This window comes from Astyanax mexicanus, chromosome 25 (assembly GCF_023375975.1).
Source record: "Astyanax mexicanus isolate ESR-SI-001 chromosome 25, AstMex3_surface, whole genome shotgun sequence".
Taxonomy (NCBI): Eukaryota; Metazoa; Chordata; class Actinopteri; order Characiformes; family Acestrorhamphidae; genus Astyanax; species Astyanax mexicanus.
In genome coordinates this window covers 22,917,425-22,989,513 of record NC_064432.1, presented here as the reverse complement: position 1 = coordinate 22,989,513, position 72,089 = coordinate 22,917,425, and the positions used below count along the sequence as shown (strand labels likewise).

Genomic DNA, 72,089 nt, shown 5'->3' with positions numbered 1-72,089 from the left:
TATTTCTACTATTATACTATATTATCACACAGCCACAGCATGCCGAGTTTAACGCAGCATCGGGATGTGATATAACCCTTCATTTTATTATAAGCATTGAGGCAAAATGACATAATTATATATTGTGAAAGAAGAACATTGTGAAGGCGGTGTTTAATAGGTGGATGATGGTCATTAAGAGAGTTCACAAAGTCATTACAGAGTATTAAACAAGTCAATACATGCTTTAAGCTCTCTAGAACTGCGGGAATAAAGGATTAACCTTGGAAAAGAGTTTTTGAGTCAGTATAGACAGATATAAACCCTTGTAAAATCTTTGGCGCTGGCACTTATTCCACTGACCGCATTACCCTTCATTGAACCAGTAAATAATGTTAGTAGCATTTATTAAATGTGTATCTTTTTATTATCTCACAAACACAATTCAGAAAAGTGAGGGCAATATAGAAAATAAATAAATAAATACTTGTTTTATAAATGCAGTCCTGCATTACAGGCCTGGAATCCATTCCAAAAATGGTTGTTACGGTAAAGCATTAGCCACTAATTTGTAAGGTTGCTATTCTTTCTTCTCAAAAGATGCTTTTGCACCAAAGACACAAAACAGTAAAGTTTTTTGAGTATTATTTTGTCCCATTCAACATGCAAACATGTATTAAGGTGTGAAACAGTACCAAGTTCACTGCTGTCTTATTATTCATTTCAAAATTTCCATACAACAGTTTCTACTGGGGACAGATCAGGACTCACACCCTCTTCTTTTGCAGTTATACCACCTTTTATAATGTGTACAGTGTGTTTATTGTCCTGGTGTAATTTTATGGTCCCTGAAAAAGATGTTGTCTTGAAGACAACATATGTTGCTCTGAGATCTCATCATACATGTCTGCATTAAAGCTGTATCACAGATACAGGGGTTGGACAATGAAACTGAAACACCTGGTTTTAGAGCACAATAATTTATTGTGGTGATGGACAGTTCTGGTGGAAACAGGAGAGTTGAGGTGCACATTGAATTCTGCCGTGATTTGATCAGCCGTGGTTTTATGTTTTTTTAATTCAATCCGGGTTAGCGCCCGAACATCCCTTTCAGACAGCTTCCTCTTACAGCGTCCACAGTTAATCCTGTTGGATGTGGTTGGTCCTTCTTGGTGGTATGCTGACATTACCCTGGATACCGTGGCTCTTGATACATCACAAAGACTTGCTGTCTTGGTCACAGATGCTCCAGCAAGACGTGCACCAACAATTTGTCCTCTTTTGAACTCTGGTATGTCTCCCATAATGTTGTGTGCATTGCAATATTTTGAGCAGAACTGTGCTCTTACCCTGATAATTGAACCTTCACACTCTGCTCTTACTGGTGCAATAATGTGCAATTAATGAAGATTGACCACCAGGCTGCTCCAATTTAGACATGAAACCTCCCACACTAAAATGATGGCAGGTGTTTCAGTTTCATTGTCCAACCCCTGTATTTACTATAGATCTGAACCCAGAGAATTAACACTTTTGCTTTTGTACATTTTTAACATAAGACTCTGTTTTTCACAGAAATTATATCACTTACTGTCCCTTACTAGCCCTAAATTGCCTGTGTTGTTTTCCATACTGTAACAGTCCCATGTCTCCTCATTCCAAACTCAACACAACTCTTTTCTTTCTGCAGAAAGATGAATAACAGCACCTTCACAAACTTCACACTGTTAGAACTGGATGTTATGGCCACATCTGTTTTATCACCCATTATAATAGCCCTCCAGATATTGAACTTTCTTGTGGCTCTTCCTCTAAACATCTGTGTCATGGTTCTCCTAATCAGAGGTGGAGGACAGGAAGGGTCTGTAATATTCAGCCTGAGTCAGACTGTCTCTGAAATCATCTTGGCCCTCCAGGCCCCGCTGTTTATTATGTGTCATATTAACTCGAAAAATCACTGCTACATTCAACCATTATCATTTTTCACATTTTTCTGCCTGAGTTGTCGTCTCTTTTTCCAGTGCTTTGTCTGTTTTGAGCGCTACCTGGCAGTGGTCCATCCTGTTATTTTCCGGAAGTACAAACCCCTGAAGTATCGTCTAGCGTGCATGGTCTCGCTGTGGATGCACTCGTTCACATGCGGCTTTACTTGCATGAGTTATTTTTCATTTTTGCCCTTCACTTTTTTTGGAATTATGTTAGTCCTCACTTTGAGTGTGCATCTGTTCTTCTACTTCTCCATTCTGAGATTTCTGAGGAAACCAGGACCAGGAGATGGAGGGGCAACCGTAAAAAAGAAGGCCTTTGAATTGGTTTTCTTTAATCTGCTGGCATTTTTAATACAAACCATCCCTTTAACAGTTGCCTGCAGTTTGAGAAACATACTGTCTAATAATTCCTTCACACTAGTGTTTAATACTTGCATTAATATTGATATTGTTGCTGGAATATTGCAACCTTTTATCTACCTTCACCAAATGGGTAAATTAACATTCATTAAACTACCCAAGTGCTAGATACTTAACAAACACTTAACAAACACCTAAGTGATGGATATGTTTAACTAATAGATGTCCAAGAGAAAGATTCCCTGTAGTATACAAGCATTTATTTATTTTTACTGATTATTTAACCCTTGTGTGGTGTTCATATTTTAGTTACTCGTTTACTTTGTTACTTGTATTTAATTCAGCAAAATTAAGCAATTTTACATTAAAATGCTTTACACATGCTCGCTTCACCTAAATTGCAAGCAATATAAACACAGCTTACATGGTTAATATTTGCCCTTTACCTTTCTTATGTTACATTTCTTTTAAAAAGTGCTACTCTTTTTTTATTAGTTTTTTAATAAAATGTAAAAGAAAATGAATTAAACTCAAGATATGAGTAGAAAATGTGTTTAGTTTTAAATTTACAAATGAAGCAATGTTTATTAGCCCTTGGCCAAACATACTGTATGTAATATAAATGTGTGTGTGGGGGAAGGGGGGGGGGGTGTACAGTGTGTGTTTATCGAAAATGTGTTTTGATATAGGTTTTTCACAAAGAATGAGCCAATGCCAATGAGTTTGAGTTAGAAAAAATATTTTTTTAGTATCATTTGATGAAAAATGAAAACGGGTCCCACAGACCCGAACACCACACAAGGGTTAAGTAGAGAGTTTCAAATTAACTTTACCTTCAGCTGTAGGGGTAACATACTGGATAAGTGTGTGTGTGTCTAGTGTGCATACTGAAATGTTTCTTTTCATAATTTGTTTTTGTATAAAGTTTTACAAAATTTAAATGGTTTAAAAAATGAAAAAAAAAAAGGTCTGTACTTAATAAACATTTAAAAATGTTGGAAAAGATACAATAAATGATATTTGTGACTGAAAAGTGTCTTCAGTATATCATTATTTTATCGTTTGTCATACTAAAAAGTTAGTAGTAATGCCTTTTACAGTACAGTATACAGTGTAAGTACAGTGCATACAGTATTATGATTAGTAAAGTAATTAAAATTATTGTATTTTACCACAGGTACTGTGATTAAATGTACAGGGTGCATACTGAAAGATTTACTAGAGCAAATCAAAGGTAATTGCTGGCAGCAAGTTACTGTATATGTCACAGTGTAAAATGTGCTTTTATGAAGTAACTGTAAAAAAAATTCTAATTTTATCTTATTTCTTTTTTTCTGTTGGGAAAATCAGCACTACCCTCAACTGCTCCAGTGCGTTCCCCTTGATTCTTTTGATGGAAGCCCGAAGTAGAGTTGATAGAGAGACAGGATACGTAGATCTTCAGCAAATTAGCAATTTATTACAACAGAGCTCTGGGAAACCCTTCCACTCACACAGAGTTTCAGTAGAAGAAGTTCAATGATCCTTACATTTGCAAGACCTTATATCCCCAAAATCCCACCCATACATACTGTGCAAAGGTCAGTTAAGCGGTTCCTCAGCAACTGTTTCTAACTGATTAAGTTAAATCATTTATTGATTACTACTGTTTTCTACCTGTTCTCTGGCCTCATCTCTGCTGCTTAGGCGCTGACTTCTGCATTACATGCTACATACTGGACATTCAGTTTTGAGGTGTCAGCCTAACTGTCCTTTGCACACTCACCCACATACACAGTTCAGGTCCAATATCCAGAAACAACTCACTAGTTTCAGACACTTGAGTCAGCCCAAACAAGATCACTCACATGACACTTCATTCTCTTAATCATAATCAGGTTTTCGGATTAAATGTCATTTTGTCTGATCAGCTGAAAAATACCTTTAATATTAATATTTACTGTTTCTTAACATTTCTTTCGATGATTTATTCTTTTCAACATTGAGAAGCAAGCAGCCCCATTTAAAAGCCATTGTAAAACTTGTGTTGGCTGTAGTTATAGTAACTATATAGAAAACAGGCTCCTCATTTGCTTCTGATGTTCCCATTATGATAAATCTAAATCTCAGACATGTGTTAATTTGCATGTGAAATATTTTCCTAGAAGACAATCATAACACTCAGGAATCATTTATCATCAGGTAGATATATGTGTGGTAACTTCCCAATATTTGAGACATTGTTACATTTCTAAATATCTAAATATTATAGGACGTCTTTTCATATCTGGAATCAAGAGACTGACTCAGAGGTATGTGATGTTTTTATTATTATATTTTATTGTTACACAGATACAGCATGACGAGTTCAGCGCGGTATGACTGATGTGATAGAGCTTAATGTAGAACCATTAATTTAATCTTGAATACAAAAGCAGGTCATAGTAATTCTTCAGCACAAGCTTCAGTGATATGAGGAAAGTGATAGTTAGGAGATTTTGTATCTGCACAGTTTTACACAAGTCAGTGCATGCTTTAACAGGAACTGCATTAGGGTGTAAATTATAAGCTCTGTAAAATCATTTCAACCAGCACTTATTCCAGTGTTTGGATTACTGTTCAGTAATTCAGAGTTTAAACGAACAAGGAAAGCTGCTAAAATATTTTATTGGTTTTATTAAATGTATGTTCTGAGCCTGGTGTAGTATGGACAGTACAACAAATTCCAAAGAAAAATCTTTCTTTGACATTTATTTTTAATGCAAACATAATGAACCTTTAGTACTGTTCATCCATTCTTGCATTTCCAGCCTGCAACATATTACAAAAACATCAGTGTTGCCTTTTTTTCTCGCCTTCAAGGTGTAATTTTGTCCTATTTATCCTACAAACAAGTCTTAAGGTGTGTAGAAGTATATTTTCGGTTTAGTATTCTCCATGCATTCTCTATGGAGAACAGGTCAGGACTGCATGCAGGCCAGTCCAGTACCCCTAACCTCTTCTTTCACAGCCTTGAGTTGTATTGTAATGTGTACAGCATGTGTTTTTGCTTTGTCTTGTTGAAAAATATCAATGTAAAAGTGTAGCTCTGAGATCTCAATGTACTTTCTGGTATTAATGCTGCTTCACAGAAATGTGAATTACTATGACAGATCTTAACTTTTTCACTTGTTGCTAAGAACAGTCTGGATGGTCTTTTTTTAAGAATACATAGCCTCCATTTCTTAAAAAAAAATCTGTAATATTGATCTATTTTATTTCCAAGTATTCGTCATTCTTCAGCGATGAAAAGTTGACACCAGTTTCGGACATAGGGAAGTTTAAAGTGGTTTCATTAAACTGTTACTTCCTGCTTATTGTTTTTTTCTCAATCACATGTCTCCTCATACTTCTGTTGTCTTTTTAGGAAGATGAATAACAGCATCCTTACAAACTCAACGCTTTTAGACGAGGGAAATATTTTATCACCCATTACCCTGGTTCTACAGATGTTTAACTTCTCCGTGGGTTTTCCTCTGAACATCTATGTGGTGGTTCTCCTAATCAGAGGTGGAGGAATGGAAGGGTCTATTATATTTAGCCTCAGTCAGACCGTCTCTGAAATCATCTTCACTCTCCAGACCCCACTGTTTATGCTGTGTCAGATAAATAAGTGCTACGTGAATCCACTATCATTTTTCACATTTTTCTGTCTGAGTGCTCGTATCCTGTTCCAGTGCAGTGTTTGTTTCGAGCGCTACCTGGCCGTGATCCGCCCCCATGATTTCCGGAAGTTCAAAGCCGCAAAGTATCGTCTCGCATGTGCACTGTTTGTGTGGACGTACTCCATCACTTGCGGCTTCGTTTGCATGATTTACTTTTCATATCTTCCCTACAATGTTTTTGGATTTGTGTTGCTCCTCATTCTCACTTTACACCTGTTCTTCTGTTTCTCCATTCTGAAAGTCCTGAGGGCACCAGGACCGGGAGATGGAGGGACAAACATAAAAAAGAAGGCCTTCCAATTGGTCTTCTTCAGTCTGCTGGCATTTTTAATCCAAACCATTCCTTTGACAGTCACCTGCAGTATGAAAAACATGTTGTCTAGTTCCAAATTTAAATTGGCTTTCAACATTACTGTAGACATCAATATTGCTTCAGGGATTTTGCAGCCTTTCATTTATCTCCACCAAATGGGTAAATGGATAGATGTTCATAAAATTTGTTGAACAACCAAAGTGTTTGAAATTCTTAACATGTAACGGCAAGATACTGAGTAATAAATACTAGATACTGACGTAGAAAATAAAAAAGAAAACATGAAAAAAGACCTAGGCATACCTTGAATGTGTGAATGTGCATTTGCATTGTTATACTGAGAAATGCATAGATTATACCCTGAAAAAGATGTCTTCTTAAAGCCATAATTTATATGTTTCTTATGTTGTACATTTCTGCATTAATGCTTCCATCACATAATTGTACTGAATTTTCAGCCTTTAATTTTTTTTTCCACCAAGTGGGTAAATGGATAGACGTTCATAAAATGTATTAACCAACCAAAGTGCTTAGCCATACCTTTTAAATCTGCATTTGCATTGTCTTGTTGAGAAAAGCATAAAAGAAGGCCTTAAAAATATGTCGCTTATGTTGTACATTTCTGCATTAATGCTTGCATCATAGAATTTTTTTTTTTTTTTTATCCAACAAATGGGTAAACTGATGTCCATAAAATGAGTTGGCTGTGAACACAAGTCTAACATAGTACATAGAAACACCTACAAACTTTTCACCAAATTGATAAACTGATGAAACTATCTATAAAATGTTCCATCAATGCAAAAAAAAAAAAAACTGTAACCAGGCAGATAATCATTCTTGTAGCTTGTAGAATCCAGAATATATTCTGTTGGGAAGAAAATTAAAAAAATGCTCTAAATACTAATTTTGTGTAATTATATTAATTTATATTTGTTTTAATGTTATGTAGTATACTGTGTTGTAAAATATAATGAATTTGCTGCATACATATATAGTTTTGAACCATTCTCACTCATTTTTCCTTCCCCCCCCCCCCCCCCCCCCCATTTCTGTAATGATGTCCTTTTATCACACTGCAACCAAGTGGATGTACCTGTTATTACACACTAGTCTGACTAGAAGATTACACTATTTTTAAATTAAGCAATTTACTCGTGAAAATAATATACCATGTGGTACATTATTTCTGGTATATTATTATTTGGTATATTATTTCTTCAATGTCTGTTGAAGGGGTAATAATATTTTTTTCATATTAATTGGGGATAAGTATAATAATAATAAAAACTCAAATATTTATTTTCTTTCAATGGAGATCGATATAATAATATTTTGTTCAGTTTTTACTCAGTTTTTTGTTTTCTCAAAATAAGAAATATTGTATTAAAGGAGGTTGAGTTATTCTGCATGAGAGCAACGACATGCAGTTAAAAGATTGAGGCGTGTTAATCTACAGATGTTAGGATTTGCATGTGTAAAAAACACTGTGAGGTGATGGTTTTGACAGGTTAAACACAACACAGGTTGATTAATGTTGAATGTATTAATAATACTAATACTTCAGAAATACTCAGCAGGTATGAACACAGGTATGAACTGTACATGTAGGAGAGAGAAGGTAACAGCTGGAACGCCTGAATCACAGCTCTGCAGGTTTGTGTCTGTGGTTCATTTTGGGGTGAATTCCATGCAAATCTAATCACTGATTTATTGATTATCTGCTTCTGCTCAGATTTTAATGTGTTACAGACGTTTCTCACACCTTTACTGCAGTTTGACGGTACTGTATGTTTTCAGGTTGCACCAGGTACAAAGTCTATTTCACCTGTAATATGTATGAATTTGTTTATTTGTTAAAAAAGTATAATATTTATATAATTTATTACTATAGGATACAGAATGAATAAGTTTTTAGTAATTAAAATGATTTGTTAACACTTAACTTTTTGAGTTTCAGATCACTTTTCAAAAAGTTTTTATCACTTGGATTAAAAAGCAGATTTATTTTAAGGTCCTGTATATTTCTATGCAAGCATTTGACAACTGATTTGATGCTTAAATTTTTTAAAGCATTTCTATCGGTCTATTCTTCATGATGAATTTTGTCTGGATTTTGAGGTTGTCAATCCAGCTTCAGCAGTTATCTCACTTGTTTATTTTTTTTTTTTGAATAACTGCAAAGTAATTAATGAATTAAATGTCTTTTAGTCTCATTAAAAATATATATAGATGGTGTACGGCATGATGGGCCGATACCATAAGCAAAAAAACAAGATTTAGTGTAAAGCATCCTTGGGTTTCTAGAAAGGCACTATATGAGTGTAACTTCGTTAATTCGTTCAGGTCCAGTAAACTTTCAATTCTCTTTACTCTTCTCTTTATGACATTTGGATTTTTTTATATTATCTGAAACATCTATACCTATTTTCTTAATGTAGACTGTGTTTATACTGTAAAAAAAGTCTAAAATCATGACAACTTTAAAACTTACTGAGGTAAACGAACACTAGCATATATCTACTACGCTAAATAACTGAAAATGGTACAAAATCCAGAGAACAAAATTTAGCAGGATGCTGTCAGAATCTTTAAAGAAAACAAATTGATTAAAAACAGAAAAAGTACTTTTATTATTTTGCAAACAATTCCTTTTTTTAACCTCTTGCAGTTGGTAAGTCAGAATAGAAATAAACTGAGCTTTGGAAATGGATTTTAAATTGAATTTCCAAAGCCTTAGTCTGTAGTAAAGCAGTGCTGGAACATTTTTACACGTGATTTGTTCATTATGTAGTAGGAATGCTGTGAAAACTTCAGAAATATGTTCTCTAAGTTGCTGTATATTTTGACCTTGAATAATATTATTATTCTCTCTTGGTCTTTCTTTAGGTTCAAAGACAGAGCATTTTCTTCACTGAAAGACCATGAATACCACCCACACAAACGCAACATCCTGCCCTTTACCCACCAACAATACATTACCAACTGTCATAACCATGTCCATCCACATCATAAACTGTTTTGTGGGTCTTCCTCTAAACTGCTACATTGTCAAGCTCCTCTTCTCCACAGGCAGAGGACTGGACGTGTCTGGGGTCTTTGATCTCAGCCAGGCTGTAGCTGAAATAATCTTCACCTCTGCGACGCCCTTTTCTATTCTGTGTTTCGCAGACATTAATCTCTGCATGCTCCAGACGTTTGGGTTTTTGTATGGAAGCTGCATGCTTTGCCGGCCTTTGTTCCAGTGCTGTGTGAGTGTGGAGCGCTACCTGGCAGTGGTCCACCCCGTCACCTTCCTCAAGTACAAGCCAATGAGGTACCGGCTCATGTGCGCAGCTGCCATCTGGATTTTTGCGCTATTTGACGGCATGGTTTGCCTGATTTACTTTCCAAACTTGCCTCACACGGTGTTTGGAATGGTGTATCTCACAGTTTTGACCACAGACGTCTTCTGTTGCCTCTCAATCCTGAAAACCCTTTGGGCACCAAAGCCAGGAGACAGGCAAACTGAAGATGCTGCAATGAACACTGCTAAAAAGAGGGCCTTTGAAATAGTGATCGTTAATCTGTTGACTTTCCTGGTGCAGATCATCCCATTCACAGCCGTTACCAGTCTTAGCCTTTTCATATGTGAGGTTTACTTTCATGTGGCAGTATCTATTTGTTTAATCTCCAATATAATTCCAGGATTTGTCCAACCCCTCTTTTTCCTGCGGCGTGTGGGTAAACTAACCTGTGCCAGGCATTCTTAAAGCTGTTTTCACACCAGGACCAATTACGGGCTTGATTAGAGGAGGGGCTCATTGTCGCTGGTTTGTTTTCACACACAAGAATTTTTCGTAATCATGGATCAATTCTGTCTGTCTCTGATCTTTTCTGTCCATAACTATTCTGCATGTAGCATCACAAAGGCTTCAGCTGTTTGCTGCTTTTTATTATGCATTTTATCACACTGCACTGGGTGCAGGTAGGTTCAACACCTGGTGCAGTCCACACCACTATTCCACTTGAAAGAACCCCTATATCACAAATTTAACATGGACCTGAAATCCGTACACTTAACTAAATGCAACGAAGCCTCTACAGTTTTTAGATCTTCTCAGAAAATTCTCCTAAAAAAAATGCCAAAAAAATGATCTGATGTTTTCTAATAAAAAGTTGCCTGTAATTGTATGCCTGTATGTTTTGTATATGTCAATTAAATATTATCTGTTAGTATTTTGTCTTGTATTTATTAAATGAAACTAGTGAATATACTAAAAGACCTTTTGCTCATAAACATATTTGTAAACGTATATGTAATCCTACACTGTAATAAATAATAAATAATAAATGATATTAACAGCATACATGTAAAAAAACAACAACCAAACAACAAAAACAAGCTTGGTTTTGACAATTGACAGGCCCATGCTGTTTACAGAAATGTGGTATGATTTTCTGGATAATTAGAACATGAATTATCAGCCTTTTAACATCTTTTAGCAACATTTTCTTTTATTGTACACAAAACTACTCAATGTGGACATTTGAGCTTCGTTTGAACAGTACTGAGAAATAGAGTTTATATAATATATCTTTCAAGACCATTTTACTCAATTAGATAAGATTATATTAATTTAATATATGGTATAAAATAACAGATTCTCACAACTCCATTTACACTGATTGTAGAGTGCTACCCTCTTGTGGACAAATAGAAATCCTCCATAAATATTGCCACAACCTGATCATAACATTGCAGAGCTTGTGTAACATTTGCTGTCCAACTTTATATTAACTGTGTCTAATAACTGTGTAGTTACACACTAACAACCATGTTATAACAGTGTAACTACATGTGATATGTGTAGTACAGCTTTTGTAAAAACATATGTGTTGATGTTATTTTTAATGTATACAGTTAGAGAAGTGCATCTGCGGGGGACTTTTCTAAATTCATACGTAATTTAATGGTTAAACCATAAATAAAGTCCAAGCTTAACATGGCGAAGCAGCATTTAGCTTTTCCTCTGCTTAAAAGCAGAACAAATACCCAGAATATTTACATATGTAACTTTAAATTTAATCTTATTTCATGGTTACTATATGTTTACTGCAGTAATCTGCTCTCTTTGGTCCACAATAACTTTTTTATAGATTAGATTAGTAACTTTCTTTCAATTGTGAATATTCTTGAAAAAGACTTTCTGATTAATTTTATTTTAGGAATGCATTCATTGTTTGATATTTTTCTTTGTTTATATAAAGTATTTCATAGTGCCACTGTAGATGAAAGTCTTGCTTTTCCAAAAATATTACTGTAGTCTTCTCCACAACACGTCATTAATGTCTAACTACTCACACTGCACTTAAATGATCAAATTTACATTTCAGTTTCTTTATCAGCAGAAGTGAAATATTAAATATATAAATTCAACAATTAAATTAACTAAATATTAACAACACTGTGCAACAGTTTAACATTAATTATGATTAATTGATTGACAAAATCTGGAATCATTGTGTGTCCTATTCATGTCCTCGAACACCCACATTTGTATATATAAAACTTTCCATGTCACTCAGCAGGTGTTCAATCAAAGGCACATTTTCATATTAATCAAAACACAGTCACTCTATTCACTGCAGGCAGAGACACAATCTTCAGCATTATAAAGAAAGCAGTTCACCTGAGCAGGTCAGTAAATTGTTTGTTTTATCATTTTCTAATAAATTTAAATATCTTATATTTAAATATCGCATATGGACATTAAGTACCCGAACGTATAAAAATACCAATTTGAAAAACAGAACAGCATTAATGTAGATAAATACATCTAAGATGTCTTAGAGCCACATATGCTGATGTCAAGATGACAATTTTCCCAGGAAGTTCAGACTTATTTTTACAAAATCACATGCTGCACACTGCACAATGAGATAATTGTGACATCCTGTACGGTTAAGCACCTTAAGATGTAAGAAAGAAGGGTAATATTATGAATTGGAGAATATTCTAAAGTAGTAAATCAAACACATTTTTTTTAAAGTGCTGAAATGCAGACAAAATATGAAATATCTTTGGTTTATACTGTCTGCAATAAAATAAAGTCAAGGTAAATGTAAGAAATATTTTTTTTAAACTGCCCCATCTTTTGCTGATTGTGGTTGTATATTTGTAATTATACCACAGTTATGTGCAATGTGATTGGCTATGAGCTGTTCTATGAGTGCTGTTATCAGCTGGTAATGCACTGTAACCGAAGCTCTCCATGTTTTTCTCCGCCACATACAGGTAATCTAGCAAAGATGCAGCACTTACAAACCAAATACAAACCAAATGCGATGTCATTAAACACCACTGGGGGCACTGAATCCCATAGACACAGTGCAGAACTTAAATTCTTAAAAAAAAAAAAACATTTTCTTTCAAAGTCAAATGAGCTCTAGACTTTAATCTACACAGATTTCTCTCTTGAAAACTCAAATTTATCCCTGTCCGGGAAGCTGCCACATATTATCTTAAAGTATTGTGTATTTTACTGTTTCAGCAGTGCTCATAAGAGAACTCAAGAAAAGATGGCTGACATTGAAAATGCTACATTCATCAATACTACCGCCACCACGTGTGAAGTATGTTCACTGAAAAACACGTTGTCCATATTTATCTTGATATTGGTGATAGTAAACTGGATCTTAACTGTTCCCACTGGGTCATGGTCTGTTTGGCTCCTGAGTAGAGGCTCACGTGTGACTCTGGAGGCCGAATTCTTCCTGCTTCATCTTTTCTGCATGGACCTGATCAGCGTCTTCCTGAACATCTTCTCTTTTTTAAACTATTACGTCTTTTGCCAAGTGAACTATGTGGATTTTGGGGTCATGCTGTACCAGCTGTGTCTGCACGCTCTGCCTGTGTTTCAGTGCTGTGTGTGTGTCGAGCGCTATTTTGCGGTGGTCCACCCTGTTACCTTCCTAAAGTACAAGCCTCTCCGGTACAAGGCAGCCGGCCTGTGTCTGGCCTGGGTTATAGTGCTGGTTATTGAAGGGACTCATGTAGCCAGTTATAATCCCTCCACGCTTCTCTTTATTTTATTTCCTGTTGTTAAGATTGAGCTGTACTGCAGTCTGTCCATCCTCTGGGTTCTGAAACGTTCCAAACCGGGAAACACAACAGGAACCAGGAAGCGCAGAGGTGAAGGAAACGTTCTAAAGAGGAAAGCCTTTATTATCATTAGTTTGCTTCTGATAAAACTCCTGATGAATGAACTGCCCCTTATCGTAGTAGGAGTTCTTAGGTCAACAGTGACTCCCAAGGTTTACAGGTGTAACATGTTTTCTGTAGTTGTAAACACTTGCTTCTTTGGAAGTTTCATGCAGCCTTTCTTGTACCTCCACAGGACTGGAAAACTGCCATTGGTTTAAGTCATGTAATTATTTAATGCAGCCATGGTCCTCCTAAATGTTTTTTTAAAAGTTTTTAAATTGCTTCCACTGTTTTAGTAATATGACACATCTTTCTCAAATCTGGGATTTTTTTTACTATAAATTTTGGATAAGTGCAATAGCATTCATTGCATAACCATGTCAAAACACTCCCATATACTATAACCCTTTGTGAGTTGGATTTCATTTTTTTTGTTTTATAGTAATGTTACTGAAAACTTGATAATCTGCAAGTTAATGTAAGTGATATGTATCTGTTATATCAATTGCTCTGCACAAAAGGTCAGGTGAATAAAATACATTTTTATTAAACATTACTTTTAATTCTAATAAGAAATAGATGGAAAAAGACAAATCTATAGAGTCTACAGTGTAGCCCACAGTCAACACAAAGTTAGTTAGTTAGTTATTATAATCTATGAGCTACAAGTTTACCTAAAATAGCCTGGGGGAAATCACTACACACTGAGAGAGTGGTAGGAGGCAGACATTAGGGAAACACATAGTCATAGTCAATGACAACATATAAGAAAAATAAAATATCTCAAGTATATATGGTCACAATCGTTCACCTAACTCAAAATAGGTTTGTAATGTTTGGAAATATCCAGTTTCAGGTAAAACAGATTTAATTTACTGTATTTTAGTTCAAACTAAATGTGGGTTTATAGTGTAGGAATGCACTGAAATGTGTCTACATTTAATCAATCATTTTCAGATAAACATCTTTACAGATTTCACATTTTTCAAGCTACAAACTGCACATTTTGCAGATTTGTAGAGTGAATAGTATAGCATAGTATAGTATAGTATAGTATAGTATAGTATAGTATAGTATAGTATAGTATAGTATAGTATAGTATAGTATAGCACTTTTAGGATGTGTTAGGATGTGTTAGGATTTCAAAAGAAACCGTATGTAATCAGATGTGTTAAATACTTTTGTCTATATAGTGAGGTACATTAACCTAAACAAAATCAGCCACAGGGTAAAAGACATGGGGTTTTCAATGAACATGCAAGATGTTGATGTACTGATATTGGTATATTATCATGTAACTTATAATTTGTGTATTACAGATTTTATAACAGCTGTAATCAGGTTGTTTTTGTGTTATATGCCTTCTCTCTCCTGGCTGTCAGGAATGACGGTTTGGGGTGGTATAGCTCGAGGATGAGAGCGCGGCTGAGGCGCTGTTGAATTTTAGATGTGTTTTTTTGCGAGGTTCTCTTTGGTTGCCCTTTTTGCTTCACTGGATGTCATGTTGTTTATTGTGTGGAGCAGCCTCAGCTGTGTCCTTTTTTAGCCTCCAGCTTGGGAATATAGCAGTCAGTCTCTGTAGAAGATCATTCTGCATTTGTTTTTTAAGTCTTTGGCAGCTTGGGATAATTCAATGCCAAATTAATGAAGAAAATTTAAAAATAAAAGAGATATGCTTAAAAATGGTGATGCATTAAATGGATTAAATATTAGTTATGCTACAATTCAATACATTATGCTACCTTAAATTTATCTCAGAAGTTGGATGCTGGAGCTGGGAATCATGCCATACCTGAGTTTATAGTGTTTCAGTTAAATATTCCCATAATATTTCACAATTTCAAAGCATTTCCAAGCCAAATAAATTCACATACTTACTATCTGTTCATCAACGAACAATTACAACCAGTAATGAGTGCATTCCTTAAAACATTTAAGGCTAATATGTAGAGATATTTGCTTTTCTTACATATAATCTAATAAAAAACACAAGTTCACTAATCCTACGCACACTGCTTCTTCTGCATTACAAATACTTTTAAAATTTGAAGCTGGAAATTACGTCATACTGGTATTAAAGATTTAGAGCTTACCACAACAGGTTTGAAAGCGGTTCACTAGTGTTTTATAGTGTTACCAGCTTATATGAACACATTATACAGTAATTTGTGCACCCTAACACATTTAAAATTGAGCACTACTGTGTTAATACTGATTTAATAAGACACTAATTGAAAGAAGTGCACTACACTATTTGATACTATTGCTTTTACTATTGTTGATGCGGGAGGGTAGCCATCTTGGATTTTGAACTGGGGGTGAAACTCAGAAATTACAAAATCTGATTTCAAATGGGACAAAGAATGAGTTACCATGTGGCCCTATAAATAAAAAGGGTTTAAATGATGACCGAAACAGAGCTGGAAAACAGGCCAATTCCAAAAACATAAAACTGTATTTATTTATATGTATATCATAAAAAATAACATAAAGCCTGCCCACTATCTGAGCTCTGTTCAGAACTGGGAAGATGGTAACTGTAGGAGAGTTTGGTGTTGTGTTGTTGTTATGTCAGCATTTAAAAAGCACAATGCACAAAACACAGTGAAGCACCACGTAATACAATAGTCTTTATTCTTGATTCATTTAAAAGGCCTGTTGTACTAGTTCCTCACTCACAGGCAGCAGGAAAACTGGGTTACAGACTTATTTAAACACCCTCTGGCATCTCAACTAAACTGATAAAAAGGACAAGGCTGACAGTCAATACTGGCTGACTCATGCTTGCCTGTTTTTGCCTGTTTGTAGTGCAGTTTTATGAAGGACATTTTTCTAAAAGAAAAAGACTCATTTTTTGCAGAGTCAGAAACCAATCAAAATGTTTCTATTGCAGCTGTTTTAGTTGTAATTATATCACTTACCTGCACCATCCCAACAAAATAAACTCATTGCCCAATCAAATTTTGTTCTAAATAAGCTAATGTTTTTCATGAAATGGTAAAATGTCTCAAATGTTCAAATCTGATATGTGCTGAATTATATGTTCTGTTGTGAATAAAACGTGGTTCTATGACACTTACAAATCATTGCATGAACTTTTTTGGAATTGAGGTTTTACTTAAAATATATATATATATATTTTTAAACCATTTAAGACTAACACGTGGAGTTGAGTTGGTTTTCTTTGACGTATTCTCTGTAAAAACATCAGTTCATGAATCTTACGCACATGGCTTTATTCTGAATATGCTGATTGGTAATGATGGATGGATGGATGGAGGAATGGGACGTGACAGAACTGAGAGAAAGTTCATGGATGATTGCACCGGTTGGACTGGTTGATCTGGTGGTCAGGTGTATGTGTGTGTGTGTGTGTGACTGTGTGTGTGTGTGTGTGTTAGTAAGTAGACTGCGTGCAGAGGTATGCGGACACACCTTCTTTCACAGAGTCTAACAAAAGGTTTCTTAAACACCAGCTAAGGACTAGTAGATAAGGACAGAGAGTGAGAGAGATATAAAGAAAGACTGAGAGACTGGAAAGCATGATGAAACAAATGGAAATAAGAGAGAGGCCATAATGTATTTTTTTTCTTTGTAAGGAAGAGAGTAAGCAAGAGAGAATAGAGAAGAGAGAGAGACAGAAGAGAGAGACAGAGAGAGAGAGAGGAAATAATCTCATCTTATAAAACTTGTTGCACTGGGGATTTACTGAAACAGGGCCTAGACACAGGTAAGCTTATTCTTTTGACTTTTCACCAGGTTTCAATGGTTCTGAATAGATTTATTCAACATTAAAACACTGTATTTGAATACACCTGAAACATTCACAGCACTACTTATTATCACAGTGTTTTTTTTACCAACCACTGATTTAAAATTAGTTTCATATGTTTTCTACGGCTCTATTTTTCCAAGTTCACACCCTACAAAAATATATATTAACCCTCCTGTTAATGTAAGCTCAACTGTAGAGTTCACAGGTCAAGTTGACCCATGTTTAACCCTGTTTAACAGTCCAAACGTAAGTGAAATATAATATTTTACTACATAACAATTAACTTTAGATCAGTAATGTAATATTCTAGCACTGCAGAAAAGCATTTAAACCTGTGCGATGTTGTCACAACACTATAGCAAAGTAACTGAAACGATTAAGAAATCACAATAATCCATATAAATAAAGTTATAAACAATAAATAAAAGTTGTCTTCTGTTTTGGTCTAAATTTTCACTCGTTTAAGTTTTATTGTCACTCTACTGGCAATACAACTGGATCAGTGTGTGTAATATAAACATATATTAACATAATGTACAAAAAATAAATATATATCCTTATTCATTCCTATTTACATGTTCACTAAAATAATTACGCTCAGCTACGTTTAAGGCCAAGGTTTCATGATCTAAAAAAAAAAATTATACATAAATTTTCTTTGTATTTTAAACGTTTTAATCAGGTCAGTTTGACCAATAACATAACAGGAGGATTAAGGCTGACCTGTGTTTTTATTGTCTGACCCCTCTGAGAATGTTCTGACATTGGGGCTTTTTTATTGGTCCATGTGAATGAAGCAAAATATGTCTTTCTAGTTAGCTAGTCTTTCTAAGCGTGTTTATTTGTCCATTCATTCTGTAACTTTAAGATGTATGCATGGATAGTTTGTTTTTTCCACACCAAAAACTCAAAAAGTTTATACTGACATATACAAAATCATGGGACAGCAGTGTGTAAATTGACCCCCTGTATAAGTTATGAGGTGTTATCTTGAGAACAAGGTTGAACACAAGATGATGTGAACTATGAGAGTTGGAGTGTGGTCTGATAGTAGGTGCAGATCTGACGTTTTGTGGATATTTAACATTCCTCTATGCGTAATACCACATATTTACAGGAAATAAATAATAGAAAACACTATTGCCTCCCACAGTGGACAGTGCAGTGTGTGGTAATGATCATGACCGGTGATCTCTGGCCAGAATTGTCCATGCGGGGGGTCCAATAGATCCCACACATATTCCACAAGTCAGTTCAGCACCTGGGAAAAGTCATTTTGCACAATACTAGCTCCTGTCTTATGCCATGTGGCCTGTCAGTGTAAACCAACACAGTCATTATTAACAGACAGTTTAACTGACACCCAGCGTGACTCTGCACTTGTAAAGTTTTACCCTGTGATGATCTGGAAAGACTGGACGTCTGTCAGTGCCCAGGCCTCGTGCATGTGCAGTTTGTGGCTGGTCTAGCTTCATTCCAGCGTTTTCACGAGATTTACGTAACAAAACAAGCTGAAAACAGTCCTTTATCTTTTCAGCCTTTGGCCTGAGAATGCATTTCATGCACGGTTGTAATTCTTGTGTTTTTTTTAGACAACTGTGGGTAGCAGCTCCCCTGTGGGCCTTAGTGGCACTTTTAGGAACCATATTTCTTGTTCTGCAATTTTATTTACGATGTGAGAAACTCTTTTAATTATTTGGAAAAATAAAATGTTATATTTAGGCTTAAGGTTATTGATCTAGCATCGTAGAGTCAACTTCAATTAAACCAATCATCTACATTGACTGGTGTGATATATTTTAAAGGTTTTAGATTTTTAAAGAGACAGGCCTCTGGAAAATAATTTTTTTATGCAGATTAATGAAAGTAAATTGCTGTGTTAAATTATGTATGTTTTTGAGTATACTCTTTTGTTCAGTTTTAAATGTATGGAATACAGTAGAGAGTAATTACACACAACAAACCTAACAGACCACTCTGTATTTATACTGCTTTTCACTTAAAAATGTTTGGGAGTGCTGCTGTTAACGGTCGGTATAAATCTGTGTGCGGGCTGCAGAACTTTTTGTGGAGGGTTAAAGAGATTTAAACTTCAAAAAGTTGTAAAACTCTCTGCTAATATACTATTGAATGGTCTTAGAGCACAGCTAAAATTAAATGAGGCTTCAAGATGAGCCTTAATACCCTTCTTCTTAAAGGGTCAATTTGTAACCTGATTTTGGAAATTAGAAATCTCTCTGGTGAGAATGAGCATTTTAGTGTTGTTTACTCTCAGATCAGATTAATGTGTCTCTCTTCAGTTCTACTTTTGTGTTTCTTTGGTTTACAGATGTATTTTAAACCCTTCTTCTTAAAACTTTAATCTATAAATGTGGGAGATTTGGACATTTAGAGACCTCTCTGGGGGATGCAGAAGAGTACTTTAAAAATATGCATTGCAGATCAGATGAATGTGACTCTCTTAAGTTCTAATTCTAATTTGTGTTTCATTGGTTTAATGATGCATCAATGTGTACACAAAATGGATATTAATATTACATTGTCATTCTAATATCTCTGTTTGGTTTCATGACATTTATTTAAATATTTTGTCCCTTCCTACTTAGGTATACTAATCCTTTCTATTTAAACAAAAAACTATCAAGGACTGCTACTTTAACTTACTGCTTTAACCCTATTCTATTTTATTAATTATCCTCTACAGCTCTTCTTCTACACCCACCATGTCATATCCTGCAGATTACCTATCTGAGGAGCAGTTTTCCTGCCCTATCTGTCTGGATATCTTTACCAACCCAGTGTCCACGCCCTGCGGCCACAGCTTCTGTCTGACCTGCATAACTTCATACTGGGACAGCCGGGCTAAGACGTGGGTCTGCCCCATCTGTAAGGAGAGTTTTCGGAAGCGTCCCGATCTCCACATTAATCACACCCTCAAAGAGATCACTGAGCAGTTTAAGCGCATGGCCGAGAGCTCCGGAAGTACAGCCACACACCATCAACCAACCCCCGGCACCATCCAGAGGCCTGGAGTTCCACTCCGAGCAGTGGAGTTACCCGGAGGTCTGCTGACAGAGATGAAGAGCAAGTTTCAGAGAGCCTCATCCAGTGGGAATTTGCTGTCATCGCCGCCGCCGTATGAGGCCTGCCAGAGGAGGTTCAGCGCCAGTGGGTACAGTGCGGGTGGCTCCACCGGCCCGCCGTGCCCCAGGCATGGACTGAGCCTGGATTTGTTCTGCAAAAATGATCAAATGTGTGTGTGCGCGATGTGCCTCGAGGGGGAGCATTTTGGGCACTCTGCCATCCCAGCTAAGAGGGAGATGAACACCAAAAAGGTGAGAGTCCTTTGTGTGTGGCTACAGTAGGGATGTGCAGAAATGCAGCTAGTTGTTTGAGGCTCTATTAAAAGAATCATATTTGGCTGCAGAAAGAAAATCATGCTTGTGAAATGTATTAATTAACCTCTACATCTCTCGGTTCTCGGATCCAAAAAGGGCATCAAAGAACCATTTGATGCAACAGTATTTAGTTTCTAGAGTTATGAAAGCAACTGATAATATCCTTGAGAACGCACGCTTTGTAGCCACAAAACAAGCTTTGGAAACAAGCGTCAAGCAACATGGTAACAGATTGATCAATCAAGTTTCATTACTACAGTCCTTTGATTTTATGCTTAGCAGTGAGATTTTTTTAACATCACAGAGAGGCGCTTATCACCACTGATTTATTCTTCAATAAAAATGAAGCATTAAAGAAAACTGCAGATAGCTCAATAAGTAGCTTAGAACTTAGATAGAAAACCTACAGGGATAATTGGTCAGGCCCACATGCAACAGCATGAGCAGGCTCAAACACACCCACAACACAGACACAAATATAGGGCAATTTAAGCAACTTGTTGCCTGCCAGTGTGAACCTCAGGGTTATAAATCCTGTTTTAGTAATGCTATAGCACTCTTCTTGGGAGGGGTATCCGGTTAGTGGTACTAGATCTGCTTCCACCAGAGGTTTATGTTAGTTTTACGGTTTAAAAACTGACATTAGGTATTGCAATGTAGAGGTAAATAGAAACTGCAGTCCTTTGACTTATGGATGATAGATATCTAATAAATCCTTTGTTTGATATCCATCTCTGGTTATAGAATTAGGTCAATATCAGCAGAAAACAAAATAATTATTGTTTCCATCATGATTGCATCTTGTTTTAACCAAATGAACATGGCTGCCTACATTTAGATGCTTTTGTGGTTGGTTATGTGAGCCAGTTGCGAAAGGTTGGTCTAGCTCAACTCACCTACTGTTTCGATACATATATTTTTTACATACATACACATTTTTTAAAACTAGTTTTAACCTCATGTAACACATCTCTGCTGACACAAGAGGAAGAAATGCAGTTTATTTTAGGAACAAAAAGACAAAAAACAACCAAAAGCAATACAAAAGTAAATTAAATCAAATTGTTTTGAGAAATATACAAAAATTAAATATTTGGTTACTAGACTGATCATGGTAGGAACTAGTGTTGTGTTTTTTTTTGCCTAATTCAGTGTGGGATCTCCTGCATTAAGTCTTTTGTGTGTTCTCATAAACAAATCTAGCCAGATGCCACACCCACTGTGCTGTCCACTAAGGGTGGTAATGTTTTCTATTAAGTTAAATTCTTGCATGACTGCAGATATGAAATATTCCATCCATTCGGCACACAGAATTTACGACTTATACAGGTATAGGCATTCCCAAGCTATCCCCTTTGGTAACACTACAAGATTGATATACATACTGCTGTCCCATGATGTGTATCAGTGTAGGAATGTTGCTTAAGCTGTTATAAAGGGTTCTTTGTTTGATAATGAAAGACCAAGGTTCTTCTACAGTATCACTTAAAGAACCCATTGTAGCACTGTGGAATATGTGTGTACAATTGGAGAGTGTGTGGGTGTGTGGATTCTGAACATGGTAATATTTGTGTGTGTTCTTTATGTTCTGCTCAGTCTCAGCTGCGAATCAAGGAGGCGGAGCTACAGGGCTTAATCACAGCCAGAGAAAAGAAGATAGAGGAAATTCAGATTGCACTGGCAGACATTCAAGTGCGTATCTCAAACTTTAATTTGAAAATGTAAAATTTGCTGTTGAAAAAATACATTACAAAATAACATAATATTTAAAAAATATATAAAAACCATACATTTTTAGAGTTATAAGTTCAAACATATCTACCAAATGTTTAATCTCAGATGTTCATTTCTTTTTAATTAGATTTTTTAAAATTGATTTTATTGATTTATGGATGTATATATTTTTTTAATCTGAACATTTATGAATCATATTTTTATCTGAAAATGAATAGATCCCATATATTTTCTGTGACAATGAAGATCAGAATAATTAATCTGAAAATGAAAAAAAAAACTTTCTGACAATTTAAACCTGTTAAATCTTACAAGTTATGGATCTCTTAATTTTTTTATCTAAAAATGTTTGCCCTTTTTTACAATCTGAAAATTTTCAGATGTTATTTTTTGTTTTGAAATTAAATTTTAAAACAGCAGATTTCATTACTTTACAAGTAAAAAAAAACTTTTTTGGTAAATAATTTAAGTTGATCTCAAATCAGGTAAATTAAATATACACAGTGCAGCATAAAGATTTTTAGCAATTAAAACTACAGTACACTCCTTAAAGTATTGCCGGTGTCAAATTTGCACGCTGTTCCTCAGGCGAACGCGCAGCAGGAGGTGGAGGTCACGGTCAGTATGTTTCGGGTTCTGATGACCTCTATGGAGAGGTGTCAGGCGGAGCTGCTGGAGTTGGTGCAGATGGGCCGCAATGCTGCAGAACTGCGCTCCCAGGCCCTCATCCGGGACCTGCAGGAGGAGATAGCTGAACTGAAGAAGAGGAGCAGCAGCCTCCTCCAGCTCGCACAGTCCACTGATGATCACATCACCTTCTTCAAGGTCAGTTCCGATCTGACAGCAATCCAGGAGATTTATTTTTTTTTTGACAGCAGCCAGAGAATCGGTTCAACGCTTGAATGTAGGTCAAAATGTACCTGTTCATCCTCCACCACTGCATGCCTTCACTCAGATTTGACAGATACTGTATAAGTACAAAACTAGTTCAGGTTTTACACACACTTCTCTAGTTAGCGTTAAATTAATAACACATGGAAAGATCTACACTTATATTCTAAATCATTTTTTCCTCCATTGTGGCTCCTTTAATTATCTTGTTAATTTAACTGTCTATCTGTTTATCTGTTGCAGTCAAGCTAAAACCTTGTTTTCCCAAAATGTCAACTTTACAGGAAAAATATATATATATATTTTAAAGGAAGTCCATTAAAATGTTATTATTTTACATTCCAATTAATTTTGGAGCATTTACACTGCTTATTTTACAATAATTAATTACTGTAAATTGTAATGCTGAAATTGATCAACAAAACCACAATTGGTTTATGGGTTACTCGACTAACAGTTGAATAATACTAAATAAATCAGATAAACAAATCATTATCATTGTTAAATCAAGTATCATTATTTTATCAATTATAAAGTCACAAATCCTAGATTAAAAAGTCTAATGTTTATAAAGTAACCAACAATCAGAATAAAGATTATTAAAAAAATAGTTTTAACCTGTTAAACACCTCAACGATTTCCATTTTTACAATTCTAAGGATCTTATCTTTCGCATTGTAAGCCAAACTAAACACTGTTAAAAAATAAGAAAACAAACAAGCTTCAATAAACTCTATATTTTCTTTAGTCACAAACCTAAATAATGAAAACAGAGGTGTTGATCCTTATTTTATTAAGAATTATTAAGAATCTTCACTGTCAGTAGGAGTTAAAATACAGTGTTATAAAAGCTGTTTTTTCTTCCTGGCTGGAAATGAGGATGACTCAGCTCCTTTAACAGCTTCCTCCTCCTGCAGGTTACAGCTCTAAAAGCCTTCATTTCAGAGTTTTATCTGTGTGATTATCTCTTTCTATTATCTAAACTGCTGGTGTTGGTAAGTCTGCTTGAAGAATGACTCACACTCTTATAGTAGAGATGCTTTAAATGAGATAGTGGTTTGTAATGTAGTAAATTACTGCTGCTCTCGCATAGTTTCCATTGTATGAAAAATCTTCGTGCAGTGCCTGTATAAGAAATCTACACACTTTATGCCCTGGTTTTAGCCTGGGTTAACAGTTGGAGAGAGACTCAAGTAGCGTGTCAGGGGCGGAGTCTCCAATTTTTGGCAACCCAATTGCACTTAGACCATTTTATGGCATATTAAACTCCAAGCATAATTAAATAGTGCATACTGCTCAGTGACTTAGTCTGAACTGGTCCTATCAACAAGCCCAAAACTACACGTAGCAAATCATATTTATTTTATATACGTCTCATGTTTACCCTTCATACTTAAACATTTACAACTTCCGCCATAGAAAGCTGAATTTGTCTTCTAGGTTAGGCAGTTTCTTAATTCATTTTTTCATTCTACCTTCCACACATATGCTTTTATCTGCACTATTTAAGGTGGAATGGAAACAATTAGAATCTGGGTAACATCTGGTGGGTTGAGGTGCATTTAGTTCTGATGAAGTCATGCATGTAGAACAACAGGATATACCACCAGCAACCAGTAGAGGTCCTGGATGCAGCAGTGGAAGAGATGGTGGATCTGAGCCAAAAAACTACAAGTCCCAGAATCCCAATTGGTAATCAGCACTGACCAGACTCAGCTGTGGTACACAGTATAAATATCCTAGTCAAACTATACTTCTCTCTGTTGCACTTTGGAGAGGGGTGACTGGTTACAGTGGGTGCATGATGACTCTGCACTGGAGAGAAGCTGGATTTCTGGAGGTAGAATTTGGCACAACACCTAAAATCTGTCCAGACTGACAACATTATACAACCAAAACTAACCAGACTACAAACAATGTAGCTCTGGTTCAACACTTGTACCCAGTTGCTTTTCTCTTCTTTTGAGAAATCTCCAATCTGATACTTAATCAGACCCCCTGAACTTCTTACAATGCAGAGAATGTGGAAGATCTGCTTGCTCTGCTGATTCATTTGTTTGGCTCTCAGTTGAGACCTTTTCTTGGGTAAATTTAGCAAAGCCATGTACTCAAAAGAGCATGTGGAATGATCAGAATTTCACAAACAATACCTGTACCCTGTCCACAGCCATCTGTCTATTCATCCATCCATCCATCCATCTACTTATAGGCTTTATTCTAGTCTAGGAGTTCTGATCTCAAAGCCATGGTGTAGGACAGTAAAATCCTACACCTGATATTTCATTCACAACTGACATGCCATCCCCGAAAGTCATGGGACAGTAACTAGTATTGTGACCCATCTGTGTACTGTGTACTACTCTTTGAATGTGTTGCCTAGTGATATGGCATTGGTGGAAGTTGGGAAAGAGGCGGGGTCTGACTTCACATGTACCAGAGGAGGCATACACTTGTCCTTACCTTTCTAGTGTTTGGAGCGTTGTCAGTAATAGTGGGAGTCCTAGAGATTTGAGTGGGTAAAATGTTTGTTTTAAAATAACAACTATTTTTGCACTAAAATTGGTCCTTAAATGACATGACAGACAGGCAAATAGATTTTCAAAAGTGCTATTCATGTAAATTAAGATCTTTTTTACCTAAGACAATAATCAAACAGGGAAGGATTACACACATTGACAAAAGTCTTCTCTCTCTGCAGGCCTATTCATCCCTGAGTGGTCCTCCTCCACTGAAGAGCTGGACGGAGGTGACCTTGACCCCTGATCCCACAGCAGGAGCCGTGCTGAAAAACGTCACTCAAATGGTGGAAAACCTCCAGGACGAGCTGAAGAGGCTGCCACAGATCTGTGAGTGAGACCTACTGTATTTCTATTTATTTATGTAACTTAATTACTTAATCAAGTAATATCTGAAATATTCTAAAGCGTTCCAAGCCTCCCCTAAAGATTTCTAATTGGCAAATACATGCAAAGTAATGCATACTAACTAGAGTTGGAACTAAATTATAACACTGGATAAAAGCAAGGAATTACCGATGATCCCAAAGAGTAAAAGGTTAAAGGTTAAAGCAAGAATCAAACAGTGCTTGTGCTTGGAGTATTTTACCAGCTTTAAACCAGCAATAAGGCAGATTTTCTGTAAGAAGGCCATGCAGATCTCTTCCAATGTATAGCTTCAGTACAGTCCAAATAAACAAGCGCTATGAGTGACATTTAGTGGGTGAACTGAAGTGAACTTATTAATACACAAATTTATCAAAACACAATTTAGGCCTCTTCAACCTCATCACTCTAACCTTTCACAACAGCTTATAAAAGCCCTAACTGTTTACTCATCTGCAAGCAATTACTGTCCTTTTGTTAGACTTTAAAAGGATTAATATCCCTAAGCAGCTTCAAGGACTCAGTGACAGTGAATAGACACTGGGTGTGTAATGGTGAATGTGAATACGCAGTAGAGAGCATTCATACTACAACCCCAATTCCAAACAAGTTGGGATACAGTGTAGGATGTGCAAAAATGAATGTAAATAAAAAATAAAATAGATAAATCTCGTAGATCACATATCAGGATAATAAAAGGCTGTAAAAGTGAGTGATACTAATATAAACAGCGGTAATATGAGCATTGGATCGAGAAATGTAAGATGTACTGAAGCAAAGTAGTGTACCTTCTATATTTATCCTTTAATACACTTCTGTGTTTTTTCAGTAATGCAGCTTCAATGCTTGACTGACCCCTAAAAAATTGAACAGTATTTAAAATGTCAATGGACTTGTCATGCTGTGCACAGATGCTTATCGAGGTGTCACGATGTCACACTGATATGTTCTTGTGTGTTCTACAGGTTTGCGCTCCGCAGCAGAATCACCCACAAAACGTCAAATAAGTGAGTTTCAGCTGTTCTTAATGAATTAGTAGACTTTAAGCATTAAATCTTTGTTGTAAGAAAACATTTGTCATTGCTTATGACTTTAATTTATTAATAGTCATAAGTCAATTTAAAAACCAAAAATATATATGAGACCCTTTAAGAAATGTAATTACCTAAAGTCCCATAACTTAAGCAGTTTAGTCAATAAAGCAAGTTTTCCAATCTTATAGGCCTACATAACAGCAGTGTTTAGTAGAAATGACATATGTTAATATTTAAAAATCTGACATTTTATGTAATACCACTCTGATCTCTTCTCTGGTTTGCAGAAGTGCGGAAAGTGGAAGAATATGCATGTAAGATTTACTTTCATTATGTCCTGTTTGTATAATGCATGATCCTACAGATACGTAAACAATTATTACTATTATACACACCATATAAATGTTTGCTAGTATACTTTAATACATTTAGTATAACTGGACTTAGCACTGCTTATACAGCATAATGGATTGTTTGTGAAGCTCACCTAAATCAAAGTAAACATTTTTCTGTTGTAACGTTTAGCACTTTAGCACAGAAAATACAGAAATAACAGTTTATGACACTGCATTTATGACACTAATTTTGCCAGTTCTCTGCTATTTTTCATGTGCATTTTATCTAATCTAATGTGAAGTTTATTTGCTAACTTCTAAAATTCACTGAATTATTCAATAATCAATTTCTAGTGGATGTCACTCTGGACCGAGACTCCGCCCACCCACGGCTGATCATCTCTGAAGACAGTAAGCAGGTGTTGTGCAGCGACCGCTATTTCACAGTGACGGACACTCCGGAGCGATTCGACCGTGTGGTGTGTGTACTAGGACGCCAAGGCTTCAATTCGGGTCGGCATTACTGGGAGGTTTTAGTGGGAGACAAGACAGACTGGGACTTGGGCGTGGCCAGTCGCTCCATCAACCGAAAAGGGAAGATCTGCGTCAGCCCGGCCAATGGCTATTGGTTTATGAGCCTGCGAGACAAGAACGAGTACGCCTTTCGTACCGATCCATCTACACCGATTCTTATAAACCCCAAGCCCCAGAAGATCGGTATCTATGTGGACTATGAGAAAGGCCAACTGTCCTTCTATAGCGTCGACACTAAGACACATTTTTTCACCTACACAGACACTTTTACTGATACTCTACATCCTTTCTTCAGTCCCTGCACAAACAAATCAGGCAAAAACGAAGGGCCTCTCATTATATGTCCTGTTGGTCCCGCTGACTGAAGCTTAGCTAACTAAAGCCTTGAGAAAAAACTCTCGCCTATCCACTCTTGATTACAGACCTACAGACTGTGACCATTGGACCAAGGTCTTCAGTTTGAGACATAAATGTCAAAGTAAGACAACTACTGACTGAAACCTGGCTACTAAACAGCTCATACTCACAGCTCGTGATCTATCAAATTTTTCTGGCTGTCCTTGATTGACTGTTTTCTCATAAAACTGGTCCTTCTACTACTACTAGAAATCAAACATTACTAGTTCTTTACTAATTATGTTGGTGATTAATTTGATGCATCAGTCTGGTAGTTGGTTTCAGACGGTTTAAGCTGGCCTTTGATGGTCAAGGGGGTTAAGAAGTTGGTAATTCAGGCAAAGACATACCCTAAACAGGTAAGCTAGAGGGAAAACCAGGTATTAACCAGCATAGTGTTGTTTGATTATGTATGGATTGTGGTTATGCTTGGTCATGTTGCTCTTGCCGGTTGCTTGATCGTGCTGATGGTTTTGCTTCGTCAGGTTCATCATTCTTATAAACCATGCAATCAACAAACCATATTCATAATGCTAATGAGACATTTATGAGGAATTCTTAATTAGCCTAAGTATTTTTGTTACAGTAGTTTAAAATATCCTATATTGGTAACAGAGTGGGTTTACCAGATCTTGCCCAGCTTGGTTGTGCTGGTTTGGTGGACAACCAAATTGTGCTTGTAGATCATCTAAACCAGGGGTTCTTATCCTGGAGATTGTGACCATCAAGTATGTCCTGATACTGTCCCTGGGGGTTGAACGAGAGATGCAACACTGTGCATGTGACTGGAACACAGACTGCAGTTTTTAACCTGTACATAATTCTATTTGACCAAGAACACACAAGGTTTAGAACCCCTAAGCTAAACCATCAAACTCAAGGAAAAGCATACCCTATTCTAGCCTAACCAGCTTGACCAGCTTGAGCAGGAAGAATTAAAACTCCTCCACATCTAGGCTCTACATTTGCTGCACATTTTTAGGATGAATTGAGGGAAAAAAGCCATGTTACGAGCAAGTAAGGACTGGTTAGCAGGCATAATAAGGGCCATAATGGTGTGCAAGTCATGTGTATGTACTTAATTCATAAAAAAATGTTTATGTAAGTATGTTTTTAAATGTTTTTTTTTATCATGATGTGTAAAACTGGTCTACTTTCCTTCTACTGCCTTTTTTGTGATTTAACTATTACAAATGTGCCTTATAATTTATGATTATAGTCTGATAATTTACCTGATGTGTGGTAATAGACTGTGTATGTGTAAAAAATATATATTGTTGTAAATAATAATAAAGCTAAAAGAAATTGCTAAATAGCTAAAACCGTGTTGGTGTATTTGTGCACATCGATTTTACATTAATTCAACATTATGGTTTTATATGTATGGTTTGTTAAACTATATCCATTAAATATGTTGTTTTAAATATATTGGTTGTGTACTGTATTGTGTAGACACTACTCTTGTAGTGTTGAAAGGTTAATTTAAATAATAATTATTAATATCAATATTATTATTATCATTATTTGTGGGAAGCACCTTTTATCTAACAGCATTAATGTGAGTTTAGAAGAGCCCCAACTATTCAAAACCTTTAAATTAACATTGATTTAATGTCAGAATTTCAACATTAACCGATGCCTATTAGGAAATGTTTAATAAATGTTGTTTTAAAGGTTGTTTTTCATCATCAACCTAAATGTTTATTAATGTTTTTTTTTTTGCTATAATTTATAGGCAATTCATTCATAAATAGTTTATATATGAAAGTGTGCTCTAGAAGTGACGGTAATTACAAAAATTCCCACTGGAATTATCAACCACAAACCAATGTCAGCACAGCAATCTACAGCACCACCCAATAGCAGTACAGGTGGGCGGGGCTTGCCTAAAAACAGCTCTCAGCGCTGAGTCAACCAATCACGGAAACAGCGCTCAAGCTGAAACCGATTATGAATGGCGTCAGCCAATCAGTGCAAATGGGCGGGGCGTGGCGGAAAACGGGTGGACTGTACCAAATGTGCCGTACACTGCGTCTACACTGCACAGCTCGAGACTCAGCGGACCGAGGCGTGCACACGCCTTCATTCATCTCCCATCCATCAGAACAGCGAGTAAGTGTGATGCTTTGATCTTTCTTTTGATGTCATGTGTTACAGTACATGCACGTGCGTGGCTGTGGGAGCGCGCACTTTGTCAGAAGTGTAAGAAATGTGTATAAATATGGTAATATGAATGTTTACCTGTGTGTCCCTCATAACCTTACTTAAGCAAGGGGAGTGTATATTATATAACGAGTGGTTCTATCTATCTATCTATCTATCTATCTATCTATCTATCTATCTATCTATCTATCTATCTATCTATCTATCTATCTAGATAGATAAACAGACAGACAGACAGACTGTTTAAGGTACACAATATGCCTAGATGATTGCGGACAGCTCTTTTTCTGAATGCTTTCAGATACTTTGAGTTGCACCAATTGCTCACACCCATGTTGCCAATACAGTAGGACTCTATGGAGTAGATAAACGTGTTAACCTATTGGCACCATGCCCAATGCCAAGCATAGGACAGAGGGGTAACAGTTCCCCAGTATTGAGCTGTAGAGCAGTGGAACTGTGTTCTCTGGAAGGATGGTGCTCCATCCAGTACTTTTGGGATAAATTGGTGTGTTGGGATGATCATCCAACATCCTGACCTCAAAGACTAATGCTGCCTTTGTTGTTGAATGCAATCAAATCTGCACAACTAAGATTCAAAATCTGTTGGTCCGATACTTTCGGGATGAATTGGGGATAGAGGATAAAGATGGAGATGGAGAAAGATGGAGAACAAATGTGCAGTGTTTGATCGCACTCTTATATATCTCACAATATCTCAGGGTATCAAGATAATCTCCTAGTGGCACCATGCCCAATGTCAGGCATGGGTTAAAGGGTGTGATTTTTCAGTGTCTTGATCTCTCTAATGCTGCTCTTGCTACCTATGCAATAAAATACTTGTTGCAACAGACGTGCTGCAACAGAATCTAGTAGAAAGTCTTCTTCTTTGGACAGAAGGAGCTGTTACTCCCACAAAAGCAGAATAAACTCCTTTAATACCTTTAATTTGAATGACCAGGTATCCCAGTGCTTTTGCCTATGTTTGTACATAGAAATATGTATTGTAAGTGGAATATGACTCTGGAGCAGAAGATAAATCTGAACCTATTGGCACTATGCCTAATGCCAGACATGGGCTGGAGGTCTAGAAAGCTATTTAGTGAGTGTTTGTAGATCTATATATAGATAAATATATCGACCTGTCTGTCTGCCTATCTACCTATAAAATATTCATCAATACAGTGTTTTCCTGTTTTTAAGCTCCATCTTCAGTTAGGTAATCTTACAGTCCACCCATACTGGCACACCAACTGTTCGCTCTGTGTCCCGTTGCTCCCTAGCATCTGTCATCCCTGCAATGGTTTTCTCATTCTAAGATAAAGCTGCCCTTATTTTAATAACCCGTCATACTCCCCTGAAACGATTGATATTATTTTTAAACACTGTACTCTTCCTTGCTTTTGTACTTATGAATTATACATCATTGTTCCCCAGTGCAGGTCCTCATATAACCCTCAGCTGCTCACTGTAGTGTTTTCCTGCACCAGCTCACCTTGCCACAGTCATCAACTCATAAACAAGCCCTTCCTCGCATTAGAATGCATGAGCTACTTGTACAGAGCAGTCAGATGTGAAAGGCATGCACTCTCGACTTGGGACAGTACAGATTGTCCCAAAGCATTTTCAGAAAAGTCAAGGTCCAGACTTCTACAGGACACAAAACACACTAAAAGGGTGAGGGAGGAGTACTGGGAGTTGTAGTGGTTCTAAAGGTATTAAAGATATTATATAGTCTAACACTGACTTGCTTAAATATAGATAGATAGATAGATAGATACATAGATACATACATACATACATACATACATACATACTTTATTTATCCCGAAGGAAATTTAGGCATCCAGCAGCAACAACACAATACAATAAGAAACATACTCAGACAAATCAAAACACAGAAGAATAGAAAATATATAAGGCGATATAAAAAAAAACCTAACTATACAAGGTAAGGATCTATCTGTAAACGGAGCAGTGCAGTAGATGTTGCTAATGGTCATAAATAATTAAATAATTAACAGAGTAAAGTGCAATGACATCGATTACGAAAGTGACTGATGTGACATAGAAATATAATATAATATAAGTATGCATACGTTACAAGACAGTTCTAAAAAGAGAATGTGAAAATGTGAATACCCAATCATGAGTAAGGTATACTTTAATGTAAGCGAGGTTGGGGAAGTGTTAATATAAATAATTAAGTTGTTGAATAATGTCCATGTGGTGTGCCTGGATTAAACTCAGTCGTCAGCAGCATCCCGTCCCCGATGGGAGGAGTTAAAGAGTCTGATGGCTCTCGGAATGAAGGATTTTCTGAGTCTGTCTGTTGTGCAGCTCTGTGACAGCAGTCTGCCACTGAACACACTCCTCTGCTTCATGATGGTGGTGTGAAGTGGGTGACTATCATTGTTCATGATAGAAAGCAGTTTATCCAAAGTCCTTCTCTCAGCTATTGTAACCAGAGAGTCCAGCTCCATTCCAACCACTGCCCCGGCCCTCCTGACCAGCTTGTCCAGCCGTGATGCATCTCTCCTCTTCATGTTGCCTCCCCAGCACACCACAGCGTAGAAGAGAATGCTGGCCACGATTGATTGGTAGAACATCTGCAGAAGCTTCTTACAGATGTTAAAGGACCGCAGTCTCCTCAAGAAATAGAGCCGGCTCTGTCCCTTCCTGTACAGGGTGTCTGTATTTGTTGACCAATCCAGTTTGTTGTCCAGCTGCAGACCAAGGTACTTGTAGGTCTTTATTGTCTCCACATCAACCCCCTCGATGGAGACTGGCTGCAAGGGTGGTCCAGACCTACGGAAGTCCACCACCATCTCCTTGGTCTTGGATATGTTCAACTGCAGTTGGTTCAGTCGGCACCAAGCAACAAAGTCATCCACCTGTCTCTTGTACTCCTCCTCCTGACCACCCTTCACACAGCCAACGATGGCAGTGTCATCCGAGAATTTCTGCAGGTGGCACATCTCAGAGTTGTACTGGAAGTCTGATGTGTAGAGAGTGAAGAGGAAGGGGGAGAGCACTGTGGTGCTCCAGTGCTACTGACCACAGTCTCCGATGTGCCGTCAGTGAGCCTCACGTACTGTGGTCTGCAGGTGAGGTAGTCTGTGATCCAGGACACCAGGTGAGGATCCACATTCATCTTCACCAGCTTGTCTCTGAGAAGTGGAGCCTGGATGGTGTTAAAAGCACTGGAGAAATAAAAAAACATGATTCTCACAGCACTACTCCCCTTGTCAAGATGAGAGTAGGTTCGGTGGAGGAGGTAGATGACTGCATCCTCAACACCAATCTTCTCCTGATATGCAAACTGGAGAGGGTCCAGTGCATGCTGTACCTGGGGTCTGAGGAGTGGGAGAAGCAGTCGTTCCATGGTCTTCATAATGTGCGAGGTCAAAGCTACCGGCCTGAAGTCGTTGAGCTCACTGGGGCGAGGTTTCTTGGGAACAGGTACCAGGCATGAAGTTTTCCACAGCGTAGGAACCCTCCCCAACTGCAGGCTCATGTTGAAGATATTCGACAAGGGTAACCCAAGTTCAAAGGCGCAAGCCTTAAGAAGTCTCGGGCAAACCTCGTCAGCTCCAGCTGATTTCCCTGAGCGGAGTCTCCTCAGCGCCCCTGTGACCTGGTCTGCAGAGAGGTGGAGGGGGGAGGTGAGGGGGGGCGGACTGGATGTGCTGACAGTCTGTGAGAGGGAGACCTGAGCAGCACTCAGAAGAGGTAGGGAGGTGTCCAGTGGGGCAGAGGCTGAGGTTGCTGAGATAGCAGGACAGACAGAAGCAGGTGAGGATGAAACAGGGCAATCAAACCGGTTATAGAAGAGATTGAGTTCGTTCGCTCTCTCCACACCACCAGCTGTTGCACTCTTTGGCTTGCACCCTGTGATTGTCCTCATACCGTCCCAAACTTCCTTCATGTTGTTAACTTGTAACTTCTGCTCAACCTTCTTCCTGTAGGTCTCCTTAGCCTCCTTTAAGCAGGACTTGAGTTCACGCTGAATATTCTTCAACTCCTCCTGGTTCTTGTCTTTAAAGGCCCTCTTCTTTTTGTTTAAGAGGTCCTTTACGTCGCTTGTAATCCAGGGCTTGTTGTTGGCAAAGCAGCGAACAGTTCTTACAGGAACCACAATGTCCATGCAAAAGTTCAGATAGTCAGTTGTGCAGTCTGCTACCCCCTCAATGTTCTCACCGTGAGAGTCCTGAAGCACACTCCAGTCTGTGGATGCAAAGCAGTCCTTCAGGGTCTCCTCTGCCTCCTGAGACCACTTCCTGAAGGAGCGTGTTGTGGTTGGTTGCCTCATCACACAGGGTTTGTAATGAGGCTTCAGGAAAACCAGATTGTGATCAGATTTTCCAAGTGGGGGCAGTGGGATGCCGGTGTACGCATCACTGATGTTAGCATACAGGAGGTCAATTGTCCTGTTTTTTCTAGTGGGACAGTCCACATACTGGGTAAAAGAAGTCAGTGTGGAGTCCAGCGTGATGTGGTTGAAGTCACCAGAGAGAGCGACAAAAGCATCCGGGTGTTGTGTCTGGAGCCTGGCGATGGTCGCGTGTATGACGTCACACGCAGCCTCCGCGTCCGCTCGGGGGGGCACGTACACACAAACAACAATGGCGTGTGAGAACTCCCGCGGGACGTAATATGGTCTTAAACTCACCGCGAGCAGTTCAACATCCCGGCAGCAGATAGTCTCTTTAACAGTCACATGGCCAGGATTACACCATCTGTTGTTAATGAGGATAGCGAGCCCACCGCCCTTAAAAAAAGAAGACATAAAAGAGTAAAAGAGCTATTGTGTATACGGGAGCATACAGTATGTTCTTTTAAAACCTCTATATACTGTTCTATAGCATTATGTTATGTAAGATGCCAATGTCATAGGCACTCATGTCACAGGCAACCCCATAACAAAGATGCAGGCTTTTGAACTGTGCACAAGCTGGATGGACCCTCCTCTCTTGAGTCTAGAGGACACAGTGTTCATAGTTTTCAAAAAGAATTTCAGTTTTTAATGAATCTGACCACAGAACAGTCCATTATAAACAAGCTTTGGCCCAGAGAAGATAGTGTCGCCTAAGGCCTGAAGATCACCAGCATCCAGTGTTGACCTTGTCCCTTTTGCACAGACATTTCTTCAGATTACCTGAATCTTTTCATAATATTATGGGATGTAGTTGGCAGGATATCCAAAGTCCTCACAATTTTGCTTTGAGGATACTTTTTCTGAAAGGCACAGCTTATTTACCTGTGAATTTGGCCTTGCCTTCTTATTTGAACTTTGTCTTGACTGCCCCTCACCCTCAGTTAACTTTTTTGAGTTGCCTTCCTTCGATTTGGCACTGACTTGATTTCGACTAATCTGAATCTTGAACTCAACAAAGCTGATCTTGACTACTGTCCTATAGGAATATGTGCAGTGTGTCAATAGCTTTAAAACTAGAGTATTGGGAAACCCTGGTGTATGTGAAGGATATGTGCTTAAGTGCAACTAACTTGCCCAGATTGGTTCTCTTCATTGTCTGACAGAAGTGGATCCCTGGGACTCATCAGGCAGGATCATTAGAAACAGTACCTGCATCATGTCTACTGCTCTTCTTCACCCATTGTGAAGAAGAGCGATTAGAGTGATTAGAGTTACATAAAGCTTTTGTTCCATTCTGCACGTCAGCACGGATTAAATTGACAAAATTCAGGGCCAGTTAAAAGGCTAAAAATAACTTTCTTATTCACAGGAAAGCACAGGTTGATTTAAGCCTCCATGATTTGTGTGTAAGTCCTACTATCATTCGAAATATCCAGTCTCACAGCTGGCCTGGCATAATAACACGGATTAGGCTCAAAGATTTCCAGGTCAATAGGCCATACATAGCTCTTAATTCCTTTTGTATTTCCTGGTATAAGAGCTATAACTCTGGGACAGGAAAAGGAATATTAAAAAAGGCTATTGAACCTATAAAGGTTACCGAATGGTTAGGGAATGAACTCAAACAATGAAAAGAACACCTTGTGGGTTGTGAAATTAAATGATATTGTAAAGCCATTTATATATTTATGTATAATAAATAGATGTCCAATAGCCTTTTGGAGCTCTAGTCCTTCAAACTTATGGAATAGACCTAAATTCAACATACAAAGGATGAGTATTGTCTCCCTAAAATTCCGTTTTAGGTATCGAGTTAGTTACATCAACTGTCTGTCATGCAGAGCTTCCAAATTAAAAATGGCCTACCGATCAGGTTACTGGTGTAAAACCAATCAAAAGAGTGACCAAGATGGTGTAGCTTAAACCTAGGACCCCTACCTCCCACTTGGTTCCATTTGGTTCAGCTCACATGGACTTGATTCTGCTTGGCTCAACTCCACTTGACTTGGCTCAGTTCTATTTGGTTAGACCTTAATCCACTCGACTCAACTCAAATCGACTCTACTCCACTCCACCCAACCCAATTCTAAAATACCATACCGGTCATCCTTTAACAGCAGGTGTGACCGGTTGACCGGATTTTGAGTCCCAAAAGGACAAGAGTGCCTCGCATCCATCGCCCTCTGCTGGCAGCTAATCTCTTATGAAGCAGAGGATATGAAGACCTGCCCTGTCTAGACAGTGATATCCTCATAGGCCAAATTGTTTATAGTATCCCATATACTTTGTGCTGTGTTTGGTATAAATTATGCAGTAAATGCAGTGACAGCTTTCTCTGCTGTTTAAAGTGTTTGAATTTACTTACTTTCATAAACCTTGCTCTGAATGGTCCCTCAGTGGGATTCAACTGCATCTTATAAATAATTAGCAGGCCTGGCTCCATCCCATGACGTCCCTATTAATTCCAAATTCTGTTGAGGCTCTCCTCCTGCAGAGTGTTGATCCCCGGGGATTATGTTCAAAAGCTAATGTGATCGCTTATTATTCTAATAGGAATTAATAATATTAGTTAGGTTCTCCTAACTGTGAAACTGTGGGCAGAACATTTATTACAGTCATATATATATATATATTGTTGGACTTGCATGTATATTTATGATGTTTTACAAACTGTAGCAAGATTAAAGACTCTCAGACTCTCAGTAGGTTCATTTTGGAGAACAAATGACACATCAAGAAGACTATCTTATCTTAATATTGCTATAAATGGATCCACTTTATTGAAAGTGGTGTTATGAATATGAAACTTGCACTGCTACAGACTGGACATGTATGTCTTTGGTGACAAATCTAGTTTTTGTTTGGAATCAGATATGTGCAGAACATCCTGCGACCACATGTCTTGTTTATCATGGAAGGACTTCTACCTTCTACATTTTTCAGCAGGATAATGCTCATCCACACACAACCAAGGATTTCAAAGAATATCTCTACCAGATTGCAGCTCTTCCTTAGCCAGCTAGGTCACCATGTTTATTGTCAATCTTGCATTTATAGCATCTTTAGCAACCTACTAGTGGGGCCGATGGCTGCAGAATGTCCTATGGAATCTGTATGCCTCCATGCCCAACCAAATCTCATCTTGTATTCTTACTAGCGATGCCAAACCGGGCACTAGAGCCTCCTTTCATATGTACAGTTTTCCCCAGTAAACATATTCCTTCCCTACAACACTGTAATCACTTACATATATCAACAGCTTCACAGGCACTGAATAAGAACGAGTACTCAGACTGGACATCTGGCTTTCTTGTTGTATCTTCTCTCGTCTCTATTAAAAGCAGCACTGGTAGGAATGTAATGGCCTATGTTGCTAAAAGCCCAACATAATGGAGCCTCATCCTCCTGGGAACTGGGATGGCCATAACTGATAGTCGTCATGTAGGTCACGTCCTTCTGAAAAGTCAAGCTTTTCATCTGTTTGCGGTTATGGGCCCACTGTACCGGACTCAGAGCAGGGGTCTGTAGCTCGTCAGGCTGAGCAGCAGTGCGGATTTTGGACCAGGACTACTCTGTTCACCTGATCTGACCTCGGCTATGAAAAGCAGAAATTATCCCAAACAATGCTCCAGTTTCCCAAAGCTTTGTGAGCTAATCCCTGGCATACACAAGGTCGTGCGCTGAGATTAAGAGGATCACACTATAGTCACTATAGTAAAACTGTTTTTGAGATGGTTGCTATTGTCTTGCTTGGTGGTTGCTGAACTATCTCAGGTGACTGCTATTGTGTTCCTTAGTGGTTAATATATATAGATCCTATAATCCTATAGTCTTGCAAGAATATGGTGATTCTAAGTGGTTGCTAGTGCAGGTGGTTGCAATGATTTTCTTGTGATTGTTTTTTGGTTAATATAATGTTGGTTGATGGTGTTACTAAAGTCTTGCTGGGTGGCTGATATGATGTCCAATGTTTTAGTGAGTAGTTGGTATTGTTTCAGTAGGTGGGTACTAAGGTTAAGGGTGCTATAATGTTACTAGATAGTTGCTATATTGTTAAGAAGTGTTTGCTAATTGGTTTTATGGTGTTGCTAAATGGTTGCTCTGTGAATGCTAAAGTGTTGCTAAATGGTTGCGCCGATCACCATCTTGAATGATGGTAACTGGTGATCACTTAAACGTTAGTTGAAATCAAAAGTTAGAAAACAACAGTAGGAACAGTAGGAATTTGTTTAATAGTGAAAGTAAGAGCATTTCCACATGCACCATGTGAAGGGAACTGGAAATGGATTGGGACTGAACAGCTGTGTAGCCTTAAGTTAGAGAGACAGCGGAAGTATACTGAACCACCACGTTATTCTCCAAATCTCCCATTATCTGTCCATTATCTGGACAGAAATAAAAGTTGTGACATTGCAAAACCGCGTGGAAATGATGCTGCAGTGAATACGTGTCACAATAAAAGCTAAACGTGGTCCAACAAAACATTTAGAGTGTGTCCGTTGGCCAGGCCGTGTATTTAATAATATAACAATAAAATTAACAATATAATTAATAATAATAAAAACACATGGAACTTTAAGGTACCACTCTAGAATACTAGATTTTTCTGGTTTCTGGTTTTCTGTTTGCCGAATCACTGTCCAATGTCATATGCAATGTCCTTTGAAGCACAAATCAGACTGTCCATCTGCACGGCTGTGCTGCTTTCTCATATTCTGCCGGAGCTGCCAGAAATAGACGAAGGAAAGGAGCTGTTTGAACTCACAGACACCATCGGCAGACACCTGCTAGTTACAGTAGCTTCTGCCAGTCGTGGGGAAAATTGGCTGCTGCTGCATCGTTAAGTAATCTGCAGAAACAGCCTGTTTTCAGTGTATTCATCCATGGGTGGGATATCACCACTCCCTCTTTGGGTTTACAATGTTTTTTATGAAAATTAAGGAGCAAATACAGCATATTGTCAGTGTATTTATAATAGTGGTAAAGTCCACCCTTACTCTTCAAGTTTATTGTCTTTTTATTTTGGAGTGTCAGCATGAAGCAGTTTTGGCCACCAATTCCAAAAAATGTAACGTTTATATCTGTTTTTTTATATTTACATATAAATATATATATATAGACCCTTTAAGTCTACTGAGGAGGAGCACTGTAGAGTAAACATCTCTTTCTCTCTCTCTCTCTCTCTCTCTCTCTCTCTCTCTGCAGAAAGCGGACATTGGGGGCAGGTCATTAGAGATGTTGACGCACTGACATTACCCATCACTGCTGGCCCATCCTGGCTGTGTGTTGACATGGCAACAGGAAGGAAAAGTTAGTGTCCATATGTATGTGTATGTGTTTGTGTGTGTGTTACTAAGTTAGATTTGCTTTCTCATGCCTGATTGCATGCTCTTAACAGTATAAGTTACTGTACTTCTAATATTGGCTCATTAATACCAATCAATCGTCACTTAAATTCCTGACACTGTCTAACTACTGGCCACTTCCAGCATAAAAATGCACCTTGTCACAAAGTCATGTCACACAGATTAGTATCTCAATTGAATGTTACCTGGATCTTCCAGAACCCATGCCATGAAGAGTTTAGGCTGTTTTTGAAAACAAAGGATGGTCCTACCCAGTAAGACTAGTCCTGGACTATACAGCCCTTTGAATGAAGATTCTCCATTGAGGAAGATCACTTTCCACAATGTGTTTGGTATACAAATACCTTCTAATAAGACAAAGTCAGAATGTAACGTGATCAAGAAGTGTTACATCAGAGAACAGCTTGGGAACACCCACAACTTTATAAGTTGTGAGGTGTTCTCTTGTGAAATGAGGTTGAACACTGGCCAGCTTGCTAATAGCAGGATTACATAAAAAGCCTGATGGCCTGATGGTGAGTGCCAGATGGAAGGTTTTGTAAGCATATAACATTTCTCAATCCACAGTGTCATTTGTGTACCATGAATACATCATATAAGCCATTATCACCCTGCACTGCACTGTCCACTGTGGGTGGTAATCTATGGCTTTCAATGGTGCATTTCTGGTACACACATGCCACTATAGATCAAGGCATGTTAAATGAGCATGACTGGCAAAATCTGCCTAAAACTGTCCCTGCGAACAGACAATCAACCCATCTACAACCACACATATACACACACATACATTCAGTCTCTATCCTTTTCTTCTCCATCGTTCTCCCACTCGCAGAATAGAGGGTCTCAAATGAGCGTATCATCATCTCTGCATGAGTTCCCATTCCATTCTTTCTCTCTGATTATACGTCTTTTTCTCTCTCTTCCTCCCACTTTCCCTCACTCCAACAGGCTCCACATCTAAGGGCGGGGGCGTTCGCTTCCCTGACGAGGCGGAGGAGGACCCTCTCAGCGATTGCTGTAACGACACCCAGCAGGACAAGGTCATCACTGCACTGACGGAACCCGACGGAACGTACCTGGTCAAGGTGAGCGGGGTCAATAAACACACAGCAGCATCTTCCCACTGCTGTCTCTCACAACAACAGCTTACTTTTCTTCAACAGAAGCTGAAAATATGACATTTTAGTAGAATTTTACTAGAATTTAGTAGTTGAATATATATTACACAATATATATTGACAATTCTAGCCAGATCCTGCAGGTCACGATTATTACCGCACACTAGACTGCACTTTCCACTGTGGGTGGGAATTCTTCTATGATGTATTTCTAGTACACACATGACATTGTGGATTGAGAAATGTTATATGCCTTTAAAAAGAACAATTTTGGAAATTAAAAATCCCAGCATTCATATGGCACCCACAATCAGACCTTGCTTGAACTCTGACAATTCACATCATTGCCCTTGCCATGAGCATGCTGGGCAATTTTGAACTTCACTCATAAGATAGCACCTCACAAATTATACAGGTGTGCGCTATATTTCCAAGCTCTCACCTGAGGTAACACTTTATGAGCAGTGTTCATACTGCTGTCCCATTACTTTAGGCATGACGGAGTATATATACATTTGATACTTTGAGTTGTCATTGAGTTGTTATTGTGATTTTTGTTGACTTATACAACAATACATTTGTCCAGGTGGGATTCCTCAAAATCCAGCACAAGTACGAGTTCGTCTTTACAATCCCACAAGTCCCAAATCTGGGCAAAGACTGCACCCTATCTCCAGCACTTCGGACCACAGCCAAGCCACGCCTCCGTGCCACACGAATCGTACCACGCCCTGAAGGTATGCTTGTCTATTTTAACAAAGCTCCAAAATTTGGTCCGACCAAAAGTAGTGGTCTCGGACGGTTCTACTAAATTATGATTTTTTTTTTTCTACATTTACCTCAGCAGTGCTAATACAGTTCAACATTGAAGAAGGAAGTCTACCATGTTTAGGCCAAGTTTACCACATTTAAAATGAAAAAATAAATAAAAAACATAAATCTGATATTGGACATGCGATGTGATGGCCTGCCTTGTGACCTGCCAAGTGATTGCAGATAGGCTCTGGAACCACCATGACTTTCAGTAAGAAATAGATGTTATTGACCAAACCAGTGCTTCAATTCCAAAATCAGTAGAGGCTATCCTATTGGAGAGGCAACAATTTAAGCTGTTTTCTTGAGCTTTGTGTGGGAAACATTGCTCTGTTCTTGATTGAGCAATCACCTTGCAAAACCCCATCATTTCCTCATGTCCACTCTTATTACCAGAGCAATTCTTCTTGATTGAGGGTTTCAGGCACTTCCTTCAGGCTCTGTTTCTCCATCTTCTTATTTAAAGCAGACGTTACTCATCCAGGAGCTTCTGTTCTATATTTATTTTGACAGCAGTCTGCTTAGTTCTAGTTTGGACACAACAGCACTGCAATTATCGTATGACTGTAATCTCAATGCAGATCAATTTATGTGGGTGTCAGATCCCGTTAGTACGTTGGACATCCAGCCAAGAGCAAGACTACGGGATAAAATCAATAACCGCACTCACCTTTCAGTCTTCCATTGATCGCTCTGTTAGCTGGAACACTGTAGGTGTTTTAATGGCTGCATCATTTTTCAGCAGGTCAATACTCTTGTCGCGTTGGCGACTGGGTGTCTGTATTATATATTTATTTGTATATTTTTGTCAGTAAAATAACAGGAGATTTTGAGCTAAAGTCGAAGCTCAGGTCTGATTAAGTAGTCAGTTGAGATGCAGAGAAAAAAAATAAACTGAATAAAATGAAATTATGCAGATCTTCATTAAATTTGCCACTTTTTTACCATTCCATAAATGATGTAGCCTAAATCTATAGCAGTTACAGAAATATAATTTAAATCAATAAACTTTTTGTTTACGTTTTTAATTTTCCAGCAGACATACTGAACTAAGCACATTACATTTACATCTTACATCTTGGCTAATGTAATCATAACCTGAACTAAACGTATATTGACATTAGTGTCCAGCTGAGTTAGTCATACATTTTTCTCAGTAGTGCAATTCTAATACTAAGTTTACTAAAGCAGTTCACTTTTAGTCATGTACTAACTTCAATAGTACTATTCTAATCATAGATTTATTCTGGTTGTGCCATTTCAGTCATATATTTACCTCAGTACTGAAATTCTAATTATGAATGTGCCTTGGAAGTGCAATTTATGTCACATCTAAGTGAAATGAACAGACTAAGGCTAAATTTACACTATGCGAGTAGAGCTTAAAAATGAACTGAAACCTGCCATTTGTTGGCTCCCCCACCAGCTCAGTATACAGCAGGAAGAGGGTCTGTGTGCAAAGGAAGTGCTGTTAGAGGAAGCACTGAAATGTGACATAATAACTAGTTTTTATTTTGAAAAAAAAAAAAAAAATCAGTTTCACACTTATTCTCTCTATTTTTTATCATTTGTGAATGTTTTTGTTAGCCAAATATCTGGAGCAGCCCTGTAGCCAGTGTGATGTTTGAATCTGTTCCAGTTGTTTTTCTGAAGCTAAAAAACGATCTTGCTGCTGCTTCTTCAGAGACTAAAGATTCTGTTTGTTATAAAAGGGAAACATTCTACTCGTGTTAATTCTAAGGCTTTGTTGTTGAAAGTGGGTTGGTTTCGTAATGCTCACATGTCTCCTGATGCTTTGCCTCTCGGTCTGCTGTTTCCCTTCCTTTCATTCTCTTTCAATCTTTAAATGGGTTGCGATGTTGTGTATTATTAAATTGTGCTTTGTCTGTTTATCTGCCATCTCCTTCCCTTTTTTTCTTTCAAGCATTAAACAGGTTTGCTGTGTTTTTGTTTTGTTTCCTTTCCACTTATAGACATAATAAGAGACATACAGACCGATAGAAAACATTTATATGTGCAAAAAACAATAATGTATAAAATCCATACACTGTCAAAAATAGGTACTGCACGATTACATTCTGTTCGTGAAAATACAAGTAGCATACATGTACCTTCAGAGGTGCATCCACCCAAGAAAAAACAGTAACTCCAACAAGAATGGACACCTTATTTAACTGTTTTATTTCAAAAAATCTTAAATTTGACATGGGACAGCAGTATGTACATTAATCATGGTGTTTCCTTGGGGGATGCCCTGTAAATACAAGTTCAAGTAGTAAGCAAAAAATAAACTAAATACAATTTAAAAAGTTAACTTAAATACATGAATGTGATGAACACTAAACCAAGAATAGACAAATGTTAAGACATACAACACAGAAAGGTCCCTGATATAGACATTAATGAAATAATGAGACACAGAAGACATTAAGGACTGAAATGAGAAAGTAACACTATAAACAATAGAGCATTATAAAAGTATAATTAAAATGTATAAAACTAATGTATAAAACTGTAGGCAATAGCTGCAACATAATCTATTAATGCAACACAACATTTAAATAATGATCATATAATATGAATATTGTAGAATAATTCAGAGGAGACATTAGTAACAGTAATAATGCATATTTCTCTCTAAATTCACACACTCTCTTCCCCATTGATCCCTCTATCCTCCCGCTTTCTCTGTGTGTGTAGGTGGTGTGAAGGTGGTGTGTGAGTACAGTGCTCAGCAGGAAGGCGTGGTGCAGGAGGAGCTGACTCTGGTTAACAGGAGCAGGAGGGACAGCAGCGTGCGAGTCAAAGTACAGGCCAGAGTGATGGGTGAGGAACACACACACACACACACACACACACAAGCGTGCACAGCCTTACATAACAGCAGGGAAGGAAAGCACGGCAACGCACACACACTGCTGCACAAAAAATGCTGGCCAAGCACAAAATACACACATTAATAGTATTTCTGTCTGACTGAAGCACTCCCAGCACTGGGAGAAGGGAATTCCACCTAATTTTCAATGTGGTTTGCGTGTTAAGTGGTTAAAATGTAAACAAAATATGCTACAAATTATGTCATTAAGGCTACGTTCACATTGTCTCAAATACAATATTTTTGTTCATATGCGACACTAATGTGCCATTTGTGTGGCAGTGTGAACAGCAAAAATAGTCCACTTTTATATGCACCATTTCCATATAAATTTGAAAACAGACTCGCTCTGAACAGCCAGATCAGAACTCAGAACTGGAGCTTTAACATGAGTTCAAATCAGTTTTTGCTTAGGAGAAGAGAAAATGGACGACAGCAGTGAGGATGGTTTTCAGTAAGGCTGGGGTGACTCATCAATATTACTGACATTTGCCAATTACAGAAATATTTTAATTTGCATACATTTGTTGACATTTCACAAACAAAGAGGCACACCAACTGAAAACTGATGTTGTGTGCCAAACCACACACTACCACACTAAACAGTGCGCTAAGGGACCACCACTGTAGGTGCATTTATTTATGTAGAAATTGTTAAGTGCAGCCCTTCTTTTCAGTGTCGGGGTGGTTATGTAACAGACCTCATAAATATTTGAAATCGGAAGACTTGTGTCACAAGCACAACGTTTCTGAAGAAATGGCTGAAAGCAACCATAATAGAATGCAGTTGTAGGGTCAAAAGGAAACAAAACAAAAAACTATGTTTAAAGAAACCGTGGATGCAAACCAAGAAGCTGGGCATGTCCAAATATGGGACCTTTAAACAGTGACCTGGAACAGCAGATACTGAAACCCCTATGATGCTGGAGAAGATGAAACTGAAACTTCATGTGAAGCACTGCTCTTTTGTCCATAGGTGTCAGGAATAGGAGCATTAACTGTAACATTTAAAAGGTTACATTAAAATAGATAAAATAAACATCTGAATTGGTGAGAAAGTTGGATTTGGACCACTTTACCTGTTATGTGAACAAAAGCCTTAGAGAAATTAAGTAAATTACTTATATTTAATGGTTTTCAGACTTCCTCTTTAATCTGAAGTAACTAAAACTAAAACATTTTGGCTCTTTAATTTAAAAATAAATAAATAAATGCAGATTTTTTGATAAAAATGCTTAAAGCAGACCAGATGTCTCCACAAAGACCTGTTTGGTCACCACAAGCAGATAAAAACATGGCCATATGTAAGCACACATACCCCCCACACACACACACACACACACACACACCAGCTGGCTTGTCCTCTTGTTCTTTGATGTGTGTCAGTGAAAGCTCGTAATAATCCAGAGTAACGTTTGGATTTTAGCCGCCGCTCTCATCTCTCATCTGTCTGACCTGCTTCTGCAACATACCACAATCTAGTATTGATACCGGCCTGTTATCTAGTGGATGAACACTGAACACTGGCCAGTGTGCTCGTAGCAAGGCATTGATTAGGTATTAGAGATCAAGTGAGGAATGATATCTCCTGATTTGTGCAGATCGCCACCATGGGACCCCCATGTTGGTGGAGGGCGTGCGATGTTTGGGAACAGAGAAAGAGATTTCATCGAAAACCAATGACCGAAAGAAGATCTGACCACATTTGCTCCCATCCTACGCATCTGACCAGCATAGACCGAAGCTAAGAGCACAGTGCATGAGCCTCAGAATCAACCAACCCCAACTCCACTCCCAACAATCCACAGAACATGGCCTTTTCAGGCTGAAGATAAATAGCACTAAATTTACTCATTAGCCATTAGCTAATCAAGGAAGGCCTGGTGTTGGAGATCCAGTGTTCCAGTTCCCAGAAGGCCTCAGTAAAGGAATGCTGTTCTGTAGATCGCTGGAGCTGGAGTTAGGGACCAATGTAGAGATTCAGTAACAAGACCAAGCAATACTGAAGACCCCCGGCGGCCGAGAAAAGCCAGAACCACATCACAGCTGTGAGATCTCCTGGGAACTCCAGAGAGCTGCTCAGTTCTTACGGTTGCTGGGAAGATGTTGGAATGTTTCAGGTATATATGAACCATCTCAATGTAAATGTCGTCATGTCAGGACCCTGCTGAGGGTCATCTTTAAGCAGAAACAGAAGTGCTGTCCTTATGGCCTGTCTAAAGTCCAGAGTGTGTTTAGCTTCAGCATGAGTTACAGCTTCATTTAAAGGGTTGTTTTGGGATTAGCATTAACACTCAGTAAATACAAAACACTGTTTTTATGCTGTACAGTACTGTGCAAAAGACTGCAAGCACAGCTGATCAAGTTATATTTGAAAGATTTAATTTAAAGGAGAACTCCGGTGTAAAATGGACTTTTGTTGTAGTAAAACATGATAAAAAGTACTAACCTTTTAATGAATAGCACACCTCCGTTCTCCAGCAGCCTTCTGAGATCCAGAAATTTGAACAGTTTGTCCAAACACCCTTTAGACTGGGCGACACAGAGCATAATTTGCCCTGATAAATCTCTTTCTACACCGTTATCCAGCTCAAAGTAGCTCCACACCTCCTTGCTAGAATCCGGAGAGCCCTGACATTTAAAACGAGGCATTATTAACTTAAAAAGTGCTCAAGAAGCTTTTAAAGAAACGCTGTTTTCATCCTATAGTGTTAGCTTAACCTCCTTGCAGCTCCATCTTTGTACTGATAATGACAGACATATAACCTTGATCCTTTGTTAGTTATTAAAAACTTGCCTGAGATAAAGGTTTTTAAACAGTTTGCTTAGGTCTTTTGCACAGTACTGCATTTCTGAATGTGTATCTGTAACATAGCCATATCCCCTTGTGTCGAATGCCTCCTGCCTGTTCACGCCTTCCACAAATCCTCTGTGTTTTTATAGCAATTTGTTGTAAATGTCACAACGTTAATGCATGCTAGTCTTTCAGAACAATCACTCACTCTGAGTTTCTAATAGTTCTTAGCTAAAAGATGTGCTGGAATGTTCTAGAAAATTAGAATTACAATCAGGGATGGAGTGTGGTCCTAGACACACATGTACAAAACCCAACACCCACACACTGTAAATTCTTTTGTAAATGAAGGATGTAGTTAGTTAACAGTAAGTTAGTCTACAAGCACTGTCTAATAAAAATACTGCTTTTTTCTTTATTTTTTATTTGTGGTGATTCAGAAACATTCACATTTAGGTTATTACGCTAATTGACGAAAAATACATATTTCAGTTTCTGAATCAGTTTCTCTGATTTTGCTATTTATAGGTATATGCTTGAGTAAAATTTAAATTGTTGTTTTATTCTATAAACTACAAACCACATTTCTCCCAGGCATCTTGGCATCATGTTCTCCTCCACCAGTCTTACACACTGATTTTGGATAACTTTATGCTGCTTTACTCCTGGTGCAAAAATTCCAGCAGTTCAGTTTGGTGGTTTGATGGTTTGTGATCATCCAACTTCCTCTTGATTATATTCCAGAGTTTTTGAATTTGGTAAAATCAAATAAATAATTTTTGAGTATTTTCTTCTTTTATTTCTCGAGCTGTATATGTAAGTGATTACTATATTAGTAAAATTATTAGTAAAAGGAAAACTAAACAATTTAAAGGAGGTTCTAGTACCCCGTTGGAGCCTCTAGCCTGGATACAAGGTGAGATATGGTTGGACAGTCAGTTTATGTTATATCACTACTAGGAGTGAACAACTGTCATAGGTGATGGCTCCCCAGATCATCACACCAGCACATCAATGTCACTCAATTACTCAGTCCAGTAATGTGACCTTCCCCCCCTCAAGTTTTTCAACTGGACAAAATGTCTTTCAGTGTGTCGTAGAGGCATGTCTATCAGTGAATGATCTCTACCTAAAAGTAGCCTCTGAGAGCCTTTTTATAGGATTGCAGGTTGCAAATCAGTTTTACACCCTCTTGTGGGAAGATCCAGTGTCTAATCGGACCACACCTGTAATCATTTACATATCTGCCATATCTGAGTCATAATTGCATGTTAAGTTTTGCAGCAATCCAGTGTGTTTTATTTTTATCAATAAGTGTGAACTTGTCTTATGTTTAAACTGTACACCTGTCACTTACACTACTGTACATAATATATTTATGATATAAGTTGACATCCTCAGTGCATTCACAAAGTAATCTCTTGTATGTCTTGTTTCTGCTGGCACTGTTATTTTTGTTAACTGTGGTTTAAATGCGAAAACAACAATATTAATTATAGAAATAAACAGAATATTACCTATTATTGTGTGTTTAAAAGTCATTTTGCATAAAAAAGACCATGTACAGAAAACGTTTAAATTGTGACTTTAAATTTTATTTAAAAATTCTTCCATTTAAAGGACCAATATGTAACTTATTTTCAGAGGTAAATGATAAAATGATCAGGATGTACCATCAGATATTAAGGAAACTCTTGTCAGCAGAGCTTCAGCAGTACATTCCTATTAGGACTGTGCAGTCCATCTCCACCCCCAAGGTTGCCAGTACCATACACAACAGCAAGCGAGCAGTGCTGCAGCATGGAAGCTAGCAATCGGGCTGGTTACACTGCTACACTGCTGAAAAAGCCTCAGCATGTCTCAAGAAAGCTCAGCGACCAAAGACCAATGCTAAAGACAGACGCTAGGCTGGCAACTTTTCTCCTGAACAGGTAAGCTAAATGGCTAGCTAATTTAGTCAGGTAATTTATCACCACCACCAGGTTAGCTTATTAGGGACTGGTGTTTAAATTAATTTAAAAATTCAGTGTTCACATTCACATCAGTGATCTGTGTGCTGCTAGGATATATGGGATGTATATGTTATCTGCTGAACTAAGCAGTATATATACAGTAAACTGTAAATAAATAAATATCTCACTCAATACAAAGAGTGCAAGAATATGTAAAAGAAAAAAATATCTACAAATATACACAACACTGTACACGATTAATAGAATATGTGTAACAAAAAAATGCATTAGAATCTAACCGGAGACAAACAACAATGACAATGACTTAAAATACTAAATAAATAATACGTGTGCATAAATACAGTACCAGTCTAAAGTTTGCACACATCTTCTAATTCAAGTAAACAGTAAAATAATAATACAAATAACTCATTTATTAAGCATTTGTTTGTGTACAGTTTCGGTATTTAAATGTACAATGTAATAAATCATAAAAAGAAAGAAAAAAAAAACACTAAATGACAAGAAGTGTGTCCAGATTTTTGACTGGTACTGTATGCAGGTATGTAGTGAAGTGTCTGGTGTGTACAGGTTTACAGATGTACAATGACTTTGCATTTATTTAGTTATATTTGTGTAAATTATAGTATTGTAATACAGCATGTTCACATGTATTAATTTTAATTTGGGTCTATAAGTTTGGTGTAAAGAGATAAAAATGAAAAGGTGATGTCAGAAGTGGGATTCGAACCCACGCCTCCAGAGGAGACTGCGACCTGAACGCAGCGCCTTAGACCGCTCGGCCATCCTGACAGTGAAGGTCAATGCGCGAATATGCCGCTCATAAAGTATGCTAGCCTGTAATGCTAGCTACGATAATGCTAATTAGCTGTAAAATTCTGTTATATCGCGTGTTTTAAAACCTGCTAAACGATTAAATAGACAGAATGCTCGTCTATCACTGTTGTTAGCCGCTTCATATTAGATAAAACGCTGAGATACTGACATAATCCGGCTACATGTATTGGGATAATGGCTAAGCTAACAGCTAAGCTAACTAGCTACACCAAAGCCAGTTTATAGCAAGACTACCCACTTCTTATTAAATTACTGTAAAACCGCCAGAGGGAGACCTCGAGGTAGACCAAAATGAATAGGGATTAACGGAGCTAATCGGCTAAAACTCAAATTAAACAAAGTAACTTAACACTTGACCAGGATATTAGTTGGTATTTATAAAATAGACTGATTTATTTTGCTAAAACATTAAAGAAATCCGATCTATATAGTTCATTTTTTCTTCAGCAAATGAGTTTAAGGCAGGAAAGTCACTAGCGTTACTGCTACTGAGTTATATACATGCAAAAACAGTGGTATAAAATGGTACATCAATATTAATTAGATCCTGCTTTTGCAAAAAGAACAGCCTTTAAACACTCCTGAACAGGAGTAGTGAGGTCTTCTAATAAAATCAGCTTAATATGATTTTTGATGCAGTTATAATTGTATTGACTAAAAATGCAGCACATAAAAATGTATCATCAAAACATCATCGTAAAATTATTAAACTCATCCAAAATATGTAGTGAAGTAAGTGTTCTAGTCAGAGAATCTGTAATACTGAGTTTGTCCACATGAGGGCAGTGTTCCTATCAGAGTTGCTGTAATACTGAGTTTGTCCACAGGTGGGCAGCATTCTAAATAGAGTTGATGTTATACTGAGTATGTCCACAGGAGGGCAGTGTTCTAATCAGAGTTGCTGTAATACTGAGTTTGTCCACAGGAGGGCAGTGTTCTTATCAAAGTTGCTGTAATACTGAGTTTGTCCACAGGAGGGCAGAGTTCTTATCAAAGTTGCTGTAATACTGAGTTTGTCCACAGGAGGGCAGTGTTCTTATCAAAGTTGCTGTAATACTGAGTTTGTCCACAGGATGGCAGTGTTCTTATCAAAGTTGCTGCAATACTGAGTTTGTCCACAGGAGGGCAGTGTTCTTATCAGAGTACCTGTAATACTGAGTTTGTCCACAGGAGGGCAGCATTCTAAATAGAGTTGATGTAATACTGAGTTTGTCCACAGGAGGGCAGTGTTCTTATCAGAGTAGCTGTAATACTGAGTTTGTCCACAGGAGGGCAGTGTTCTTATCAAAGTTGCTGTAATACTGAGTTTGTCCACAGGAGGGCAGTGTTCTTATCAAAGTTGCTGTAATACTGAGTTTGTCCACAGGAGGGCAGTGTTCTTATCAAAGTTGCTGTAATACTGAGTTTGTCCACAGGAGGGCAGAGTTCTTATCAAAGTTGCTGTAATACTGAGTTTGTCCACAGGAGGGCAGTGTTCTTATCAAAGTTGCTGTAATACTGAGTTTGTCCACAGGAGGGCAGTGTTCTTATCAAAGTTGCTGCAATACTGAGTTTGTCCACAGGAGGGCAGTGTTCTTATCAGAGTACCTGTAATACTGAGTTTGTCCACAGGAGGGCAGCATTCTAAATAGAGTTGATGTAATACTGAGTTTGTCCACAGGAGGGCAGTGTTCTTATCAGAGTAGCTGTAATACTGAGTTTGTCCACAGGAGGGCAGCACTATAGACAGAGCTGCTGTAATACTAAGTTTGTCCACAGGAGGGCAGTGTTCTAATCAGAGAAGCTGTAATACTGAGTTTGTCCACAGGAGGGCAGCACTGTTATTTATTTACTCTCTAATCAGGTGACAGGAAGCACATGGCGGTTCTCAGGTGGAGGTAAGCAGCTGTTTAAAGTGTCTGTATGTGAGATTTGTTTGGTAGTTGGGTTTATAGTGGGAGGACTGGTGTTTAACTCTAGAAAAAGTTGGAATGGTGGTCAGTAGGGCTGTTAGTGAGATTGGAATGAGCTGCTGGTCATTAGTGCACAGGTAGCTCAGTGCTCCTGCAGTTCTAAACTGTTCTCTCCACAATATTAAACACACACTATTTAAGCCTCTCTCAGGACTAGGGGTGAGGTTCTGCCACTTGTACGTCACCATGTTTAACCACAAGCTCAGAATTTAAACTGAACAGGTGTCCAGTTAAATTGCATTGAATGTGGCTCATTCCACTTTTTACTTAAAGCAAAAAAAATATATATTTTTTTTTCTGCGATGTTTTTGAGATTTTTTTTGCCTTACTGAACATTTGTAAATGTAAACCTATTGGGCTTATTTTAGTTACAGTGATTTTAATCAATCTTACTTGTAAATCATTTTTGAGTCCAAATTTAAACAAAAAAAAAAATCTGCGTTTTTTCTTGTTTTAAGTCTAACTTCACTTACTTTGTGATTATTTTAAATCTTAAAAAAAAAAAAAAAGAAAATTAGCTTAAAATTTGGTGTTGAGATCAATTTCAGTCACACTCTTATACTAATTTACTCTAAATAACGTCTCCACGTTTCTAATTCACTCTCTGTTCACTTATGAGTGTAAGATACAGGTAACTGGCTGCATATTTAAATGACTGTAGTTTAATTTCAATTTTTACACAAGAAGACAAAAGTAGAACATATTTAAATTAAGTGAAACACAAAGGAGAGAACGATGTTTTGGGTCACTTTATCAAATAAGTATCAATGTCATATCAGTGATAAACGGAGAAGAAACAGGACATCCTATAATAACTAAGTACAATTAGTACAAATCTTCAGTCAACTTTAAAGAGTTTTTTCACACTGTTAAACAGTTAATCATGGACCGTTTTTTTTGCACTGTGAAAACACTTTTCTAGATGTCAGTCTTTAAACAAACCAGGTTTGCAAACGCTTCACGTAGCAATATAATCACAAATGCTTAGACTGGGAATTCATTAATTTACCGTAACAGTAGATTAACCCTAATTTATAAACAGAAATAAAAGGAATATGAGGAGAATTTTTTTACCCCAGTTCTGCTGCGGGGTGGAGCGTGTACGCAAAGGGGAGTCGGATTCTGACAGAGAGCTGGAATTCAGTCAAACATAATAGTGAATAATCCCCCACTAAATTACCATCGTTAAGATCGTTAACAGAAGAGATAGGGTAAATGACGCATTATCCATTGTGCTGGAAAATAATCCCATTTGTATTTGTAGGTTTTGTGTTCTTGCTCCTGATTTTAACCTTCCTCATGAACCTTTGATTTTTTTTTTTTTTTTGCTCTATTCAACATTTTATTACAAACTATGTAATGCCCATTGCTTTATTTACATAGTATAGTATATATTTATATGAGTTGTAAAGTAATGTTCAACAGCAAATGCTATTTGCAATACAATGTTTACAATGTTTATCATTGAACATAGCTTTAATTCTTTTTTTAACCTTTTTATTGAGAAATTAGAAATAGATACAATAGATACAACATATCTATATCAGGTGTTAAAACGCCCTTAGGTGACTTAGACTCAGACTTTCAGACTAAATACAGGACGTTGAGTCAGGCTGTCATCATCCATTAAACAATAGAAGAAGAAAAAGAAGCAGTGTTGTACCCATACTGCTGCGTGACGCACAAGTCAGGAACAACAGATTACACTGGAGATTCCTGTAGATCCTGTAACTGTAGGTTAATTTGGCTGTGATCTATGAGACTGGTGTTTCTCATCATTAACACTGCGTGTCCTGATCTCTTCCACAGGTGCCGGTAACGAGGGGGATGAGGGAGTGGAGGATGAAGAGGAGACAGAAGAAACTGAGGATGAAGGCAGTGAGGAAGATGAGGAAGATGGGGAGGATGAGGAGGAGATGAGAAGCGAAGAGGAGGAAGAGCAGGACAACAGCGAGTCCACGGATGAAGATTACACGCCCGAGGAGGAGGATGAGGAAGAGGAGGAAGCTGCATAACGTGTCATCGCCTGTCATCGCTAAGCCTGCACTGCACTTGTAAGCACTTTTCTGCACTTCTCTGCTTCAGAACGCAAAATATACTGTATTATTATTAGTAGTAGTAATAGTAGTTTTTTTATTATTATCGTGCAGCATGTGATTGTTTATCAAAATTCTTGGTAATAGTTAAACATACAACTGAGTCACGACTGAGGATCGTGGACTAGGCATGGACTTCCCAGTCTGGCCAATAGGGAAGCTGCTGTGTTCTCCTGAAGAGCTTGAATCTGCTGTGGTCAGTGTTGCTCTGTAAAGGAGAACTCCGGTGCGAAGTGGACTTTGTTGTAGTGAAACATGATCATGAGTACGAACTGTTGTCTAATAGCCCACCTCTATTCACCCTTAACATTCTCAAATACAGCGCTTTTAGCCAATGCTCTCAACAGGCTTACAGTGCTGGTGATCGGGGCGTAGCGTTGCTTATGCAAAGAAATGGCTGTTTTTACACCAATAACAAACTCAAAGTATTTCCACACTTTATTGGTAGAATTCTGAGAACCCTGACATTTAAAACCAGGCAAATTTGAGTTTATTAATGGTGTAAAAATAGTTATTTCTTTGCATGAGCAGCGCTGTGCCTCTAGCACTGTGAGCCTGTTGAGAGAATCGGCTAAAGGTCTGTATTTGGGAAACAGTGATGGAGGCTGTTCAACAAAAGTTCTTACTCATCATGTTTCACTAAACCCCACGTCTGTTTCACTAGTTCTTCTTTAAGAGTTGCAAGTTAATCTGAATAATAAAAATAAAGTTTTAAGTAAAAAGTATATTGTATGTGGGCTAAAGGTATTATATAATATTTATGTATATTTTTTCCCCACTTTTCACCATTAAGGGAAATCTGCCAGTTGTTCTTTACATTGTAACTAAATTTGAAATTTGTAGGAAGTTTGAGGAAATGTCAATCCAGGCTTGTATACAGCTTTTTTTTGTGTGTTTCCGCAGGATTTCTGACCACAAAGAACATCAGACTCAGAAGACACAAGATGCCAACAGAGCAATTCCAGACAAAGAGAACAGAAGAGCAGTGAAGTCAGGTACTTATTTTAATTATTTTAATTATTTAATGATTATATTCCTGTTTAAAAAGAGACCAAACTAAGACAAATTCAGACAAAATCTACATAGAAGCTATAATACCCAAAGTCTTAACATGCTGACTTGTCATCATTCAAATTATATTGTATCGTATTGACATTTATTGGCTTTAAATATGGATATTTTTATTAAATTATAGGAGCTCTAAACTCCCTAAGACTCTCCCCCTAATCTGGCTAACTAAAGTTACTGCTTCATTACTCCACATGGTGGCGCTAAAGTTGTTGCTGTTTGATTTTGCATTATCAACTACAAATGATTTAGCCGATTACTCTGATCTGTAGAATCACAGTGTGTTCCAATTTTGTTCTAATTACTTGTACTATCTAGTTTTTGGGTATGTAGTATAGATGATATGTTTCAAAGTTAATGTATGACAGATTCTGAGTTTTATTCTCAAGAATCTCTGTTACACTGTATAAATTAAGTCAAAAACTGACAAACACACAGACCTCGCTGCAAATTCTGGTTGTAACGACTCTTAGATATTTCACAGTACACTGAAACTCTTGCAACAATATTAATCTTCTATTAGAGTTTTGTTTGGGCTGTGATGTATTCAGAGTCTAATATCTATTTTTTTGTCTTTCACACTTTTTCAGTTTCTGAAACGCCAGCCAGCGTTCTCAAGGTTCTACAAAAGGAACTCAGGTTCTACAAAAGGTTTTCTGAGCGACGCCAAAGAAGAACCACTTTCAGTTTTATTTTAAATTGGAGTTTGGGTGTGAAGAACTTTTTACTCTGGTAAAGAACCTTTATGTCAAATTAAGAGAAAATTAAACAATGTGACTTGTTCTTAAAGTTACTGCGTATCTTTACTTTATTTTATTGTTAAAAGTTTCTTCAAGTGCTTAACAACTTTCAGAAGATCTGATGGACCTGGTGGAGCAGTTCAAGATCTAATCATGTGGAACATCATGCTTATGCACTTAACAGTAACAAAGTAAAGAAAAAAGTTTTTAAAAACTGTCTCGATCTCTCGATCTTTACACTTCTGTTTGTAAGTTGTTGCACTTTCTGCTTGTTGGTTTCCTCAGCCGAGTCGGCGGCCGGTCGGCCGAAGTGGCGATTTTTGAGTCTTTCACTCAGAATCCTCTCCAATGCATTTTCTATGGGGAGCCCCTGAATTTCGGTTAGACTCCGCCCCCTCCTATATAAAACCGAGAGAGAGAGGGCGAGAGACTATTCCTTTGTATTGAGAGGGCGATTTCGTTAAAATGGAGGTCTATGTCGAAATTCGTAAAACTAATTTTTTGCTCGCTCATCTGCATATCAATGGAACCAGTCGACCAATCAGATGCTGCCGAAGCCACGGAGGCTATAAAAGACGCTCGATATCAATAGCATTATCCATCGTGGTGAATTGACGAAATAACTTATTATATAAGTTTTGAATCTGCCACGGAGTAGAATCCTATCGCTTCCGTATAAGTACTGAAGCAAAAAAATAAAGTTAAAATTAAATTGAAGTTTAGAGTTAAGTTTTTCTATAAACTTTATGTTCTGGGTCAAACCAGAAAATGCTGGTTAAGGTTGAATTAAGAACAGAGCTCACACCCCAAGGCTGGGTTAAGGACAAAGCCCTCAGAGAGCGCCTTGTCCTCTAGGCCGTGCCGAGGCCGTGTCTCTCAGAGAGCACTCCGTCCCAGGGGCCGGCATGGAACAGAGCACTCAGAGAGAGACTAGTCGGGGGGACCAGTGTAGGCCTACCTGCATAGCACAAACCACGTGCAAAAGGTCAGCACCCTCTCGGGGTGTTCCCTGTGGTGTGGCTTTGCCTTTATTTTTTTGGCAGGCTACACTTGGTCCGGAGACTAAGCAAGGGGTCAGTTTGGTATTCCGTGTGGAATAATGCAATCCAAACTCATACCCAGACCCTCGTTATTCTCCGTTATACATAAACACGCTAGTTTTCTTCACAATGGTGGACTATTTCCCCTCCACACACCTGAAGCTCCACCTGCAACTCAATAACTGACTCCACCTACTCTGCTATGACTGAGAAATCTAGGGCATGATCAGGGTCAATCAATTCTAATCCACACTTATTAACAAGGTATCATAATTATTTAACATTTCGCTAACGCTTTCAAACCCAATATAAACACCAGCATTATAAACAATACTATTAATCTAGATACTACTAGTAACTAGAATATAATCATACATATCTAAGTTCTGGCATTTTTAAGCTATAGGACACCCGAACATGCTACAACAAAATTCACACTGCTGTACAAAAAAATCATGCTTGCAGTCTGTAAACCTAATGGAAAGCTACAAGAATCTCAGCTAGTCTTTTTTGCGGTTTCTGCTCAGTCTGGGTTCATTTATTCAGTAGTCTTTACATTTCTGGTAACTCATCAGCAGCCTCTTCAGTAGGACAACCCATGTAAATCTCTATTATCTCTCAGATCACCTGTTCCTGTTTGAAGTCTGTTGTATCCAGAGCTCATTCACTTTTCACATAGTAAAGCAAAAGCAGAACGTTTGCTTCAAGCCTGGCTATGAGGCTTTGTTGCGAGCTAGCGAGCTAAGCTAACATCACAGCCTGCACTGTTAGTTACTGCAGTCTGGCTATATTCAGTTAAGCTGTTTTATTTATTTATACTGCTGGAGTCATTATATAGATAATCACACTTTAATAATATTTAATATTTTCTGTTCTCCATAAATCCAGTCTAAACTAAATCCAGCTCTCTGTTTTACTACGAGTTACTGACTGCCCGCCTGTCTGATCTGATAATGATGGATGTTGAACCTTCTGTGAAGGTTTAACATCTCTAATATCATGCTAATACTCAAAACAGAGCTGCTGTAATACTGATTTTATCCACAGGAGGGCATTACTATTTTTTACACTTTAAACAGAGTTGTTGTAAAACTCAGTTTGGCCACAAGAGCACACAATTCCAAAGGCCCCATGGAATTGATGGTGATTCAATGGGGACTTGGAGGTGTGAGTGTTTGACTTAATGGTGGTCCCATGGGGCTTTGGAAGTGTTGTGCACTTGTGGCCAAACTGAGTACTACAGCAACCTTTTATACTGCTTTAAGAATTGAAATAAAAGCAAAGCCCTTCAGAGATCAAAGATTTCAGGATTTCTACCGATCTTCTGATGTACCTTCCCACCTTTAGAATAAAATCATTTTATAGAGACTGTCACACAAAAATACTGTACCTCCAAAACTGTATTGTACAGATGGAAGATTCTTTTTCAAAATAATTTTGGAATATATTTGGAATATATAGGGCAATTTGCTTGAGACTTTCAGAAAGCCTACTTAATCACATCAGTAGTGAGCAGTAGTGCAGTGATCAGTTTTATTTAGACTGTCTAAACGCTAGACTAAGATGAGTGATTTCCAGTTTCAGATCTTTTAGCATTGCTAGCTGGCTGATACTCATGTGGAGGAAACAGAGGGAGAGCAGTAGGTCCAGCATCAAACCTGAAACTGTACTATTAACTCAATTTCTTTATCTGACACGCCCACATTTCTCTCATTTACATATTCACTAAGCAATTAGCTAATCAGATATCGGTAGTGTGAAATAAAGTGTAAAAGAGCTGTATGTACACTCTTTCTTTAGGTACATGTTTGTGGGCAGAGCTTGGAGTGAGCAGTTAGTACCATAGATGTGAAGAATAGAGTTAAAACCATCTAAAAGCTCAGAGAGACGTCTTTTTTATGGAGTTGATGTCGTTTAGTTTTAGGCTTCATTTTCTTAAAAAAACAGAAATCAGTAAAATGAAGTGATTGAAAGGTTACTTGTTGGTGTGAGTTTAATCTCTTTTAACTTCATGATCAAGTGGGAGGAGCTACCATCAGTGTGAAGATCAGTTCTGGAGTGCCGGTCTGTTTAACACAGAATTGTACTTAAGATTTGAGATTGGAGGAGTAAAGAGAAAAGCACGTAAGTAGAATTCAGAACTCTCTATTCCAGAGTCTCTGAAAATTACATCTTAAAAATCTTAAACTTTTCTTTCTGTATAAAGCTGAATGTATAATTGTTAAATAATTAAGTAATATATGTTTATGTTTGCTTGATCCACTATGCTAATTTCTAAAGTGTTTGTCCAATCATATTGTCTCTGCTATTTCAGACTCCGCCTCTGTGACCACTTTGGAGAGGTTACCATCAGTGTGAAGCTCGGTGCTGAACATAAGAGCCAATGAAGCTGCAGCCCTAAATAAATTTGGGCTTTCCAAATGGAAGTGCCCAAATTTAGCCTGGTCACAAGCAGACCCGACATAGTGCATGTTGGGGTCAGTGTGTAAGGCTGATGGTGGCCCTTGAGGGACCTCCAAATGTCCCTCATGTGAGCTGGAGGTTCATTGATGAGGAAATCACCAAGTTAATACAGCCTTCTACAATTCCAAACCTCTTAGAAAGAATTTTGATTCAGAAAATGCTCTTAAAAATGAAATCTTGAAAGAATAAGATAAGACTTGTTTTTTCCATGTTCACATTTTCTTTCTAGATTACTGGAAACCCATTCAAGATGGTCCTTCTGATGCACCTGCATGGTTCTCTCACCATCCAGAAACCCCAGTTGGACCGCCATCACTACTCACTCAAACGATTCCCCACAACTTCCAAGAAGCTGGGGAAGTGTGAGAGCAATGGGTACAATTGAGTTTTCCCAAAGAGAGACCCAATTGCATGCAAATGCATCAATTCTCTGCCTTTTATACTCCAGCAGTAAGACTCACACTGATGGTAGCATCTGCACAGTAATCGTGGGGCGGAGCCTGTCCCAATTGAGAGGACATGATTGGACAAACACTATAAGAATTTTCCTGGTGGATTTTTATGTTTTTTTAGTTACTTATCAATACCTTCAAATATGTTAAACTACTTTTAGGAAATTGTAAGCTGTTCACTAAACACAAATCATCTACAGACAGATTAACAGTATGGCATAATAAAACTTTGCTGGTATAAAGTGTTTCAGTCTCTGTAGAAAGTCACCACCTACCCCAGCTTCCAATCGGTCCACACTCAAACAATGATTTACACACAGATGGCAATGTCTCCTGATTGGTCAGGAAGGTTTGAGCCATTATAAGGAAAACTAACCTTTCAAAAAGTCATTTTAAAGTGTTTCTTCATTTAGGAGGTTTCAGTCACTAACAAAAATGAGCTGCTTGTAAAAGATACGTACAGATTGTCCCACGAGACTTTGGATGGTTTTAGCACTGTACTTCACATTTACAGTATTATCAACACAGTCAACCATGACTTCCTCCCATCAATACTCTCAAACATGAGTATCTCAGACAATGCGCTGTCATAGTTCAAATCATACCTCAAGGGGTGCTCGTTCAAGGTGTCATGTCTAGAACAGTTGTCCTCAGCCTATTGGTCATCCACTGGGATCCCTTCTCTTTTCCATATAAACCACCTCTTACATGGCTTTTCCTACCATTGCTTTGCTGATGACACCAAGCTTTAAACCTTTGCAAAACTGAACTTCTGGTTATAACAGCAAAACCATCTATCCAACACAACTTATAACACCATTACCATCGACTCTCTCTCTCTCGCTCTCACTCTCCCTGACCATTGTTGCTAGGAACCTGGGTGCTATGGATGATGAGCAACTGTCCTTTACACACCATGTGGCTTTGCGCTGTATAAAATACAAAACATTTGACCATTTCTTACACAACAGGGCACCAAACTCCTGGTACAAGTAGTGCTCATCTCACACTTCTACTAGTTGAATGTCTTACTAACAGGTCTTGTGGTCTGTTATAAAATCACTTCAGCTGGTCTTCAACCAACCAAAACAGGCCCATGTCACCATACTGCTCAATGAGCTCCACTGGCTACTGGTTTCTGCTGGGCTGGGCACCACTTAAAATCATTAACTCACACTCTCACACCTAGAGAGCAACTTATCACAGTAAATTCACCTACCCCCTATATTTTTGGAAGGCAAACCCACAACCCCCAAACCCAACACTGTCAAAACACAATACTTTTTCACCAGAATGTTTCAAACCTTCAGAAAGCCTCCTCAATCACATCAGTAGTGAGCAGTAGTGCAGTGATCAGTTTTATTTAGACTGTCTAAACGCTAGACACGCCCACATTCCTCTCATTTACATATTCATCAAGCAATTAGCTAATCAGATATAGGTAGTGTGAAATAAAGTGTAAAAGAGCTGTATGTACAGTCTTTCTTTAGGTACCTGTTTGTGGGCAGAGCTTGGAGTGAGCAGTTAGTACCATAGATGTGAAGGCTAGAGTTAAAACCATCTAAAAGCTCAGAGAGACTTCTTTTTTATGGAGTTGATGTCGTTTAGTTTTAGGCTGCATTTTTCTTTAAACAAAAACTGTTTCTTAAAAAACATAAATCAGTAAAATGAAGTGATTGAAAGATTACTTGTTGGTGTGAGTTTAATCTCTTTTAACTTCATGATGAAGTGGGAGGAGCTACCATCAGTGTGAAGATCAGTTCTGGAGTGCCGGTCTGTTTAACACAGTGTTGTACTTAAGACTTAAGATTGGAGGAGTAAAGAGAAAAGCACGTAAGTAGAATTCAGAACTCTCCATTCCAAAGTCTCTGAAAATTGGATCTTAAAATGTTTAAATGTTTCTCTTCTTATAAAGCTGAATGTATGTTTGTTAAATGATTCAGTGATAGATGTTTATGTACGTTTAGTCCACTATGCTAATTTCTGTAGTGTTTGTCCAATCATATTGTCTCTGCAATTTCAGACTCCGCCTCTGTGACCACTTTGCAGAGGTTACCATCAGTGTGAAGCTCGGTGCTGAACATAAGAGCCAATGAAGCTGCAGCCCTTAATAAATTTGGGCTCTCCAAATGGAAGAGCCCAAATTTAGCTTGGAGACAAGCTGACTCTGCATTGTGCGTGTTGGGTTCAGTTTGTGAGGCTGATGGTGGCCCTTGATGGACCTCCTACTGTCCCAGACGAGAATCTGGGGAGCTGGAGGTTCATTGAGGAGGGACTCACCAAGTTGATCCAGGCATGTAACATTCTAAACCTCTTAGAAGGGTTTAGAAAAAGTACAAAGTACAAAAAGGACAATATGCAATTATCACGGTGTTTTTTTTCTCTTATACATTTTAAATAAATTCTTTTCTTTGTACATGTGTGGAAAAGCCTCCTAGATAATTCTTCCCAGTGAATCTGGATGAATCCCCTATCATCCAGATCCCCAAGAAGGACCACCACCATTACTCCCACATACTGACCCCCAAACTCAAAAGCTTGGTGCCGCGTGAGAGCAATGGGTACATTTGGGTTCTCCCAAAGGGAGACCCAAATGCATACAAAACCACCGATTCTCTGCCTTTTATACTCCAGCACTAAGACTCACACTGATGGTAGCATCTGCACAGTAATCATGGGGCGGGGCGTGTCCCACTTGAGAGGACATGATTGGACAAACACTATAGCAACTTGCCTATTTTTCTTTTCTTAAGAAAATATATCTTTATTTAAGTCAAAGACACAATTCATGTTTTGTTATTTGAAATTGTTTATGAAATCTAAGTAAATTAATTTATAGTAGGGAATATCATTTCTAGAAAAAGCCTTTTTTCTCACCAATTTGTTATGTTACCCATTTTTGTTGGGGGAAATATACTTGCTAAAAATATATTTTTTTATATTATATAAATGTTTATTATATTACAGATTATCTCAGTCATGTTTATGCATTTATTAAATCAGACTGATAGCTGCACTACAGTGTGAACATTTCTCAATACAATTTGTGCAAACAGCACCACATAATGGATGAGCAGCTAATGCTCATACCTCACTCAAAATTATTTGTTTATGCCCAAAAGGTGCTTATTTATGTTAATCAACTGGTCAGAGTCATCAGAACGACGGATTCTTATGTCATTGATTATGAACAAGACAGTAAAACGATTAGTCATGTTGTCCTGTATCAGTTTACTCTGTGAGGATTTTCTCAATTTCTTAAGCTTAAAAATGATTTAAAAATGCTGCACTTTTTCCTGTGAATCATAAATCAGTTTCAGTAGTACATAATTACACATTACTTTTTATGAGAGCCTGAATGCAAAAAACAATTAGACAGAATTCACCTTCATGATTTTACTGTTTGTACAGTAATTTATTAACAGACAGAATAAACTGTCAGTACTTTGTGGTATATTTGCTTCAATCCAGTTTCATTATGTTAAACTCCAGAATATAAAACATGACTTTTATGAATTACATGTATTATTATTTTATGCATACACATCAGATGCCTCTACACACCTGTTCTCTCTATGAAACATTTTAACAATCAGCTGATCCCTTTGACCAGCCTCTTCCAGTGTATGATTGACAACACGCTGTCTTTATTTCATCTGGATCACATGATCACAAACTTCCCATCATTAGGAAAGTCATGATTAATTAATCATCAATTCAGGAGATGTGTAGCAGAAAAAGTCTAATAGAAATGTATAAAATCTGCATTACAGACTCTAACTAGTTTAAATCATTTGAATGAAAGGACTTAAGCAGTTAACTAATGGCTGGCTGTTCTGGTGTGCAGCTCAGTTCAGCAGAGTAAAGTATAATATTGTGTGATCTGCATGACAGAAGCAATTGATCATTTGAGAAACAGCAGAGAGCTGTATAAAATAATTAGCTGGTTGTATAAAATAAATGGGAAATGGCTACTGTGATGTGCACAAGTGACTAGATGATGTGCAGATTAAAGAAACTGATTAAAGAAATGGTAAAAAACTGTAAATGTTGAGAAGGTAAACACTATGCTGCGTTCCATTTGAACACAGATGTCAAAATGTCCAAGTTCCAACAGAGAAATTTCATTTGCAATTCCCAAATAGTACTGCTATCAGTGTTATCCTGGGATAATACTAAGAATGTTAACTTTAAACAATGCCTACAATGCTAACTTGGGTCAATGCTAACAGGGCTAACTTGAGATAATGCTAATACACAACAATGCTAACATGCTAACCTGCGACAAGGCTAACAGGGGGAATTAAACACTGGTAAATGGTAACACTGATCAAAGCAGTTGTGGTAAACAATATAGTAAACATTTTCCTTCCAGACCCTGAACAAACAGCAGCATTTAATAATTCATTAGTAATTTACAGAGTAATAATACAGAACATAATATTCTCCAAAAAGCCTTCAATCAATCCACTATCGGAGTATTGATCAGACTGATAGATCTGATCAGCAACAGATCACAAACTCCAGCACCCGCTTTAATCAGAGCCCCAACAGTAAGAGTTAATCTAGCGCTGCACAACTTTTCTCTAATCTGATTCTGAATCATAAAAACAAACTGTTTACAAACAAAAACACCACCATTTACCCCCAACAGGTACCACCTTACCTGCCCTTGCACCACTTCCTGCTCCCACTTGACTTCCTGTTTCTGTATTCTGTTTAGGGGGTAAATAGAGCTGCTGCCCCCGGTGGTCAGACTCAGCATTGCAGCAGCTCTGTTCCCCACTGCACACTCAACTCATCCCAGAGGACAGAAGCAGAAGAAAATGTATATGGTCCTGAAACGTATATGGATACACTTTATCTTTTGGTTACACACTGAACAGTCTGTGTGGACTGCTATATCCATTCTATGTTCATCATGATCTTCATTAATGAAATGACTTTTCTTCTTCAATGGCTGATCAACTGTGGTCCTCAAAACAGTCACATGTCAGTTTAACTTCACAATTTTCAGATTTTAGCATTGATGGCTGGATAATCAAACTGGATAGAATCTAAAAATGCCAGTTAGAAATTTTCTAAAGTTGCTAATCTAGATTGCCAAGATAGCAGCATTGTAGCATAGCTGTAGTTACTCTGAGAGATTTACCCACAATATTCTCTTTCAGTCATACTTTATAATACAGTATAATCCACATTAGCCTGGATCTACAGCTCTAATATCATGCTAATACTCAAAACAGAGCTGCTGTAATACTGAGTTTATCCACAGGAGGGCATCACTATTATTACACTTTAAACAGAGCTGCTGTAATACTCAGTTTATCCACAGGAGGGAATCACTATTTCTGTTTAAAGTGCAAATAATAGTGATGCCCCCCTGTGGATAAACTGAGTATTACAGCAGCTCTGTTTAAAGTGTAATAATAGTGATGCCCTCCTGTGGACAGATTTGCTGTAATACTCAGTTTGGCCACAAGAACGCAAAACTTCCAAGGCCCCATGGGACCCCTATAAAAACCATTTACCTATAGTTTTGTGCACTTTAGGTGTAAGTGTTTAAGTTAATGGTGGTTCCATGGGTCCTTGGAAGTGTTGTGCTCTTGTGGCCAAACTGAGTATTATAGCAACCTTTTATACTGTTTTATACCGTGTTCTCCATGTTTTACTGGCTGGTTTCTACAGATGAATGTGAATAAAAGCAAAGCCCTTCAGAGATCAGTGATTCCAGGATTTATTCATGTAGTCATCATTATATTCTGATACGATGTATAGAAAAAGTGTCAGATTTACATTGACAGGAAGATAATATCTAAAACATATCTGGATATACAGCGATTTTTCTAAGAGAAAGAAATTGGTTCAATCCCTAATCAAGATCTCAGTTGTGATGAATGTTGGGCAACGGCTGGAGAGTTAAACCTGATGAAGGCAGTAAAATAACTGGGGTAGGTAAATGCCATGCCTTCAAGATCAGGAGGTTGTTGGTTCTAATCCTGATCAGGATCTTGAGGTTCCCCTCAAAAACCCCAAAACCCCTAAAAGCCTCTAGTGAAGGCTAGAGTTAAAACCATCTAAAAGCTCAGAAAGACGTCTTTTTTATGGAGTTGATGTCGTTTAGTTTTAGGCTTCATTTTTCTTTAAACAAAAACTGTTTCTTAAAAAGACAGAAATCAGTAAAATGAAGTGATTGAAAGGTTACTTGTTGGTGTGAGTTTAATCTCTTTTAACTTCATGATCAAGTGGGAGGAGCTACCATCAGTGTGAAGATCAGTTCTGGAGTGCCGGTCTGTTTAACACAGAGTTGTACTTAAGACTTGAGATTGGAGGAGTAAAGAGAAAAGCACGTAAGTAGAATTCAGAACTCTCCATTCCAGAGTCTCTGAAAATTACATCTTAAAAATTTTAAACTTTACTTTCTGTATAAAGCTGAATGTATAATTGTTAAATAATTAAGTAATATATGTTTATGTTTGCTTGATCCACTATGCTAATTTCTAAAGTGTTTGTCCAATCATATTGTCTCTGCTATTTCAGACTCCGCCTCTGTGACCACTTTGTAGAGGTTACCATCAGTGTGAAGCTCGGTGCTGAACATAAGAGCCAATGAAGCTGCAGCCCTAAATAAATTTGGGCTTTCCAAATGGAAGAGCCCAAATTTAGTCTGGTCACATGCTGTTCCTACATAGTGCATGTTGGGGTCAGTGTGCAAGGCTGATGGTGGCCCTTGATGGATCTCCAACTGTCCCAGATGGGAATGTGGGTGGCTGGAGGTTTATTAAAGAGGGAATCACCAAGCCAATCCAGGTGTGAAAAATTCTGAACCTCTCATAAAAATAAGGAGAGGGATAATATAGCCTTCTACAATTCCAAACCTCTTAGAAAGGATTTTGATTCAGAAAATGCACTTATACAAAATTGTTTTTTTTCATGTCCATACCTGTTCTTCTCTTTCGCATCTTCTTTCTAGTGAAAACCCATTCCAAGTTTTCCTTCTGATGCACCTGCATGGATCTCTCACCATCCAGATGCCTCCAGTTGACCACCGTCACTACTCACCCATACCACTCCCCCCAACTTCCAAGAAGCTGGGGCAGTGTGAGAGCAATGGGTATGGTTGAGTTCTCCCAAAGAGAGACCCAATTGCACGCAAAAGCATAGATTCTCTGCCTTTTATACTCCAACAGTAAGACTCACACTGATGGTAGCATCTGCACAGTAATCGTGGGGCGGAGCCTGTCCCAATTGAGAGGACATGATTGGACAAACACTATAAGAATTTTCCTGGTGAATTTTTATGTTTTTTTAGTTACTTATCAATACCTTCAAAAATGTTAAACTACTTTTAGGAAATTGTAAGCTGTTCACTAAACACAAATCATCTACAGACAGATTAACAGTATGGCATAATAAAACTTTGCTGGTATAAAGTGTTTCAGTCTCTGTAGAAAGTCACCACCTACCCCAGCTTCCAATCGGTCCACACTCAAACAATGATTTACACACAGATGGCAATGTCTCCTGATTGGTCAGGAAGGTTTGAGCCATTATAAAGATAACTAACCTTTCAAAAAGTCATTTTATAGTTTTTCTTCATTTAAGTTGTTTCAGTCACTAACAAAAATGAGCTGCTTGTAAAAGATACGTACAGATTGTCCCACGAGACTTTGGATGGTTTTAGCACTGTACTTCACATTTACGGTATTATCAACACAGTCAACCATGACTTCCTCCCATCAATACTCTCAAACATGAGTATCTCAGCCAATGCGCTGTCATAGTTCAAATCATACCTCAAGGGGTGCTCGTTCAAGGTGTCATGTCTAGAACAGTTGTCCTCAGCCTATTGGTCATCCACTGGGATCCCTTCTCTTTTCCATATAAACCACCTCTTACATGGCTTTTCCTACCATTGCTTTGCTGATGACACCCAGCTTTAAACCTTTGCAAAACTGAACTTCTGGTTATAACAGCAAAACCATCTATCCAACACAACTTATAACACCATAACCATTGACTCTCTCTCTCTCTCCCTGACCAGTGTTGCTAGGAACCTGGGTGCTATGGATGATGAGCAACTGTCCTTTACACACCATGTGGCTTTGCGCTGTATAACATCCAAAACATTTGACCATTTTTAACACAACAGGCCACCAAACTCCTGGTACAAGTAGTGCTCATCTCACACCTCTACTAGTTGAATGTCTTACTAACAGGTCTTGTGGTCTGTTATAAAATCACTTCAGCTGGTCTTCAACCAACCAAAACAGGCCCATGTCACCATACTGAGCTCCACTGGCTACTGGTTTCTGCTGGGCTGGGCACCACTTAAAACCATTAACTCACACTCTCACACCTAGAGAGCAATTAATCATAGTAAATTTACCTACCCCCTATATTTTTGGAAGGCATACCCACAACCCCCAAACCCAACACTGTGAAAACATAAGACCTTTTCACCAGAGTGTTTCAAACCTTCAGAAAGCCTCCTTAATCACATCAGTAGTGAGCAGTAGTGCAGTGATCAGTTTTATTTAGACTGTCTAAACGCTAGACTAAGATGAGTGATTTCCAGTTTCAAATCTTTTAGCATTGCTAGCTGGCGGATACTCATGTGGAGGAAACAGAGGGAGAGCAGGAGGTCCAGCATCAAACCTGAAACTATTCACTCAACTACTTTATCTGACATGCCCACATTTCTCTCATTTACATATTCACTAAGCAATTAGCTAATCAGATATAAGTAGTCTGAAATAAAGTCTAAAAGAGCTGTATGTACACTCTTTCTTTAGGTACATGTTTGTGGGCAGAGCTTGGAGTGAGCAGTTAGTACCATAGATGTGAAGGATAGCATTAAAACCATCTAAAAGCTCAGAGAGACGTCTTTTTTATGGAGTTGATGTCGTTTAGTTTTAGGCTTCATTTTTCTTTAAACAAAAACAGAAATCAGTAAAAAGAAGTGATTGAAAGGTTACTTGTTGGTGTGAGTTTAATCTCTTTTAACTTCAAGTGGGCGGAGCTACCATCAGTGTGAAGATCAGTTCTGGAGTGCCGGTCTGTTTAACACAGAATTGTACTTAAGATTTGAGATTGGAGGAGTAAAGAGAAAAGCACGTAAGTAGAATTCAGAACTGTCCATTCCAGAGTCTCTGAAAATTACATCTTAAAAATTCAAAGCTTTTCTTTCTGTATAAAGCTGAATGTATAATTGTTAAATAATTAAGTAATATATGTTTATGTTTGCTTGATCCACTATGCTAATTTCTAAAGTGTTTGTCCAATCATATTGTCTCTGCTATTTCAGACTCCGCCTCTGTGACCACTTTGGAGAGGTTACCATCAGTGTGAAGCTCGGTGCTGAACATAAGAGCCAATGAAGCTGCAGCCCTTTATAAATTTGGGCTCTCCAAATGCAAGAGCCCAAATTTAATCTGGTCTCAAGCTGATCCTACATAGTGCATGTTTGGGTCAGTTTGTAAGGCTGATGGTGGTCCTTGATGGATCTCCAACTGTCCCAGATGGGAGTCTGGGTGGCTGGAGGTTTATTAAAGAGGGAATCACCAAGCCAATCCAAGCGTGTAAAATTCTGAACCTCTCAAAAAATAAGGAGAGGTTTGATAATTTTGTAAAAAAATAAATGACAATACATTATCAGTACTCTTATTTTTTTTAAATACTATATTTTTTTATAAGATTATTTCCTTCCTTCCTTCCTTCTAGATGAACCTTCTCAGCATACCTGGATGAATCTCCAATCATCCAGATCCCCCAAGAAGGACCACCACCATTACTCCCACATACTGATCCCAAACCCAAGAGCTTGGTGCCGCGTGAGAGCAATGGGTACATTTGGGTTCTCCCAAAGGGAGACCCAAATGCATACAAAACCACCGATTCTCTGCCTTTTATACTCCAGCACTAAGACTCACACTGATGGTAGCATGTGCACAGTAATCATGGGGCGGGGCGTGTCCCACTTGAGAGGACATGATTGGACAAACACTATAGCAACTTGCCTATTTTTCTTTTCTTCAGAAAATATATCTTTATTTAAGTCAAAGACACAATTCGTGTTTTGTTATTTGAAATTGTTTATGAAATCTGAGTAAATTAATTTATAGTAGGGAATATCATTTCTAGAAAAAGCCTTTTTTCTCACCAATTTGTTATGTTACCCATTTTTGTTGGGGGAAATATACTTGCTAAAAATATATATTTTTATATTATATACATGTTTATTATATTACAGATTATCTCAGTCATGTTTATGCATTTATTAAATCAGACTGATAGCTGAACTACAGTGTGAACATTTCTCAATACAATTTGTGCAAACAGCACCACATAATGGATGAGCAGCTAATGCTCATACCTCACTCAAAATTATTTGTTTACGCCCAAAAGGTGCTTATTTATGTCAAGAATTATGAATGTCATTGATTATGAACAAGACCGTAAAACGATTAGTCATGTTGTCGTGTATCAGTTTACTCTGTGAGGATTGTCTCAATTTGTCAAGACTGAAAATTATTTTTAAATGCTGCACTTTTTCCTGTGAATCATAAATCAGTTTCAGTAATACATAATTACACATTACTGTTTATGAGAGCCTAAATGCAAGAAACTGGACAGAATTCACCTTCATGATTTTACTGTTCGTACATGAATTTATTAACAGACAGAACAGACTGTCAGTACTTTGAGTTTCATCAGGTTAAATTCAGCCTCATTCAGGTATATTTTTTACTTCATTCCAGTTTTATTATGTTAAGATCCAGAATATAAAACATGACTTTTAAGAATTACATGCATTATTATTCTGGACAAGATACAGTTATGCATACACATCAGATGCTTCTACACACCTGTTCTCTCTATGAAACGTTTGAACAATCAGCTGAACCCTTTGACCAGCCTCTGCCAGTGTATGATTGATAACATGTGGTCTTTATTTCATCTGCAACATAATCAAAAACTTTCTATCTTTAGGAAAAGTCATGATTAGTTAATTGTCAATTCAGAAGAAAAAGTCTAATAGAAATGTATAAAATCTGCATGACAGACTCTGAAAACCAGTTTAAATCATTTGAATGAAAGGACTTAAGCAGTTAACTAATGGCTGGCTGTTCTGGTGTGCAGCTCAGTTCAGCAGAGTAAAGTATAATATTGTGTGATCTGCATGACAGAAGCAATTGATTATTTGAGAAACAGCAGACAGCTGTACAAAACAATTAGCTGGTTGTATAAAATAAATGGGAAATGGCTACAGTGATGTGCACAAGTGATTAGATGATGTGCAGATTAAAGAAATTGATTAAAGAAATGGTAAAAAACTGTAAATGTTGAGAAGGTAAACACTATGCTGCGTTCATTTTTAAACACAGATGTCAAAATGTTCAAGTTCCAACAGAAATTTCATTTGCAATTCCCAAATAGTACTGCTATCAGTGTTATCCTGGAATAATAC

General features: G+C 37.8%; 3 protein-coding genes and 1 non-coding gene across 4 annotated transcripts; 3 read left to right on the top strand and 1 right to left on the bottom strand.

The window, feature by feature from the left end:
* Nucleotides 1-16,946: 16,946 nt before the first annotated feature.
* Nucleotides 16,947-29,801, top strand: btr01 (bloodthirsty-related gene family, member 1). Its single transcript, XM_007237571.4, has 8 exons — nt 16,947-17,239; nt 19,989-20,619; nt 22,279-22,374; nt 23,005-23,241; nt 26,006-26,153; nt 27,155-27,196; nt 27,511-27,537; nt 27,913-29,801. The coding sequence occupies exons 2-8, from the start codon at nt 20,008-20,010 to the stop codon at nt 28,455-28,457; spliced, it is 1,707 nt and encodes a 568-aa protein (XP_007237633.3). The 5' UTR covers nt 16,947-17,239; nt 19,989-20,007; the 3' UTR covers nt 28,458-29,801.
* Nucleotides 29,802-30,492: 691 nt separating this feature from the next.
* On the top strand, nt 30,493-49,518 carry si:ch211-151p13.8 (uncharacterized protein LOC562078 homolog). Its single transcript, XM_007237572.4, has 6 exons — nt 30,493-30,600; nt 40,235-40,339; nt 41,347-41,483; nt 42,103-42,253; nt 45,030-45,155; nt 46,806-49,518. The coding sequence occupies exons 2-6, from the start codon at nt 40,321-40,323 to the stop codon at nt 46,901-46,903; spliced, it is 531 nt and encodes a 176-aa protein (XP_007237634.3). The 5' UTR covers nt 30,493-30,600; nt 40,235-40,320; the 3' UTR covers nt 46,904-49,518.
* Nucleotides 49,519-50,680: 1,162 nt separating this feature from the next.
* On the bottom strand, nt 50,681-50,763 carry trnal-cag (transfer RNA leucine (anticodon CAG)). Its single transcript has one exon. It is a non-coding gene; the product is annotated as a tRNA-Leu (tRNA).
* A 1,840-nt stretch (nt 50,764-52,603) lies between these two features.
* LOC125787739 (major centromere autoantigen B-like) lies at nt 52,604-56,878 on the top strand (the record flags this gene model as incomplete). The annotated part of the gene is made up of 4 exons (XM_049472387.1): nt 52,604-52,685; nt 54,570-54,814; nt 55,760-55,851; nt 56,515-56,878. Coding segments are annotated over 2 exons (288 nt in total), but the record flags the coding sequence as incomplete, so codon positions are not given.
* Between the last annotated feature and the right edge of the window lie 15,211 nt (nt 56,879-72,089).

Bases quoted from the DNA above. Each gene is read 5' to 3' on its own strand.
- btr01 (XM_007237571.4), top strand. From the start codon at position 20,008: ATGTCATATCCTGCAGATTACCTATCTGAGGAGCAGTTTTCCTGCCCT. The intron at 20,620-22,278 runs GTGAGAGTCCTT...TGTTCTGCTCAG, and splicing joins GGGAGATGAACACCAAAAAG to TCTCAGCTGCGAATCAAGGA. The intron at 27,538-27,912 runs GTAAGATTTACT...ATCAATTTCTAG, and splicing joins GAAAGTGGAAGAATATGCAT to TGGATGTCACTCTGGACCGA.
- si:ch211-151p13.8 (XM_007237572.4), top strand. The intron at 41,484-42,102 runs GTGAGCGGGGTC...ACATTTGTCCAG, and splicing joins ACGGAACGTACCTGGTCAAG to GTGGGATTCCTCAAAATCCA. The intron at 45,156-46,805 runs GTGAGGAACACA...TGATTTGTGCAG, and splicing joins AGTACAGGCCAGAGTGATGG to ATCGCCACCATGGGACCCCC.